This window comes from Narcine bancroftii, chromosome 5 (genome assembly GCF_036971445.1).
Source record: "Narcine bancroftii isolate sNarBan1 chromosome 5, sNarBan1.hap1, whole genome shotgun sequence".
NCBI lineage: Eukaryota > Metazoa > Chordata > Chondrichthyes > Torpediniformes > Narcinidae > Narcine > Narcine bancroftii.
In genome coordinates this window covers 211,186,195-211,247,142 of record NC_091473.1, presented here as the reverse complement: position 1 = coordinate 211,247,142, position 60,948 = coordinate 211,186,195, and the positions used below count along the sequence as shown (strand labels likewise).

General features: G+C 44.4%; 5 protein-coding genes across 5 annotated transcripts; 4 read left to right on the top strand and 1 right to left on the bottom strand.

Annotated features, from left to right (window-relative positions):
* Positions 1 to 21,348: 21,348 nt before the first annotated feature.
* On the bottom strand, positions 21,349 to 24,838 carry LOC138764686 (histone H1-like). Its single transcript, XM_069940911.1, has one exon. The coding sequence runs from the start codon at positions 24,803 to 24,805 to the stop codon at positions 24,158 to 24,160; it is 648 nt and encodes a 215-aa protein (XP_069797012.1). The 5' UTR covers positions 24,806 to 24,838; the 3' UTR covers positions 21,349 to 24,157.
* Positions 21,745 to 22,225, top strand: LOC138764688 (histone H2B 1/2-like). The gene has a single exon (XM_069940913.1). It carries the CDS (start codon positions 21,745 to 21,747, stop codon positions 22,117 to 22,119), a length of 375 nt encoding a protein of 124 aa, XP_069797014.1. The 3' UTR covers positions 22,120 to 22,225.
* Positions 22,976 to 23,596, top strand: LOC138764687 (histone H2AX-like). The gene has a single exon (XM_069940912.1). The coding sequence runs from the start codon at positions 22,980 to 22,982 to the stop codon at positions 23,358 to 23,360; it is 381 nt and encodes a 126-aa protein (XP_069797013.1). The 5' UTR covers positions 22,976 to 22,979; the 3' UTR covers positions 23,361 to 23,596.
* Positions 24,839 to 54,864: 30,026 nt separating the features above from the next.
* Positions 54,865 to 55,239, top strand: LOC138762907 (histone H2B 1/2-like). The gene has a single exon (XM_069936417.1). It carries the CDS (start codon positions 54,865 to 54,867, stop codon positions 55,237 to 55,239), a length of 375 nt encoding a protein of 124 aa, XP_069792518.1.
* An 819-nt stretch (positions 55,240 to 56,058) lies between these two features.
* LOC138765507 (histone H2AX-like) lies at positions 56,059 to 56,439 on the top strand. Its single transcript, XM_069942535.1, has one exon. The coding sequence runs from the start codon at positions 56,059 to 56,061 to the stop codon at positions 56,437 to 56,439; it is 381 nt and encodes a 126-aa protein (XP_069798636.1).
* The last annotated feature ends 4,509 nt before the right edge of the window (positions 56,440 to 60,948 follow it).

Sequence of the window (60,948 nt, the reverse complement as noted above, 5' to 3'; positions counted from 1 at the left end):
TTCCTCCACCTTATGTTCCTCCTATGCCGCCTCCTATCTTTCCCCCCCCCCCCCTATGCTCTACCCTTCTGCACCTTCCCCTCCTCCCCCACAGCTGGAGAAAAGAGAAGAAAGTAGGGGTGGTATGATGACCCATTCACAAAGTACTCGATTACCACCTCTATTGACAAGAGAGAGAGGCGACTTTAATTCAGAGCAGTGTGAGACCCTCCGGGAAGAAAGGGCAGAACCCATTGATTCATTTCCCAGAGAGCAGGAACCTAGACATAATAAGCCAGAAACTAACTGGATGAGTCCTCTGCGGGAAGTTCCCATGGGAGAGGGTCTCGGTTTCGTAAATGTGCCCCTGACCAGTACAGAGGTGGAAGATCCTCAAGAATGTGCTGAACAATTAGATCAATTTTTGGGACCAAATACATATACCTGGGATGAGTTAACATCTATCTTTAAAACGCTGTTTACTTTGGATGAGCGTGGAATGATTCGCCAGGCAGGGATTAGAGTCTGGGATAGGGAACACAAAGGGGGACCAGAGGCGATACCTGGAGAAGCTAAATTTCCCCTGGCGAAACACAATTGGGATAAGAATACTAATGATGGTCACACATTGATGGAAGAATATAGGGTTAATCTGATAAAAGGAATCAAGGAATCTGTTCCAAAGGGACAAAATTTTAAGAAAGCATTTGAGGTTCCCCAGGGTCCTGAGGAGACCCCCTCTGCATTTCTGAATAGATTGCGTATGGCCATACAGCAATATAGGGGTCTGGACATAGAATCCCCAGCAGGTGAACAATTAGTATTAACAGGTTTTGTTACGAACTCAGCCCCAGACATGAGAAGGAAATTACAGAAGACTGAGAATTGGCATGAGCAGGGAATAACCCAGCTTCTACAGATCGCACAAAGAGCATTTGTCCAGAGGTCTGAGGATAAGCAGAAAGGAAAGGCTAAGATTTTGATGCAGGCAGTCAAGGGAGTCGAGGAGGAACAACAAGGAAAGGGTAGGGACTGTGTGCCAGCTCCTGGACGTTGGGAGGAGAGCCAGGGGTGGGGAAGTAGGGACCAGAGTAGATAGAGGAGTAGAGGAGGATTCCGGGGACGACGACCATTCCCAGGACCCTGTGGAGACCCAGGTAGAAATTGGGAAACAGGAGCATTAGTTTGTTATCATTGTAAAAAGGAGGGAGACTTTAAGAGAGAATGCCCAATGCGAGCCAGGGAGACATGATTCTACGCCCTGATGGAAGCAGATTATGAATAGGGGAGTCACGGTTCTCAGTCAATACACACCGTGAGGCTGCACGGAGAACCATTGGTAAATTTAAGCATAGGACCCCACAGTGACAAGATGGTATTTTTAGTAGATTCTGGGGCAGCCCGGTCTAGTATTTTACAACCACCCAAGGGTGTTAGGATAAAGGGGACAGTGATAGTTTCGGGAGTAGGAGGAAGAGACTTTACAGTCCCTGTATTAAGAAATGTAAGAATACAAATGGGAGAAAAGGTAATAACAGAGGATATTTTACTAGTTCCCCAAGCTGGAGTTTGTTTGTTAGGACAAGATTTACAGGACCAAATGGCCATCGGCACCAGACCACAGGAATCAGGTATCGGGGTTCAATTGTATGTATTAAGCGAGGAAGATCGAGAACTAATAAATCCTGGGGTATGGGCAGAAAGAGGCAATAGAGGAGTGTTAGATATTCCTCCCCTGCAAGTTACTTTAAAAGATTCTGAACAAGTAATTAGGTGAAAACAGTATCCAATTCCTATTGCTGGCCGAAAGGGGCTGCAGCCAGTAATTGACCAGTTGGTGAAAGATGGGATACTCGAACCTTGTATGTCACCTTTTAATACCCCAATTTTACCTGTCCGAAAACCAGACGGTACATATCGATTAGTGCAGGACTTGAGGGAGCTGAACAAAATTATTCTCACTTGTCACCTGGTTGTACCTAATCCCTATACAATAATGGGTAAAATCAATCCCCATAGTAAATGGTTTAGTGTGATTGACCTCAAAGATGCTTTCTGGACCTGTCCATTAGAAACAGAGAGCAGAGACATGTTTGCCTTTGAATGGGAAAATCCTTTTACAGGATGTAAGAATCAATACCGGTGGACTGTCCTTCCCCAGGGCTTTACAGAATCACCAAATTTATTCGGTCAGGTCTTAGAACAAATACTAGATGAGGCTCATCGGAGAGAGAATTGTCAGTTGATACAATATGTTGATGATTTGTTAATTACGGGAAAAACGTACGAATTAGCTAAAGAATATACTGTTGAACTTTTGAATTTTCTGGAGAATAAGGGTCTTAGGGTGAGCGAATCCAAATTACAATTTGTTCAATCAGAAGTTAAATACTTAGGTCATCTGGTAAGTCAGGGAACTAGGAAAATAAGTCCAGAAAGGATACGTGGTATTCTACAGATTCCCCCTCCTAAGAATGCCCAAGAACTTAGGAAATTCCTTGGTTTAGTGGGATACTGTAGAATCTGGATTGAAAATTATTCTAGCCTGGTCAGATTTCTCTATGATAAACTCGCAATTCTAGGGGGCGAAGCTGTTGTCTGGACAGAGGAAGAGATTAAAGATTTTAACTTGGTGAAACAGAACCTTATTAGTGCCCCAGTCGTGGCATTACCCAACTTAAATAAGCCATTTGACCTATATACCAATGCGAAAGGAGGTGTAGCCACCGGAGTACTAACACAAGAGAGGGCAGGCTATAGACAGCCAGTTGCTTTTCTGTCAAAAATTTTAGACCCCGTTTGTCGTGATTGGCCAGAATGTGTACAAGCCATCACAGCCACTGCTATTTTAGTTGAGGAAGGACGAAAGATTATGTTTGGTGCCCCGATGATGGTTCACACCCCTCACACAGTCCGCAATATTCTCTTACAACGTGCTGGAAGGTGGCTCACAGACTCTAGAATTTTAAAGTATGAAGCGATCCTAATGGATAGGGATGATTTGACCCTGATTACGAATAAAGAACACAATCCACCAGCTTTCTTGGTTTCTCCAAATTCTGACAATACCATAAATGAATTAGAGCATGTATGTTTAGAGGTAGTAGATTTACAGACCAAAATTAGAGAGGATTTAGGTGATGACCCTTTTCAGGAGGGTGAAAGGTGGTTTATTGATGGATCTTCCCGTTGCATTGATGGCACTCGCTATAGCGGGTATAGTGTAGTGGATGGGAAAGAAGGAGTGGTGATTGAAGCCGGTCGCCTCCCCGGTCATTGGTCAGCACAATCTTGTGAATTGTATGCCCTCTGTAGAGCTCTCCAGGGTCTAGAGAATAAGGTGGGCACTATCTATACGGACTCAAAGTACGCTTTTGGTGTAGTGCACACCTTTGGGAAGATCTGAAAAGAACGGGGAATGATAACTGGAAAAGGACAAAAGTTGATCCATGAAAACTTAATTGTCCAATCCCTGGATGCTCTTACGCTACCTGAGGAAATAGCTGTAGTACATGTATGAAGCCATCAAAGTGGTGACATTCCTGAAGCCCAGGTGAACAGACAGGCAGATGCAGCTGCCAAACAGGCTGCACTCGCAGAGAAAATAGACATGCAGCTGTTACTGCCCACCCCACTAGAGGTTAAAAAGACTCCCATCTTTTCACGGGAAGAGGAGGTTTCTATTAAAGACCAGGGAATGCGTCAAACTGCCAATGGGTTGTGGTGGACGCCAGAAGGACGTCAAGTGCTGAACAAAGCCTTGGCTCGGCAAATTTTTAATCAGATACACCAACAGACACACTGAGGAACACAGGCACTTGTGGATACATTTGTACGGTCCTTTTATTGCTCAGGCATATATACAATGGCCAAACAAAGTACTCGGGGTTGTCCAATCTGTCAGAAAGTAAATAAGAAATCTATGCACCAGGTAATGCCTGGCGGTCGCGATATAGCTGTACGCCTGTTTCAACGGATACAAATTGACTTTACAAAATTACTTAAGATAGGAATTTACAAATACCTCCTGGTGATGGTAGATCATTTCACATGATGGGTTGAGGCTTTCCCGACCCCTAATGATCGTGCCAGCACCGTTATCAGGATACTAATGGAATCTGTGATTCCACGATATGGTATGATTCAAACCATTGACTCGGATCGAGGTACACATTTTATCTCTCAGGTACTCCAGGGTGTGTGCAAAAGACTGGGAATAGACTGGCAGCTACATACCCTGTGGCACCCCCAGAGCTCAGGCCGTGTTGAATGAATGAATCAGACCTTGAAAAATCAGCTCACTCGACTTCATGAGGAAACTGGCCTCTCCTGGATTAAATGTTTACCCTTAGCTCTAATTAGGACTCGCACAGCCCCTCGTAAGGACCTTGCTGTCTCACCATATGAAATGATGTTTGGTCTTCCTTACATGGGATTCCACACTGATACCCCTATCCCTGAGGTTAATGACCAATATATATCTAAATATTTACAGGGACTTTCTACTTCTCTCCATGGCTTAAGACAGAAGGGTTTATTAGCTCAAACTCCACCCCTGGAGTATCCTATTCATTTTATTAAACCGGGTGATTGGGTATATGTAAAAGCATGGCAACATCACCAACTGAAACCTGTCTGGGATGGCCCCTATTGTGTACTTTTGATTACAGACACTGCCGTGTGAAAAAAGGAAAAGGATGGAGTCACGTCCAACGAATTAAACCAGCTACTGAACCACAGACTAACGATATCGATAATCTACCCTCCATCCTTCTGATCTGAAAGTTACACTACGCCGGGAAAAAGTTCTGTAATGTTGTTTTTGCCATTTACTGTATTGTTTACTTGTTGGTTCCCCGTTTTTGTGACATCACTAAATTACTCACGAGAGATGACTGCACTCACCCTGCATGATGAGCTCACCAACAGTGCGTGGCAAACCCCCAATCCTTTCCCATAGGATGGACAGGGTCCCCAGCATGTGCATTTCAATGCCCTTTCCCGCCTGGGGGACCTGAGGCTAAACATCCCGTTAGCAGTACATTGGAGAAAGGGCAACGTACAGCGCTGGCTGGCGCTCGTGGACACGGGCATACAGCACACTATTATCCCTAGCAGGCCCATGCAGATAGAGGGGCTGGGAGGCTCCCTCCTGTCTGCAAAGGAGGTCACCATCTGCCTGGCCATCGGGAACCAACCCCCTGGACCCACCATGGTCCTCATTGCGCCCTCCCCTTGGGCATCAATTTATTACGGGGACAGTCCCTCCATACCAACCAGGCCGCTTCACCTTTGGGTTGCATGGGCAACTGTGGTAGTGGGGGTTTGCTAAGTGGGAGCCTGTGGTAATGAATATGCAGCAATACTGTGTGACAGAATATATAGAGTTGTTTGGGAGTTCTGGCTGGTGGCATTGTATGGAGGCGCCAACTCTCAGGACAAAAAAAAACTTGAGAGTTGTGAACTCAGTCTGTGACCTCACAGGCACCAGACTTTACTCCATCGATGACATCTACATAATGTAGTCTCTTAAAAAAGCAATCTCTATCCTCAAAGACCCCCACCACCATGGCCATGTCCTCCACTCTGCTACTATCAAGGCACAAGGACAGCTTCTTCCCCACTGTCATCAGATTCCTAAATAATCAATGGACAAAACACACTGCCTTACTTTTTGTGTATCATTTTAATTATTATTTTATTTTTTATAGTAATGCTATAACAGGTATGTTTACACTATTGTGAGAGATGAGTAAACTTGACATGAAAATATGAAAGATGGGAAAACTAGTACAGACACATGGAGTGATGGATTAAACCAGTATGAACAGGCTAAGCATGGAAATTAGGATGCAGGAAGCAGAGTCAGCCTATGTAAGATAAGAACCTTCTAGTCCTTTCGACAGGATCAGTGAGCCCACCGTATGAATGAGATAAGGAGAGGCAAGGAATAATAGAATGTAGGAAGTAGAGGTAGTCTGGGTGAGATAAGGGTCTCCTAGCCCTAGACAGAAGCACCAAGTTCTACATATTTAATTAGTAACCCTTACACAGATTTATCAAGTTATGCATATTAAATTAGTAAACCCTAGACAGGATTAGCGAACTCTGCATATGAAGAGACTGCAGCTCTGAGAGTCGGAAAGGTGTGAATGGGGACAAGGGCAAGGTTGTGAATAAGGACAATGAGGATAATAACATGAAGGGACACCGACAGGATACCCCCGGGTCCTCCAAGTCACAGAAACAGCACGTAGGCAGGTAGGATTGCCTAATGCCAAACCCATCCAGGAGACAGAAGAATGTAAGGGGGAGGGTATTACTAAACTGAAATTCACTGTATAAAAGTTGCGTGAGCCCCAGTGTGTGCGAGTATTCCCAGGGTAAGGGGAAGCACCCAACTTTGCATTGTTATAATAAATGTTCTTTGTTCTCAATTTTTGTTTTGAGCAATTTCTGTTAAGGTACTTCTATTTCTAACAAATGGGGGTTTGTCCAGGATCCCACTCCCTCCACTGATAGAGTGGCCGACGATGAGAGTAGGTGCACCCCAGCTGATTCAGCTGGACTCACGGACGATGGGTGGCTGGTCAGTGGAAGAAGCGAGTGATATCCGAGAAGAGGCATTGAGAACAAACAACAGGAGAATGTTAAGGAAGCACGATAAGAGTAGCTACTGGATCTGGTAAGAGAAATTTTTATACCTGTCAGTATGGGAGGTATGGGCAGTAAGAAAGAGAATCCTAGTGAAGGATTGGATGATCAGATAACCAAACAGAGTCCGTTAGGAGTAATATTATCTGTCTGGGGTTCGGGGAGAACCCGGGGAAAAGACAAACTCATCATGATTAAGTACTGTTGTCTGGAATGGGTTAAATGCCCTATTAAAGGGAGCTTGGTATATTGGCCGAGGCTCGGATCCGAGGATGACTGGATGTGTCAGGAACTGAACATCTGGCTGTATAAGAATCAAAGGGATAACATTGAAAGCAGGGAATATGCCGCCTGCTGGCTCAGGGGATCGGTTGACCAACTGGTCCTGAACGAAAAGAGAAGTGAGGACAAGAGGGATGAGGAACCCCTTGTACCTGAAACGCAAGGATGGGATGTGTTACATTCCCTTCCTCCACCCTATGCCCCTCCTTTACCAGCTCCTATCTCTCCCCCCCTCCTGTGCTCTACCCTTCCACACCTTCCCCTCCTCCCCCACAACTAACGAAAGGAGAAGAGAATAGGGGTGGCATGTTAACCCGTTCGCAAAGTATTAGATTGCCTCCACGGTCAATGAGAGACAGAGGCAAGGTTAGTTTTGAGCAGAGTGAGAACCTACTGGAAGAAAGGGCAGGATACTGTGAGTCAGTTTCTGAAGAGCAGGATTTCAGAAATAATAAGCTAGAAGTTAGCTGGATGAGACCCCTGTGGGAGGTTCCCGTGGGAGGGGGTCTCGGTTTTGTAAATGTGCCCTTGACCAGTACAGAGCTGCGTAATTTTAAGAGGGAAATTATTTCCCTAATAGAGGATCCCCAGGGATGCGCTGAACAATTGGATCAATTGTTGGGACCGAATATATATACATGGGATGAATTAACGGCTATATTTAGGACTCTGTTTACCCTGGATGAGCGTGGAATGATTCGCCAGGCAGGGATTAGAGTCTGGGATCGGGATCACCAAGGGGGACCAGATGCGGTACCTGGAGAAGCTAAATTCCCCTTGGCTAGACCTAATTGGGATAAAAATACCAATGATGGTCGGGTATTAATGGAAGAGTATAGGGTTAATCTGATTAAAGAAATCAGGGAATCTGTTCCGAAGGGACAGAACTTTAAAAAGGCATTCAAAGTTCCTCAGGGACCCGAGGAGACCCCCTCGGCATTTTTGAATAGATTGCGTACGGCTATACAGCAATATGGGGGTCTGGATATAGAATCCCCAGCAGGGGAACAATTAGTATTAACGAGTTTCGTTACAAATTCAGCCCCAGACATAAGGAGGAAATTACAGAAAACTGAGAATTGGCATGAGCAGGGAATAACCCAGCTTCTACAAATTGCGCAAAAAGCCTTTGTACAGAGATCTGAGGATAAGCAGAAGGGAAAGGCTAAGATTTTAATGCAGGCATTTAAGGGAGCTGTGGAGGGACAGCAAGGAAAAGGTAGGAACTTTGTGCCAGCTCCTGGGCATTGGGAGGAGAGCCAGGGGTGGGGAAATAGGGTCCAGAGTAGAGGAAGGAGTAGAGGAAGATTCCGGGGATGCCGACCATTCCCGGGACCCTGGGGAGATCCAACTAGGAATTGGGAAGTGGGAACAATGGTCTGCTACTATTGTAACAAGGAGGGACACTTCAAGAGAGAGTGCCCCATGCGAGCCAGGGAGACGCGATCGTATGCCCTGATGGAAACAGACTATGAATAGGGGAGTCACAGTTCTCAGTCAATACACACTGTGGGGCTGCACGGAGAACCACTGGTAAATTTAAGCATAGGACCCCACAGTGATAGGATGATATTCTTAGTAGATTCCGGGGCAGCCCAGTCTAGTATATTACACCCACCCGAGGGTGTGAGGATAGAAGGGACAGTAATGATTTCGGGGGCAGGGGGAAGAGATTTCCCGGTCCCTGTATTAAGAGATGTTAGGATACAGATGGGAGAAAAGGTTATAACGGAGGATCTCTTATTAGTTCCCCAAGCGGGAGTTTGTTTGCTGGGACGGGATTTACAAGATCAATTGGCTATCGGCACCAGACCACAAGAATCAGGTATTGGGGTTCAACTATATGTATTAAGTGAGGAGGATCGGGAACTCATAAATCCTGGAGTATGGGCAGGAAGAGGCAATAGAGGAGTGTTAATATCCCTCCCCTACGAGTTACCTTAAAAGATCCTGAGCAGATTATTAGGCGAAAGCAGTATCCCATTCCAATGGCTGGCCGAAAGGGGCTGCAGCCAGTAATTGACCAATTGGTGAAAGATGGCATTCTAGAACCTTGTATGTCACCTTTTAATACCCCAATCTTACCCATCCAAAAACCAGACGGTACCTATAGATTAGTACAGGACTTGAGGGAACTAAACAAAATTATTCTCACCTGTCACCCTGTCGTACCTAATCCATACACAATAATGAGTAAAATCGATCCCCATAGTAAATGGTTTAGTGTGATTGATCTCAAAGATTCTTTCTGGACCTGCCCGTTAGCAACAGAGAGCAGAGATATGTTTGCTTTTGAATGGAGAATCCTTTTACGGGACGTAAAAATCAATACAGGTGGACCGTACTCCCTCAGGGCTTTACGGAATCACCAAACTTATTTGGCCAGGTCCTAGAACAAATATTAGAGGAGGATCCTCGGAAAGAGCGTTGTCAGTTAATTCAATATGTAGACGATTTATTAATTACGGGAAGAACGTATGAATCAGCTAAACTATATACCATTGCACTTTTGAATTTTCTCGAAAAGAAGGGTCTCAGGGTGAGTGAATCCAAATTACAATTCGTACAATCAGAGGTTAAATACCTGGGTCACTTGGTAAGTCAGGGAACCAGAAAGATCAGTCCAGAAAGGATACAAGGTATTCTACAGATCCCACCTCCTAAGAATGCCCAAGAACTCAGGAAATTCCTTGGTCTAGTTGGATACTGTAGAATTTGGATAGAAAATTATTCTAATCTAGTTCAATTCCTTTACGATAAACTCGCAATTCTAGGGGGCGAAGCGCTTGTTTGGACGGAAGAAGAGATTAATAATTTTAACTTGGTGAAACAGCGCCTTATTAGTGCCCCAGTGTTGGCTTTACCCAACCTTAATAAGTCTTTTGACCTTTATTCTAATGCGAAAGGGGGTGTAGCAACTGGTGTTTTAACACAAGAAAGGGCAGGCTGCAGGCAGCCAGTTGCTTTTCTCTCAAAAGTTTTGGATCCTGTTTGTCTTGGTTGGCCAGAATGTGTTCAAGCTATTGCAGCCACTGCTATTTTAGTTGAAGAAGCGCGAAAAATTACATTTGGTGCCCCAATGATAGTACACACTCCTCACACCGTTCGCAATATTCTGTTACAGCGTGCTGGTAGGTGGCTTACAGATTCTAGAATCTTGAAATACGAAGCGATCTTGATGGATAGGGATGATCTAACTCTGACTACAAGTAGAGAACATAATCCAGCAGCCTTTTTAGTCTCTCCAACCTCTCCCAACACAATCAATGAGTTAGAGCATATATGTTTGGAAGTGATAGACCTGTAGACAAAGATTAGAGAAGATTTGAGTGATGAGCCTTTACAGGAGGGAGAATGGTGGTTTATTGATGGCTCTTCCCGCTGTATTGATGGCACTCGCTATAGCGGATATAGTATAGTGGATGGGAATGAGGGGATAGTTATTGAAGCCGGTCGCCTTCCCGGTCACTGGTCAGCCCAGTCTTGCGAATTATATGCCCTCTGTCAAGCTCTCCAAGGTCTGGAAAATAAGGTGGGCACAATCTACACAGATTCAAAATACGCTTTTGGGGTAGTGCACACCTTTGGGAAAATCTGGAAGGAACGGGGAATGATAACGGGAAAAGGACAGAAATTGATGCATGAGAACCTAATTGTCCAATCCTTGGAGGCTCTGACATTACCTGAGGAAATAGCTGTGGTCCATGTACGGGGCCATCAAACTGGTGACAGCCCTGAAGCACAGGGCAACAGACAGGCAGATGCAGCTGCTAAACAGGCAGCGCTCACTGTGAAAGAGGACATGCAGCTGTTACTCCCCATCCCACAGGAGCTTAAAAAGACTCCCATCTTTTCATGAGAAGAGGAGGTTGATATGAGGGATCAGGGGATGCGTCAAACTAGTGATGGGTTGTGGTGGACAGCCGAAGGACGCCAAGTGCTGAACAAAGCATTGGCACGGCAAATGTTTGATCAGCTCCACCAACAGACACACTGGGGAGCCCAGGCATTTGTCGACACTTTTGTACATTCCTTTCATTGTTCGGGCGTATACACTATAGCCAAGCAAAGTACTCAGGGGTGCCCAATTTGTCAGAAAATTAATAAGAAAGTCATGCGCCAGGTAATGCCTAGCGGTCGCGATATCGCTGTACGCCCTTTCCAACGAATACAAGTGGATTTCACAGAGTTACCTAAGATAGGTGTTTACAAGTACCTGTTGGTGATGGTAGATCATTTCATGCGATGGGTTGAGGCTTTCCCGACCTCGAATGATCATGCTAGCACCGTTATCAGAGTACTGCTGGATTCTGTGATTCCACGGTATGGGATGATCCAGACCATTGACTCGGATCGTGGTACACACTTTACTTCTCGGGTATTCCAGGGGGTTTGTAAAAGATTGGGCATTGACTGGCAGCTTCATACCCCACGGCACCCCCAGAGTTCGGGCCGGGTTGAGCGAATGAATCAGACTTTGAAATATCAGCTCACTCGACTTCATGAGGAAACTGGCCTCTCCTGAATTAAATGCTTACCCTTAGCTTTAATCAAGATTCGCACAGCTCCTCGTAAAGACCTTGCTGTCTCACCATATGAGATGATGTTTGGTCTTCCTTACATGGGATTCAGTGATGTACCTTCACTGAAATTGCTCGAGACAAAAATTGAGAACAAAGAACATTTATTATACAACAATGCAAAGTTGGGTGCTTCCCCTTACCCTGGGAATACACACATACACTGGGGCTCACCCAACTTTTATACAGTTTATTTCAGTATAGGAATACCCTCCCCCTTACATTCTTCTGCCTCCTGGATAGGTTTGTCATTAGGCAATCCTGCCTGCCTATGTGCTGTTTCTGTGAACTTGGAGGACCAGGGGGTATCCTGTCGGTGTCTCATCATGTCATTGCCCTCATTGTCCTTATTCACAACCCTCTCTTTGTTCTAATTTACACCTTCCCGACCCTCAGGGCTGTGTCCTCTTCATATGTAGAACTGGCTAATACTGTCTAAGGCTTACTAACTATATATGCAAACCTGCTAATTCTATCTGGGGCTAGAAGACCCTTATCTCATTCATACAGTGAATTTGCTGATTCTGTCTAGGCTAGGAGATTCTTATCTTACTCAGACTGATTCTGCTTCCTGCATTCTAATATCCATGTCTTATCCTGTTCATACTGGCTTTATTCATTTACCCATGTATCAATTTTAGTTTCTTCATTTTCATATTTTTATATCAGTTGTACTCATCTCTCACAATCCTCACTTTTCTTTTAAATCAGTATTACTGATCTCTCAACTGAAATGTATTACTTGCAAACTTGGTCTTTTTCCCAGCTGGTCAGTAAACGAACTGCAGTCTCAATGTCATCAGATAGAAGTTGGGAAAAATACATCCTTTGGGTAATAGTATTCTGACGAGGGGTTCGATTAATTAAATACTGCACACAAGTCTTCAGGCAAGGGAGCACCATAATGGTCAGAATAGCGAGTCCAGCTGCTATAAGGGCTGTGGGTCTCAGACTCCAGTTACCAATAAAAAGTCTAGTCCATCCCACACCGGACCAAGGTTGCCACGTCTGAACCTGGGCATGGGAAGATTTTTGAACTCCTGAAGAAGTGTCTTTAACCGCCTGACCATTGTGAGCATTGTCCTTAACCAGTCTTTCACAAACGCTGCCTTCAGCAGCCAACGAGTAATTGAGAGCCAGGCGGTTCTGTTGAACTGTGGCTCATATCTGTCATTTTTCTTCAGCCCCTAAATTCAGGGCCATTGCTCTCTGTTTGATGATGATGTCCAAGGCTGCCTGGAGTCTGATTAAACGGTTTAAATGCCAAGCAGCTTTAGCGTTCTGTAGCAGCTTACGTCGTTTACAACTGGAACTCCACTTAACGAGGTGGTGCTTATCATTCTGAATGTCTGAGGGACCCAAAGGATGTTTGAGAAGAGACCAAGTTGGGGAGGGTTGTTTCTTATTGTTTAACCTGTGTGTTGCAGCTTGTCTGCTAACATTAGCACAAGTATCATTGAACTTGTGTGTCCAAGCCTGTCTGTGTAAATTAGCAGATGTATTAACTTTATCTCTGCCACATGTACAATCCTGACTAGCATTCTGCCTGTCTTTGTCCCACCATCTCCTCTGTGCTGTGCGTTTAGAACTCCTGTCTTTAATACTTGTGTAGGCTAAAATACAAATTAAATCTATTCCAGTAAAGCTGTTGAGTTCCCCTGGTCCGTGTTGAAATCCCTTGTTAACCCATATCCCACTATGACTATACATTATATCTATGCTCTGTCTACATTCTAAAGGAAAAAAAATTGTCACCTCTGCTGCCCCTATTCCAGGAGGACTTAATACATTGTCAGTAATTAAGTGATGTCCCAGAAATTGGCAAGCAACAAGTAAACAATACAGTAAATGGTAAAAACAACATTACGGCACTTTATCCCGGTGTAGTGTAACTTTGAGATCAGAAGGATGAAGGACTGCATGTCAGGTGGAGGGTAAATTATCAATGTTGTTATTCTGTGGTTCAGTAGCTGGTTTAATTCGTTGGTTGTGGCTCCAGCCTTTTTCTTTCATTCGCACGGCAGTGTCTGTAATTAAAAGTACACAATAGGGGCCATCCCAGACAGGTTTCAGTGGGTTATCTTGCCATGCTTTGACATAAACCCAATCACCAGATTTAATAAAATGAATAGGATATTCTAGGGGTGGGTTTGGAACTAATAAACCCTTCTGTCTTAATTAACTGCCCATGTATTCCCAGGATTTATTAGTTCACGATCCTGTTTACTTGGTGAAATGCTAATTAAAAGTGAATAGCTGCAATTTAATGCCTTATCTGGTTTTTTTTACAATAGTTTCCAAAATCGTTCTGGGGCAAGATACCGTTTACCATAACAACCTGACTTTTCTTTGTGTTAGTGTAAATGTTATATTTAGAATAATTGTAAAAAGAAACACAAACCATATTTCCATGGGTTTTGAATATATTAGACTTTATTAAAACGCAGTTGAAGCTGCCTGTCTGTATGGGGCAACCAACATGCAATTTGTTAGAGTGAGTACATAACAGACACTGCAGCACAAGAGCCCCTGCGAGAGAACTTGAAACATATTCAACCTTTAGTTCTGCCTTAAGTACACAATTAGCCATAATGATTCAGCGACTGATATTAACTATATTCTAAATGAATTTATTTTAAAATAGCAGAGTGGGAATAAGACATGTCTTTGTCACTGCCGACGGCAACGAATCTGATGATTATTTAACATTGCTATTGTAATTTTAAACATTAAATGGCTCGTGCCACATCTCACAGGAGCTGGCCTTATTTAAAACAGTCTGTAAAACCGGCACCAAAAAAAGTTAAAAGATGTTCTTATGAAGATTGCACACATAATCATTTAAGTACAGGCTAGTTTCTATTATATTGCACTTAAAGTTCTGCTGCATGAATCCTGGAGCTTGTGGAGTCATTATTGAATCAAGAAACATTGGTGCCATGCCAATTTCTCTGTAACATGCCAATCTTCCAGAAGCCGAGACGTACTAAATCTATTGATAGGGCTCCATACCTCTAACTGCAAGACAGGAGCCTGAAGCCCTCAATTTCAAGTGCCACAATGTGCTTAAAGGGACATGCACACTCCCCCTTCAACTGGCTGATCCAGCCACTTTACACATCAGATCCTTTCTTTATCTTACATATTTATGACATTTACATTTCAGCATGAATTTTAATTAATTTTGGTCAGTGACTGAAGTGAGAAGTTGTGATTTATGAAATTATCTCTGTTCTCTACTCTCCCACTCCCGGCGCTTCTCCCAATGTCCAGGAGCTGGCACACAGTCCCTACCCTTTCCTTGTTGTTCCTCCACTACTCCCTTGACTGCCTGCATCAAAATCTTAGCCTTTCCTTTCTGCTTATCCTCAGACCTCTGGTCAAATGCTTTTTGTGTGATCTGTAGAAGCTGGGTTATTCCCTGGTCATGCCAAAGCAAAGAGTGTTTTAAAGATAGATGTTAACTCATCCCAGGTATATGTATTTGGTCCCAAAAATTGATCTAATTGTTCAGCACATCCTTGAGGATTCTAAGACCTGACCGAATAAATTTGGTGATTCTGTAAAGCCCTGGGGAAGGACAGTCCACCAGTATTGATTCTTATGTCCAGTAAAAGGATTTTCCCATTCAAAAGCAAACATGTCTCTGCTCTTTGTTGCTAATGGACAGGTCCAGAAAGCATCTTTGAGGTCAATCAGACTAAACCATTTACTATGGGGCGTCTGAGTTCAGTGTATTTGTTAAATGAAGTGATAGGAGAATCAGTTTATTACACAGCATAAGAATAAAGCTTAACAGAGCTCTGGTTCAGTCATTCGTTCATAGGTCACCTGCACAGTGAGCTATTCCCCAAGACTGACCTCTACTGTCCAGTCTCTACAGTTTATATAGCTCAACCTTACACAGAACAAAAGTTGGCTTTCTTTGCTAGATTTCTTGCATGAGATTTATCACGTAATTTCCTGCTCTGCAGTTATCTGGGGTGTAGAGCTCCCATTTTTTTTTAATCCTCAAGGTCAGAATATCCTGTTGTTTTGATCAGAAATCAATTCATATCCCAGATATTTCTAATTATTTCTTTGTTCTCATCTGGCCATATTCTTCTGTTCTACTAAACACCTCCTTCTGTCTTAGCTTCTTACTGATTCCATTCTCTTTGTTTCTGACAGTCTCTGTCAGGATTCTTTTGTTTGTGCTAATCAACACCTCCTTCTGTCTTAACATTCCTACTAAATTGTTTCATACATATCCTCTCTTTTGTATTTTGGGAGCAGGCAATTCTAAACCTACTGTAATCAGCCAACTTTGCTACATACTGTGGCTGCCCCTTACTTACATTACTCTTTCCCTTCACCATGAGGTAAATATTAAATTGTTACATAGTACTGGATTCATGTATACAAACTGAATAGTCTTCTTTGGCTTGGCTTCGTGGACGAAGATTTATGGAGGGGGTAAATGTCCACGTCAGCTGCAGGCTCGTTTGTGGCTGACAAGTCCGATGCGGGACAGGCAGACACGGTTGCAGCGGTTGCAGGGGAAAATTTGTTGGTTGGGGTTGGGTGTTGGGTTTTTCCTCCTTTGTCTTTTGTCAGTGAGGTGGGCTCTGTGGTCTTCTTCAAAGGAGGTTGCTGCCCGCTGAACTGTGAGGCGCCAAGATGCACGGTTTGAGGCGATATCAGCCCACTGGCGGTGGTCAATGTGGCAGGCACCAAGATATTTATTTAAGCAGTCCTTGTACCTCTTCTTTGGTGCACCTCTGACACGATGGCCAGTGGAGAGCTCGCGTAAGGTTGTGTCTCCCTGGCTTGCATTGGGCATTCTCTCTTAAAATTACACACCTCTGGACTAGTCAGGGGCACATTTACAAAACCGAGACCCCCTCCCATGGGAACTTCCTGTAAAGGTCTCATCCAGTTAGTTTCTGGCTTATTATGTCTAGGTTCCTGCTCTCTGGGAAATGAATCAAAGGGTTCTGCCCTTTCTTCCCGGAGGGTCTCACACTGCTCTGAATTAAAGTCGCCTCTCTCTCTTGTCAATAGAGGTGGTAATTGAGTACTTTGTGAAGGGTCATCATACCACTCCTACTCTCTTCTCTTTTCTCTAGCTGTGGGGGAGGAGGGAAAGGTGCAGAAGGGTAGAGCATAGGAGGGGGAGGAAAGATAGGAGCCATCATAGGAGGAACATAAGGTGGAGGAAGGGAACGTAACACATCCCATCCTTGTGTTTCAGGGACAAAAGGTTCCTCATCTCTCTTGTCCTTGCATTCTTTTTCATTCAAAACCAGTTGATCAAACGATCCCCTGAGCCAGCAGGCTGCATATTCCCTGCTCTCAAGATTATCTCTTTGGTTTTGATAGAGCCAGATGTTCAATGCTTGACACATCCAGTCTTCCTCGGATCCGAGCTTTGGCCAGTATACGGAGTGCCTTTAATCGGGCTTTTAACCCATTCTACACGACAATACCTGACGATCGTCAGTTTGTTCCTTCCACGGGTTCTTCCCGCGCCACAATCAGATAACATTAATCCCAATGGGCTGTACGTGGTTATCTGATTCTCACATCCTTCACTAGGATTCTCTTCCTTACTACCAACACTTCCCATACTAACAGGCAAGTAGAATTCCTCTTACCGAGTTCCAGTAGCAATCTCTAGCGCGCTTCCTCAACATCCTCTCGTTGTTTGTTCTCAATGCCTCTTCTCGGATATCACTCACTTCATCCACTGACCAGTCACCCTCCGTCCGTGAGTCCAGCTGAATCAGCTGGGGTGCACCTACCCCCGTCGTCGGGCACTCTGTCAGTGGAGGGAGTGTGATCCCGGACGAGCCCCTATTTGTTAGAAATAGATGTACCTTCACAGAAATTGCTCGAGACAAAAATTGAGAACAAAGAACATTTATTAAACAACAATGCAAAGTTGGGTGCTTCCCATTACCATGGGAACACACACATACACTGGGGCTCACCCAACTTTTATACAGTTTATCTCAGTATAGGAATAACCCCCCCCCCCCCCTTACATTCTTCTGCCTCCTGGAGAGGTTTGGCATTAGGAAATCCTGCCTTGTTTCTGTGCACTTGGAGGACCAGGGGGTATCCTGTCGGTGTCTTATCATGCCATTGCCCTCATTGTCCTTATTCACAACTCTGTCTTTGTTCTAATTTACACCTTCCCGACCCTCAGGCTGTGTCCTCTTCATATGTAGAACTGGCTAATACCTGTCTAAGGCTTACTAATCATATATGCAAACCTGCTAATTCTATCTGGGGCTAGAAGACCCTTATCTCATTCATACAGTGAACTTGCTGATTCTGTCTAGGCTAGGAGATTCTTATCTTACTCAGACTGATTCTGCTTCCTGCATTCTAATATCCATGTCTTATCCTGTTCATACTGGCTTTATTCATTTACCCATGTATCAATTTTAGTTTCTTCATTTTCATATTTTTATATCAGTTGTACTCATCTCTCACAATACTGATACTCCCATCCCTGAGGCTAATGACCAATATATCTCTAAATATTTACAGGAACTGTCTGCTTCACTACTTGATTTAAAACAGAAGGGTTTACTAGCTCAAACTCCCCCCCCCCCCCTGGAATATCCAATTCATTCTATTAAACCTGGTGATTGGGTATTTGTTAAAGCTTGGCAAGATAAACAACTAAAACCTGTCTGGGATGGCCCCTACTGTGTATTTTTGATTACAGACACTGCTGTATGAATGAAAGAAAAGGGTTGGAGCCACATCCAACGAATCAAACGAGCTGCTGAACCACAGACTACAGATCTTCAAAATCCACCCTCCACGTGGCGTGCAGTCCTTCATCCTGACTTGAAAGTTACACTACGCCGGGAAAAAGTCTTGTAATGTTGTTTTTATTATTTATTGTACTGTTTAATTGTTGCCTCCCAAATTCTGGAACATCACTGAAGTATTCAAAATGTATTAAGTCCTCCTGGAATAGGGGCAGCATAGATGGCCATTATTTTACTTTAGAATGTAGATGGGACATAGATATAGGGTACGATCATAGTAAGGTAGGGGTTAATAAAGATTTCAAATGTGGACCAGGGGAACAGAACACCTCTCAATATGATGATTTTACTGGTATTTTGGACTCTGCAGATATTAACAAGATCAGTTTTAAACGTTTAGCACAAAGCAGATGTGGGCACAAAGGCAGACAGGATAATTGTCAGGATTGTACATGTGGCAGAGAGAGAGTTGATACATATGCTTGTGTTCGCAGACAGGCTACAACTCACAGATTAAGTGACAAGAAACACCCCTCCCCAACCTGTGCTATTCTAAAGCATCCTTTGGGTTACACAGCCATTCCAAATGTTAAATACCACCACTGCAAGGGGAGTTCCAATGGTCAACGAAGTAAACAGCTCCAGAATACTAAAGCTGCTGAGCATTTAAATCGTTTGTTCAGACTCCAGGCGGCTTTGGAGATCGTCGCCGAACGGACGGCGATGGCCCTTAATGTAGGGGCTGAAGAAAGACGGCAGCTACTAGCAATGATTCCACAAAACCGCCTGGCTCTCTATTGCTCCTTGGCTGCTGGAGGCAGCGTCTGTGCGAGACTCAGTACTGACAATGCTTACAACAGTCAGGCGGCTAAAGACACTGCTTCAGGACTTCGACAAGAATCTGCCCATGCCCATATTCAGACTTGGCAACCTTGGACTGATGTGGGATGGACTAGACTTTTTACTGAAAACTGGAGCCTGATACTCACAGCCCTTATAGCAGCAGGACTCACTACATTGTGGTGCTCCCCTACCTAAATGCTTGTATTCATTTCATGATTTTGCGGACCCCTGTTTCTATAACCCAAAGGATGTGTGTTTCCCAAATGGATGCTTATGACACTGCAATTCGTTTATTGACCCGCTGGGAGAAAGACCAACTTTGCCAAATCCACAGGTAATTTGACAGATCAGTGTCACTGATCTAAAAGAGAAGTGAGGATTGTGAGAGATGAGGAAACTTGACATAAAAATATGAAAGATGGGGAAACTAGTACAGACACATGGAGTGATGGATTAAGCCAGTATGAACAGGCTAAGCATGGAAATTGGGATGCAGGAAGCAGAGTCAGCCTATGTAAGATAAGAACTTTCGACAGTCCTTTCGACAGGATCAGTGAGCCCACCGTATGAATAAGATAAGGAGAGGCAAGGAATAATAGAATGTAGGAAGTAGAGATAGTCTGGGTGAGATAAGGGTCTCCTAGCCCTAGACAGAAGTGCCAAGTTCTACATATTTAATTAGTAAGCCTTACACGGATGTACCAAGTTATACATATTAAATTAGTAAACCCTAGACAGGATTAGCGAACTCTGCATATGAAGAGACTGTAGCTCTGAGAGTCGGAAAGGTGTGAATGGGGACAAGGGCAGGGTTGTGAATAAGGACAATGAGGATAATAACATGAAGGGACACCGACGGGATACCCCCGGGTCCTCCAAGTCACAGAAACAGCACTTAGGCAGGTAGGATTGCCTAATGCCAAACCCATCCAGGAGGCAGAAGAATGTAAGGGGGAGAGTATTACTATACTGAAATTCACTGTATAAAAGTTGGGTGAGCCCCAGTGTGTGTGTGTATTCCCAGGGTAAGGGAAAGCACCCAACTTTGCATTGTTGTTATAATAAATGTTCTTTGTTCTAAATTTTTGTCTCGAGCAATTTCTGTTCAGGTACTTCTATTTCTACACTGTGATACTGCCGCAAAACACTGAATTTCATGACTTGTTCGTGACAATAAATCCTGATTCTGATGAACCCCCATGCACTTATTAAAAACACTAAATGCTGAAAATGCTGGAGAAGCTTAGCAGGTCAGGCTTGACGAAGGTTATGTATGTTTACCTTTGATCAGCTGAACCTCTCCAGCATTTAGTGTTTTTACTTCAAATATGTCGTGTACCGATTTTTGTGATTTACTTCCCCGATCCACGAAGTTGCCTCCCTCCGACAGTGTGAGAATCCCCGACTGCGCGCCCCTTTCATTAAGCTTCTCCACCCCTCCTCACACTCTGAGCATCAGGTTGATTGAGCAGAAAAGAAGTCGACACATTTCCCCACAATGCATCGGGCGTCTGAAAACGTTACATTTACTCGCCTTCAAACGGAGACAAAAAGGGAAATAAAACATGTGACCTCCCTTTATCGCGCACTGGACCCACCCCCTCATCATCTCTTCCCATCTTGTTCGACTTCAGAAACTCGCTCGGACCCGTCTCCAGACCAATCACCACCACGTGTCCCGTTCTCCCCGTCGGTTTCGGCAATGGAAACTGTCAATCATGCTCCCCCCGCCCCCAACACATTCGCACGAGGCATCCTGAAGGGGAGGGGGAGCACGCTTCTTTTAGATCTCAGCAACTCTCGCAGTGTCCTCAAGAGGTAAAGATATATTTCCCACCGTTTTGGACTGAGAAAAGGCCACCACTGTTCGTTCTCATTCCCCACTCCTCCAGCCCCACTGGCTGCAGCTGGAGAAAAGCGAAAACATGATGCCAAAGGCTTCACACTCTCCCCCCGCCCCCGCCCTTTAACAGCATGGAATAGATTTCAGGGACTGGTCCATTCCACAGGTGCTAAACTCACTAACACCCTCTCTCCTCCAATGTTTATCCGATCCAATAACTCACCCCCGTCCTCCGGACGAAGACACCGGTTTTATCCCCGTCCACCGTAAAGACACCCGGTGGGGACAATATCTCCCTGACACCCCGCTTTCACACATAAATGGACCTCACAGGTCAACACTCACTCCTAAACTGCCCCCCCCCCCCGGTCTCCTGCTGCCGGTTTACAATTTTAGCAATCATCATTTTTTGTATTTTGTGAACATTTTATTTGCTTTTTCTTTATTTTCAAACATCCACCTGCCTCCAAGTTTTCTGATATAATTAAATCACCCCCACACACTCTCCACAATTCCGTGCTTTCACCTGTGTTAAACGGCAGCGGGAATTCCACCAAATCGGCTCCGATACCCCGTCCGCAGTGACCCGGACAGAGAGAGAGCGACTTCTGATTGGCGGAGCGAGGCGCTGTGATTTGTTCGCTCGGGTATCCAACCAGAACGTGTCACCGCAAAATACATCACCAATGACAATCCTTCCCGTCTCCAATCCCTCATTAGCATAGGGCGATGGGGCTGTCTATTTAACCTGCACTCTCAGATGTGGTTGTTTCAGTGTTTGAAGGGGATTGTGGAAATGCCTGAGCAGCAGAAACCAGCTCCCAAGAAGGGCGCCAAGAAAGCGCTGGCCAAACCAGCAGGCAAAGCCGGCAAGAAGCGCAGGAGGGTGAGGAAGGAGAGTTACTCCATCTACATCTACAAGGTGATGAAGCAGGTTCATCCCGACACCGGGATCTCCTCCAAGGCCATGAGCATCATGAACTCGTTCGTTAACGATATTTTCGAGCGCATCGCGGGCGAGGCTTCCCGCCTGGCCCATTACAACAAGAGGTCAACCATCAGTTCCCGGGAGATCCAGACCGCCGTGCGCCTGCTGCTACCCGGGGAGTTGGCCAAACACGCCGTGTCGGAAGGGACAAAGGCGGTGACCAAGTACACCAGCTCCAAGTAAAGCTTCACAGGGAACTGACCAGACAGACAGAAAACCCAACGGCTCTTTTAAGAGCCACTCACAGTCTCACTGAAAGTGTTGTACCACAGTTTCCATAATAATTTCCGAGCGATTGATTATTCTGAAATTTCCGCTTCACGCGTTTATTCTCACAGTTTGTGTTGATGTAAGTTTGCGGTTTCAGTGCTGCATGTTCCTGGTGTCGCTGTTGAATTCATGCCACTGAAGGGCCACGGAAACGTTTTATTCTCATCTGTTTTTCACGGTCATTAATATTTTGAGAATTAGGAGAGATTAATGTGGGCAAAATACAAGCGTTCTCGCTGTTCAATTGCTACTGTGGGTGCGTTCTATGATCTGAACCCCCGCATGATGCTACTGCCCCCAAAGCCATCACCACCCCAGATCAGTCAGTTCACGGTGTTTTCCCGGAGGGACATTTACTGCTGAGAATCGTTTCCTTTCCCGCATCTGTTTCTTGAAATAAATCGGGTAACTTCACAGCGATTCTCAGGACATGAATACACACGATGTAAATATGTCGTGATTGAGTGATCACTGATGAGCAGAAATCACGGCAACAATCAGATTCAGAACAACTTGTTTTCAGACTCTGCACAGATGAAATTTCACGGCCTTTACACATTTCGGCGATTGGGGAAACGGGCCGTTATTCTCCCCGTTCAACGAGCTGCCGCCTGTTCATTGGTTGCTCTCGAATGGGGACTTTGCTCAGCCAATGACAGTGAGCACTGAAGGTCCAATCATCAGGCTCCCTTTCCATTCCTCCAAAAGGTACAAAAAGGGCGACTGCGACCTCATTTCTTATTGATATTGAAGGATTTGGTGAAATTGTGGAGATGAGTGGACGAGGGAAATCTGGCGGTAAAGCTCGGTCCAAGGCCAAGTCTCGCTCGTCCCGGGCCGGACTGCAGTTCCCTGTGGGCCGTGTTCACAGGCTCCTGAGAAAGGGCAACTATGCTGAGCGGGTGGGCGCCGGAGCCCCGGTCTATCTGGCTGCTGTGCTCGAGTACCTGACGGCTGAAATCCTCGAGCTGGCCGGTAACGCGGCCCGGGACAATAAGAAGACCCGTATCATCCCCAGACACCTGCAGCTGGCCGTCCGCAACGACGAGGAGCTCAACAAGCTGCTGGGAGGGGTAACCATCGCTCAGGGCGGGGTGCTGCCCAATATCCAGGCCGTGCTGTTGCCCAAGAAAACCGGCGGAGCTAATAAGTGAAGCGGCACGACGTGAACCCAGTGACCAAAGGCTCTTTTCAGAGCCACCCAGTGTCTGGAAGGGCTGACCGGGCGGGGGAGAGCATGTATTTGGGCAAGTTTTTGTGCTGAATTGAACGGAGAATGGTCGCGTCCGGAATAGAATTAAAGTTAAGAGTTGATCCCCAATCCATATCCCGACATAGGATGACGTCTACTTAGCTAAACCCCATTCTCCAGGTCAATTAAATCAGTAAAAGGGGAAATCGGTCGAGAAACAAGCGGTTGTGCACGGACGCGGGATACTGCTTAATTCCGCGACTAACGGGAGGGGTAACACAAAGCCTGGGACACCGCGGTCAGATTGGACTGTGTAGCCGATTCTGAGCCGTTAAATCGGTGTTGATTTTTTTTTGTAGCGACCGAGTGCAACATCCTAAGGTCCCATTTAACACACCCAGGCTAAGTTCACTATTGGGAGAGGACGAGGACAGACCCAGACGGACACGAGCGTGACTTTTAACAAAAGCTCCGCAGTCGCAGAAACTTGAACGGACACTTGAGCCGACCACATCCCCAGACTGAGTGAGGCAGGTCCCGGACATGCCGTTCTCTGTGACACTGGTGATCGGGCGGGTGCAGAGAATGTGGTGGAGTTACCGGGGATGGTGGGGCTTCGCGTGAATGATTCCCCGCTGGAATGTGAACGCGGTGCCGGGACAGGAGTGACGTGACTGGGGTGCAGCTCTTCACTGAGGGATGTGAGTGGCTCTGAGAAGAGCCGTTGGGGTCAGGAGTTTACACGTTGAGCTTTTTCTTTCACTTCTTGGCCGCTGCCTTGGGTTTAGATTTCGGCCGGGCCCTGGATTTTACAACCTTTTTGGTCGCCTTCACCTTAGTGACTTTGGCCTTCGGGGGGCTCTTGAACTTCTTCGGGGTCGCCTTCTTGGCCGCCGTCTTTTTAGCCGCTGGTTTCTTGGCGCCGTGTTTCTTGCTGGGAGATTTCTTGGCCGCGGGTTTCTTGGAGGGAGATTTCTTGATGACTGGTCTTTTGGCCGAAGATTTCTTTGCCACCGACTTCCTGGACTTCGACGCCGTGGCCGCTGGTTTCTTCGCTTTCTTTGCCAATGTCACTGTCCTTTCTTTCTTCCCGGCCTTGAAGTGACCCGACAAGCCCGAGCCTTTGCATTGAACCAGGAGGCCGCTGTCCAATTTCCTCTTGATGCTCGTCTTGATGTGCGAGGCGGACTTATGCACATCGACGCCGCCGTCGGCCAGAGCCTTCTTTATGGCGAAGTAGGACATCCCCCCGCGCTCGCGGCAATCAGCCACAATCTTGTCGATCTGATCGCCCAGCCTGGGACCGGCTGGCTTGGGCCGAGCGGCCGCCTTCTTCTTCTTGGGAGCCTTGGTTTGGGCGCCGGGAGTGGCAGGAGGAGCCGCTTCGGCTGCTGCGGTCTCGGTCATGTCGGCGGCTCTGCACAAATTCTCTCCGAGTTTCAGAACTGAGTGAGAAATGAAGCGGGAGGCGGCAGCACAGAGCAACTTAAAGGCAGCGAGCGGACGGGGCGGAAACATCCTGCTGTCAGCTCCCGCCACCACCGCCTCTCTGTGTTTCTGTCCCCTCCCAAATTCTCCCATTCCTATTAAAATCGGAAACCCCGGAGTCCCGGACTCACCCCCGACTGTCTCCGAGGACCGAATGTTTGTTGTAAAGGGATTTAGATCATAATTCAATGAGACACTTCCCGTTAAACCCGTTTCATTCCTGCACCGACCGCGTTCTCTCCCCCAATCACCGACATGTTTCCTGCTTTCCGACAGAAATATTAAAACTAACCAAAACTTTGTCGTTCAGCACTGAGCTGGGGGCCGGCGCTATCCCGTGACAGGGAAATCTTGTCATCTTTCACAGGATGGGCCGGCAAATCCGGCACTAAGGTCGGATCCACAAACACAGAGACTCCAGTCAAAGTCACCGCCCCTTGAACACAGTCTCTCTGACACAATATTCCCCTCTCCACCTTCACAGCCCAAACTGTAGACGGGAGCACAGCTCCCAGCATCGGTTTACTCCTCTGGAGTGCGGATTCTCGGGAGTTCCTTGTGGTTTCCCAGCTCAATTAGTCAGGTGCCGCTCCCAGTCTCACTGTGATCCGCTTCATCTCTTAAACGACTATCACATAAAACAGGAGACCAACATATTTCACTAAACACCCTCATAACTGAAATAGGAGACCTCCTGAATTCCAACTTTGCAGTGGATTGGCAGGTGAGAGTGAGGAATAATAGACAGGATAACAGGTGGAGAGAGAATCCATAGAGAAACTCACACATTTCGAGAAAATGCCAGATACAGATTCGAATCCCAAACTCGCATGATTTTCCATGGCTTAGCATCTAAATTAATCCAACTCACTGGTCATGGCTGAGTTCCAGGTAAATGCCACCTCTCATGTTGAACCAGAGATCTCCACAAATAACCCTGCCCCAACCACATCCACAGCACCTGAGGTGACAAGGACAGAGTGAATCCAAGGTTCCTGTAAAGGTTAAAATCTTGTGTTTTTGATTCTTAGTTAATTTTGTGTCAATCTCTTTAAGGAAAAGTATTTTTTGTTGAGTTTCCATAGTGACTATTGTGACATATGTTATATTTTATATTGCATATATATATGTTTTAAAGGAGATAAATTGTGGTGTTTTTTTTTACTGTAGGTCACAAACAAACACTTCACAACAAAGATCTCATTTAAAATGCCAGAGCTCTGCTCGAGCCAGGCAGTCCAGGCTCCGGGTGCCTTCGCAAAAACTTTGAAGGATGCCAAAAGAGACTTCACAAGTAGGTGTTAATTGGACATGCTGCGGAGTAATGGATTATCTTTTTGCAAAGCAACAGATGAACAAACTCAGAAGATTATGTCTGGTGCTGCAGTCTGTCTAAAGGCAATTGACTGTTCCAAGAGGGTCATGTGGTTTTCTCTGAGTGAGGGAGACAGAGAAGACAGTTCTACAGTTCAGCAACAGCAGCTGGGACTGGAACAGGACAAGCTGGCAAGCTGGTGGAAAAACCCCATTTTGAAGATGGGTTGTGAGTTCTTAGTTCAGCCTGGTCAAAGCCCTTGTGGTCCATACAAGAGGAGATGGCCTGCTGTTTCACTTCACTCTGTTTCATTTCAATATTTCACTTGAAATAAGGGAAACAAAAAGGAATTCTGTGGTGCCCTGGAGGAAAGAGGCTATCACCTGGAAAACCTTGATGGGGCAAGTTTCTGCAGAATCTGGCAATAAGCCCTTTGTTATTAAACAACCAGAGATAAGCCAGCTTGTGTGAAGTACCACAGAAGATATTCAACCAAGCTGCAATCCTCTTAAAAGTGACCAAGTAAGATACAAATTTGTTTACAGTTCCCAAGGTCCAGGACAAACAAGGACAAGGCTGCAGTGTGAAAAACCCAAGATGGATGAGAAGTCCCATTGGGCTAAAGACCTTGAGCAAATAGCTCCTCTCAAAGGACTGTTTGATTGTAGTTGAGCCAGCAAAATGGACCGACAACACTTGGCAGGAGATTGGAGTTGGCCACTATAGAAGAAGCACTTCAACTACCAAGCAAGAAGAGGATACAATCAATTCACTGCGGGCCTCATTAGATGACTGAAAGGTTAGTGGAACTGGAACAGATGAATCTAGATTGCAAAGCCCCACTGGTGCTGTACTGAGCAAAATGCAGAGGATAGAGACTCAATCAGCGGTATCTGAAAGTTCAAATGTGAATCCTGATTATAGTACTTCCAAAGTTATGAGTGCAGGAAGATCTTCAAAGGCATCTCATGCAAGTATAGCTATGCATATCAGCTATGCATGCTAACAGACATGCTTTAGAAAGTATGAAGATTCAGCAAAAAAGAACAAAATAGATTATTGAAGAGAGAAAAGACTAGAGCTTGAGAAACAATGTGCTATGAATATGGACAAAATAAAAGCATTTGCTCAGGCTTCTGCAAGATCTATCACTCAAAGTGAAATACCCAAAGGGCTAGCACCTAACATTCCAGCAGATCAATGGGTACTGCAGCCATAAGGATGAGTATACTTGAGCAAGGAGCCACGGGTAGCACTGCTAGTGCTCAAATGACAATGGCCAACTCTGTGGATGGAGCTTGTGACATTCAATCTCTTCTGAGCATATGATAGATGAATCTTCCCAAAAGGAAAGTATTTTTAAAAAAATTCAACCATGCAAGTTGATCTTACTCACCCATTGATGTTTCTTCGTGTTGCTGAAGGAACAGCAAATAGTCAAGGATCCCCATTAATACCATCACTTATTACAACTCAAGGTCCTACACCTATGGCACCTGTTCAAGTTCCATATGCTCCATTCTCAACAAGACAACCAGTCACAAGCCATGGTGGACAAGACAATATAATATTACTCAGAGCAAAACAACATTTCTGCTATGTTACAAGGTTCATATGGTTTACCTAAGAAGTAAATTCCAGTTTTTAATGGTGATCCACTGCAATATCTGATGTTCATGAAATCTTTTGGACATCATATTAAAAGTAATACTAAAAAGGCTAAAGATTGTCTGTATTACCTGGAACAGTTTACTGGGGCACAGGTGGAGTTAGTCAAAAGTTGCCAATATATGAATCCAGACCAAGGTCTTAAAAGACCAAAGGAATTATTGCATCATCATTATGGCAATGAACATAAAATTGCAAGGGCCCACGTAGACAAGATTCTTTCTTGGTCAGCAATAAAATCAGAGGATGCAAAGGCTTTACAAGCATATGCTCTCTTTCTGAGAGGATGTTGTAATGCAACGGGAAGTCATGGACATTTACCAGAGCTGAATTTGCTTGCTAATTTGTCAATTATTGTAAATAAATTACCTTATAAGTTGAAGGATTTCTGGAGAACCAAAGTTCCAGAGCTTAAGATGCTTCCCAGAAGGGATGCCACTTTTGAGGATGTTGAACAATTCTTGGAATGGCATGTATATGTTTACACCATACCAGCATTTGGAAATATTAAGGATACTTCAATAGTTCCTAAAGATGTAAAGAAGTCTAAATAATCTTCTCAACAGATACCAAAAGGAAGTACCTTTGTTACTGCTGTGTCAGATACAAGCACAAGAAAGAACAAGGAAACAAAGAAAAAAAGGAGATCAAACTGTTCAGGAAAGCTGTTTGTATTGCAAGGATTGGAGAAAAAGTCGAATGACAAGAAATTAAACTTTTTAAAGATGAATGGAATATGTTTTGGCTGCTTGTGTAAAGGACACATCAGCAAAACTTGTAATAAGCGACTCAGTTGTGATATATGCAGCTTAAAGCATCCCACGTTACTGTATACACTGAAGTAAAGTTCAGAAGGATGACAAACAATCTGAATCCAAGACTAGCATGACAGTCAAAGAGAATACTTCAGCTTCGGTTCAGACAAACATTTTTACTGGGGTCAGTAACAAATCTCTCTCAATAGTTCCTGTGCAGGTAAAAGCAAAAAAGGGGAGCTTTATATTGATGACCTACACATTCCTTGATCCAGGAAATACTGCATCATTTTGTACTGTTACATTAATGAATAAACTTAATCTTCATAGTAAAAGATCACAGATCTTATTAAAGACAATGAATGATGAAAGGAACATTTAAACTAATATAATTTCAGGTTTACAGATTGCTGAACTGAATAGCAGTGAATTTTGCAATGTTCCAAGTGTATATACTCAGAAGACTATGCATCAGGATGATATCTAAAAGATGTTTGCTTACCCAAAATTGATGCAAAAATTGAGATGTTAATTGGATTAGATGCACCAAAAGCTCTTTAACCTCTAGAATTAAAAAGGTGTCAAAATGACAGACAGTATGCTGTATGAATGTTGCTTGGATGGAAAATTAATGGACCATTAGGATGAATAATGATCAGGAGTCATCAATTGTCAATGTCAACAGAATTTCAGTTGTGAAACTTAATGATCTGTGGGAACAAGTTTAAAATTGATTTCCCTGAATGTCTCATAGATATTCAAGAAACTTTGAAGGAGGATAAGCAGTTTCAGGATTTATTTCAAAATTCTGTTAAATGTTGATGGTCATTACTGTATCGCATTACCTTTGAAGGAAAGGGAAATTTATATGTGAGATAATAAAATAATTGCAGAACTGTGTATGCTGAATTTGAAGAGAATATTCAAGAGAAATTCTTCCTTCATTTGGAATATAACAATGTCATGTTGGACATGATAACCAAGGGTTATGTAGAAAAGGTATCAGAAGATATCTTGGAATGTAGAGATAGTATTTATCAGAATGGAGTTGTATATTGTGGAGCATCATTTCAAGGAGTTTCATTGAATTCTCAACTTTTACAAGGTCCAGACTTAGCCAGTACTTTAATAGGTGTTCTGATAAGATTTTGTAAAAAGCCTATTGTAATTGCTGCAGATATTGAAGCAATGTTTCATCAAGTGAAAGTACCATCAGAATATCATGATTGTTATGGTGGCATAATAGCAATTGCAGTAAAGATTTAATTGAATCCAGAATGACAGTTCATCTATTTGGAGCAACTTTGTCACTGAGTTGTGCAAATTTTGCTCCCTGGAAATGTGCTGAAGATAATGAAGAGCAATTTCATTCTCCAGCTATAAACATCATCAGAAACAATTTCTATGTTGATTATTGTCTCACTTCAGTGGCTTCAGAAAAAGAAGCAATAGATCTTTATCATGAGTTAAAAGAGATCTGTAATAAAGGAGGTTTCTTCCTTACAAAATGGATTAACAACAGTTGAGATGTGTTGGCTGTTGTTCCCGAGGCAGAAAGAGAAAAGAAGATAAAACATCTTGACTTGGATTGTGATGTTCTACCTGTCGAAAAAATTCTAGGGATTCAATCTGATGTTTTCAAATTCGAAATTGTTTTGAAAGAATGGCCTTTAATAAGAAGAGGTATTCCTTCAATCATAAGCTCAATATATGATCCTTTGGGAATATTGGAGTATTAATAGCCAAAAAAATTCTGCAAGAATTGTGTAGAAAGAAATTTGAATGGGATGAAACTACACCAGATTCCATTGGACAAGATTGGATGAATTGGATTGAGATGTTTTACACCAACAGAATTTTGAATTGCCACATTTGCTCAGTTACACCATTTTGCTGACACAAGTGAAGGTGGTTTTGGTACTGTGAGAGATGAGTAAAACTAATATGAAAGATGAAGAAAACTAGTATGGATATGAGTGTAATGAATAAAGCCAGTATGAATAGGATAAGGATAAATAATAGAATGTAGGAAGTAAAGTTAGTCTGAATAAGATAAGGGTCTTCTAGTCTTTTAGACAGAATTAGCAAGTTGTGCATATAAGAAGTTAGTAAGCCTGAGAGTTGGGAAGTTGTGAATAAGGACAAAGGCAGGTTTGTGAATAAGGACAATAAGAACAATGATATGATGGGACAGAGACAGGATACCCCCTGGTCCTCCAAGTTCACAGAAACATCACGTAGGCAGACAGGATTGCCTAATGCCAAACTCATCCAGGAGGCAAAAGAATGTAAGGGGGAGGGTACTTCTATACTGAAATAAACTGTATAAAAGTTGGGTGAGCCCCAGGGTATGTGTGTATTCCCAGGGTAAGGGGAAGCACCCAACTTTGCATTGTTGTATAATAAATGTTCTTTGTTCTCAATTTTTGTCTCGAGCAATTTCTGTGAAGGTACTTCTGTTTCTCACAAATGGGGGCTCGTCCAGGATCCCACTCCCTCCACTGACAGAGCGCCTGACGATGAGGGTAGGTACTCCCCGGCTGATTCAGCTGGACTCACGGACGGAGGGTGACTGGTCAGTGGATGAAGCGAGTGATATCCGAGAAGAGGCATTGAGAACAAATGACGGGAGGACGTTAAGGAAACGCGCTAGGAATAGCTACTGGATCCCGGTAAGAGGAATTTTACTTACCTGTTAGTATGGGAGGTGTGAGTAGCAAGGGAAATAGTCCTAAGGAAGGACGGAACAATCAGATAACTAAGCAAAGTCCGTTAGGATTAATGCTATCTGATTGGGGTGCGGGGAGAACCCGTGGGAAAGACAAACAGACCATGGTCAGGTATTGCTGTCTGGAATGGGTTAAAAAAACCCGATAAAAGGGAATTCGGTATATTGGCCAAAGTTTGGATCTGATGTGGACTGGATGTGTCAAGCATTGAACATCTGGCTCTATCAAAATCAAAGAGATAATATTGAGAGCAGAGAATATGCAGCCTAGCCTGCTGGCTCAGTGGATCGGTTGATCAACTGGTTTTGAATGAAAAAGAATGTAAGGACAAGAAGGATGAGGAACCTTTTGTCCCTGAAACACAAGGATGGGATGTGTTACATTCCCTTCCTCCACCTTATGCTCCTCCTATGCCGGCTCCCATCTTTCCCCTCTCTCCTATGCTCTACCCTTCTGCACCTTCCCCTCCTCCCCCACAGCTAAAGAAAGTAGGGGTGGTATGATGACCCGTTCACAAAGTACTAGATTACCACCTCAATTGACAAGAGAGGGAGGAGACTTTGATTCAAAACAAGTGTGAGACCCTCCGGGAGGAAAGGACAGAACCCTTTGATTCATTTCCCAGAGAGCAGGAATTTAGACATTATAAAGGAGAGGATAATCCAGAAATTAACTGGATGAGACCTTTACGGGAAGTTCCCATGGGAGGGGGTCGGTTTTGTTAGGTCTGCTTTGTTCATGAATGAGTGAGACAAACACCAGGCTGAGTCGAAATCAGGGTTCTTTGTTCTTTATTACCGGATTGTAACACTTGCGACTAACAAAGTTAGTCGGAGAATGCATTCTGCCGTTATCAGCAAAATGGTGATTTTTTATACCCTTGGATACATGCTTAGAACATCATCATATCATTACTTGTCCAATGACTAAAACTGTTGCTATCCTTTCCCTGCTAGCTTCCTGCCTCTCAATCCATCAATGTCTCTCTTATCTTGTAAGTACAAGGATGCATTTACATCTTGTTACAGCCCTGTACATTCCCATCTCATGATGTTTTACCTAACAGGAGTACAAGGACACCTCCCCTTCTTGTTACTGCCCTGTACAGGGTAACTCCCTACACATTCCCATCTCATGATGTTTTACCTTACAATCCCTCCTTTGTCCTCTTTAGAGGACAATCTCGCCCTGACTATGCTACCACCGCGTTACATTAGTTCGCCTATTATTGCCAAGCTCTATACGGGTTCTGTTCACAGGGCAGTTCGGCTGGTGGGCGAGGGCTCCCCCAACCCTCCTTTGCGTACACCCCCCATCCGTCACCCCGATCCCATTGCCCGTTTACAAGTTTCATCCCATTTGCCCCCAAGCAAAAAACTAGCTAACCCCCCGTACATTAGTAAATTCCCAAGTTAACATATGGTCTACAATCTAATTCATAATACTTGTTCTACAATCTGATTAATAATGTTTGTGTTACAATCAATGTTATAATATTTGTTCTACAATCAAGGTTATAATATTTAGGTTACAAGCAAGGTTAAAATTATATGTGTAACAATCTAATTCACAATCCCTCCTTCCCATCACATTCCCCTTCAGACTCCAGATCGATCTCAGCAACTTTCTCCGCCTCCTGTAATGTGAGATAGTCTTGATCCACAGCCTGCACAGCTTGATATTTCGGAGGCAGTTCATCACGGTCAGCAAAGGCTCTCTCTATGGTCCTCGTGACCAGCGTTCGAATGCATGGAATACAACAACAGCCACAAGTGATAAAAATTGATACAGAAATGAACAAACCCAGCAAAAGTTGTCCTAACAATGTGCTCCATCTCCCAAACACTCCCTGTAACCAGGATAAAACAGGATTGGAGACTCCAGACTGGGCTTTTAATTCTTTCGCCAATGCCCTAAGTTTCGTTAACCCCTTAGTGAGTGATCCATCTGGCCCTGTGTTATTAGAGATAGAAGTGCAGCATAGATCTCCAAACATAGCACACACTCCACCTTTCTCTGCCAGGACCATATCAATCGCTATCCTATTCTGAAGTGTCATAAGGGAAGTTTCTGACAGTTGTTGATGTATTGCCTCAACAACGTCCCTGGTCAAATTTGCAAGGCGCTGGACATTATAGTGAATAAGGTTGATCCTATTAACATTCTTATTTACAGTGATGGGAAATATTGCACTAAAAACAGGAAAGCTTTCAAACCCAGCTGCAATCTCATCGGCTAATTTAAATTCGTCCGGAATATTCCGGGCTTGGCCAATGGCATCAATCCATACCCCATCAGGGTTCCTTCCTCCCGGCCCCAAGAGTCCAACACTCCTCCTTTTTCTCCACAGCCAACTCTCTGTGTGGCGCAATTCTAGGGAATCCTCGTCTCCCTCCTGCCTTTTGACAATCAGCACTGGCGCATTAAGGGTTACTAGAGCACACCGACCATCCCAGTTAGCGGGGAGCCAGTTGTACAGCACTGTTCCTCCACAAAACTCATCTGTGTAGTCATGCAATCTGCTACAAGTCTCCTTAGTTTCAGATTCATTTTTTTTGTTATGGGACCTCAAAATCATCCCCTGTATATGTTCATGATAACCAGTAACCTGTTTGGCTGCCCTGTCAGGCACCCATGTGGCGTTTTCCCTGCTAATAGTAGGTCGTCTACATACTGAATCAGTGTAACATCTTCCGGGAGCTTTAATTTCATTAGGATTTCGCTAAGGGCCTGATTGAACAGTCCTGGACTGTCCTTATAACCCTGAGGTAATCTAGTGTATGTGTACCGATGTGCTTGGTAAGTGAAAGTTAACCAGTCTTGCCATTCCTCAGCTAAATTCAAGCAGAAGAATGCGTTTGCCAGATCAATGACAGTATAGTATTCGTGCTCCGGACTCAGAGCCCTAAGTGCTACATATGGGTCTGGGACTGGTCTCCCGATGGTCTTGGTAGCCAAGTTAATCTCCCGGAGGTCGTGTACCATTCTCCAGTCTTTTCTACCCGGTTTGGGAACAGGCATGATGGGCGTGTTCCACATACTGTCAGGTGCCGCCCTTAAAACCCCTGACTCCATTAACCCTTCTATCGTTCCTTTAATACCCTCCTCCTGACTGGGCGACAAGCGGTATTGTTTTCTCCATATTGGTTTCTGCCCGGGGTTGGCCAATTCTAGAAATACCTCTCCTTTTATTACTCCCACATCATAGGGCCCCGTTGTCCATATATGTGGACTCAGATTAGAAAGATATTTGTCTGAGTCTCTGTGATCAATATTTTCTCCTTCTATGGCTCGGTCTCTTTCTACTTTCTCATTCACTACCTGGTCCCATGCTTCAATATTCAGTCTGACAAATTTTCCTCCCTCCGGGGTGGAATATCCCGGGATTTCTGTCTGCCTGTATTCACACCCTATCGCTTCCTTTACCATCGGACCCAGCTGTCGAGCGTGATGATCTTTGTCAATACCCAAGGTCACATGAGGCACACTTTCTACTCCTAAGCAGAACCAGGATTTTGGCAGTACCAGCATACTGCATGTTCCCCTCTATACATTGTACCTAGCTGTCTTTCCCAACCATTTCTTACTTGGGGTCCCGGATTTATCACTGGCCCCATGACCTGTGGGACTATCTGTTGGGCCGCTAATTTAACCCCTATATGTTCTATGGCTCTCACCAATTTATCGGTTGTTTTGTCCACCTCCTTCTGGGACGCACTTTCTGACTTAGCATGCTCTGATTGACGATGTCGTTTGATTGCATGTGTCAGGTGTCTTTTCCACAAATCCTCTGACATTTTCTCTAATCCCACAATGTCCCTTAATTTTGCTTGAACCGTAGCAGGTAGTCCGTTTATTATCCCATTACGAAAGTGAGCCCTTCCTAAGGGGCTGTGGTCGGGTCTTTCTCCAGTCCCTGTTTCCTATAAGTCCCATGCTCGAGTGAAATACTCGTGTGCAGTCTCTCCTTCCTTTAGTTGAAGGGTTACCAAGGCATCCAAACTATAGGGTGTAGGAAATGTTTCTCTAAGTGCTTCCCAAAATTTATTCCGAAGTGGGTTAAATTCTATTTCATCCCCCAATTTACTGCTTCTTACAATTCTCTCTATTTGCTTCAGGGCCCCTTCTGCCTTTAATTTTATCATGATAGTTCTGACATCTGCGAGTGCTAATTGTTCTTGGCAGGTTTCTCGCTCAAAACAAGAAATCCATGGACTAGCCCCATTACTCAACGGAGGTAGTTTTTTCATTAAACTCTCTAAGTCCATTCGTGACCAGGGTACATATTTTTGAGTTCCCCGTCCCGTGATCAGTAATGGGCATTGATATCTCAATTTTGGGGATTTCTGCTCCTTCTTTACTCTTGGCATGCATTTATTTATCCCACCTTGTTCTGACTCTTCTTCGTCACTGTCACTGTCCCTATCAGCTTCCAATGTCTCAGGGTCAAAGGTATATTGGTCACGTTCATCTCTAAGATAATCTTTTCGGCCATAGTTTAGTTGTTTCACATCTTTCTCTTTTGTTCTAACTATGTCCAGGTAGGCATGTCTATTTTTCTCCCTCCCGAGTCTTTTCCTTTTACTTTCCTCCCATGGTGGATCGTATCTCGTTTCCTCATCTGTACTACACTTTTCGTCCTTCACTCCTATTACCATTCCTTCAGCTTTAATTTCTCCTGACAGTGTTGTAGTTATCTTTTCCACTTCCTTCAATACACCTACCATTAATTCTTTTTGATCCTCACTGATCTGCCCCAGCACATTAATATCTCTGTTTAAGTTTTTAATGTTATCCTGAACCTTTTTCATGTTCCATTTCTGTATCTCTAACTCCTTTTCTATTTTCTTGGACTCCAGAGGGGTCTCTACATCTATTACTCCCCCTTCTATTTTTATTAAAGGGGCCTGTACCTCATCTGATGTGTCCCTATTCCCGTGGTTCTTGTCACACCCCAGTGTCTCAATATCTGAATATAAGGGACGTGACTCCAGTGTCCCATCTGGGGTGCCAGAGAGAGAGAGAGAGAGAGAGAGCATAGCGAGAGAAAGAGATAGAGAGGCAGATACACAGAGCACAAGAGATAGAGAGAGAAAATGCCTTGCACTGGCCCCACTGGGAGAAAAGTCTTCAGATTAACACTTTCGTTTCAAAGGTTTTAAAAGGTTCTCATCCTGTGATCACTGGTCTGGATCAGATTGGGTCTCCCACCACTGGGAACTATCACTCCTTCCTTCCCTCCCACCTCGAGTGAGCTACACGTCAGCCCACAATGTCTGCCCTGATCCCGCAATGGTGGGGGTGCGGGAAAGAGGGAGGGAGAGAGGATAAAACAGGATCCCATTTGATGCGGAGCTGGAATTGTGGGCACAAAATTAAAACCAAATTGTATTTCTCTGCCCTGCCCAACCTGGGGATTTCAGGGCAGCACCGCCACAGATTGGGATTGGGAGGGGGAGTGGGTGAGAGAGGAGGGGGGGGGAGAAGAGAGAGAGGGGGAGAGAAGAGAGAGAGGGGAGGGTGAAAGGAGGGAGGGAGAGAGCAAACCCGGACACTTCGTGGCTGGAAACTGGAAACAGGCACTTTTCCTTTCCCTTCTGTGTTTTGTTTCTTCAATCTTATCTAAGCCTCTACGTTTTAAATTTTTTTTTTCCTCACCTGTCAGGAACATCTCAGTGCCCCCGGGTAACCAACCCCTCTTCCTCCAGCGGTCTACACATTTTCGGAGCATTTTTTGTTTTTCCAATGCCGCATTACTGGTATTTCGCTCCTCTAATTCCTGATTAATTTCCTTAATAACTTGGTCAAAAGTCTTAGCAGGCAACTGTACAGCCATAGCTGCGGGACCACTTTCTAATGCCTGTTTTAATTTAGGTTTTTGTCCGTTTAGGGGATCTATGTCAACGAAAATTGCTTTTAAAAATGTCTCCTTGCAAGCTGGATGACTAATATCTTTTAAAGGAACAGTCTAAGTCTTGTCCTCCAATTGACTTCAGACTGTCCTGTATACTCTGATTGCTCGTTTTCCACTCTCTGTTTTCCCAAAGGGGTCTGAAAGTTAAATTACAACTAGAAAACCAAATATTTGGGCTATACTTTTGTCCTGTTTCCCTGTACCAATCTATGAATTTACGTAACTTTATCTCCTTGGTGATGTTGGGAATACCCTCATTTAACTTATCAAAAGTATTTCGAATAAACTGGGTGTCTCTTAGGAGTTTGTCAACTTTTTCATTAATATCTCCTACCTGATCCGGACACAGCTGTCGCAGCCTTCTGTCGTCGTTCTTGTTCACCAGGCAGGCGTCCCTGAGTACTTTTTTTGTTGTCTCAAGGTCTCTAGTGTCTGCTGTGGTATTCCACCACGGCGAATTGGGGAAATAAATTCTTAACTTCTCAAGTGTACAGACATTATCATACTGTTAGAAATTAAAGTACCTTTAAAGAAATTGCTCGAGACAAAAATTGAGAACAAAGAACATTTATTACTACAACAATGCAAAGTTGGGTGCTTCCCCTTACCCTGGGAATACACACACATACTGGGGCTCACCCAACTTTTATACAGTTGATTTCAGTGTAGGAATACCCTCCCCCTTACATTCTTCTGCCTCCTGCTGGAGAGGTTTGGCATTAGGCAATCCTGCCTGCCTACGTGCAATTTCAGAATACTTGGAGGACCAGGGGGGGGGTATCCTGTCGGTGTCCCTTCATGTTATTGTCCTTATTCACACCTTCCTGATTCTCAGGGCTACAGTCTCTTGATATGCAGAGTTGACTCATTCTATCTAGGGTTGGCTAATTTCATATGTATAAATCTGTGTATGGTTAGCTAATTAGAAATGTATGACTTGGTACTTCTGTCCAGGGCTAGGAGACCCTTATCTGATCCAGACTACCTCAACTTCCTACATTCTATTGTACCTTACCATTCCTTATCTTAGTCCTATGGTCTTGTCACAAAGACTAGAAGATTCTTATGTTAATCGTGCTGACTCTGCTTTCCTGCATCCTAAGCCCCAAGCTTATCCTGTTTGAACTGGTTACAGCCATTTTACTGATGAACTTTAGTTTCTTCCATGTTCATAATTTTAGATCAATTTTCCCATCTCTCACAATCCTCACTTTTCTTTTAGATCAGTAATACTGATCTTTCACCATGATCAGTGTTACTGATCTTTGGTTACTAGTGTCAGTGTGACTGATCCCCCCCCCCCCCCCTTCCTCACTTTTCTTTTAGATCAGTAATACTGATCTTTCAAGTGTAAGGTGTAGTTTTACCCAGCTGGTCAATAACCGAAATGTAACACCTGTGTAAAGTCTTTAGGTAGGGGAGCACCATGAAGGTCAGAGTAGCGAGTCCAGCTGCTTATTAGGGTTGTGAGTATCAGGCTCCAGTTCTCAGTAAAGAGTCTAGTCCATCCCACATCAGTCCGAAGTTGCCACGTCTGAACATGGGCATGGGCAGATTCACGTTGAAACATTGAAGCAGTGTCTTTTAACCGCCCGACTTTTGTAAGCATTGTCCTGACGAAGTCTCTGAGAAACGCTGCCTTCAGCAGCGAACGAGTAGTCAGGCGGTTCCGTTGAATTGTGGCTAGTATCTGATGTCCTCTTCAGCCCCGAACCCTAGGGCCACCGATCTCCGAAGGCTGTTTGGAGCCTGATATTAAAGTGTCAAGCAGCTCACGTTGTTGGTAACTGGTGCTCCCCTTCACGGGGTGATGAAAAGTGACCAAGCTGGGGGGGGATTGTTTCTTGTGATTTAACTGTGTGTTGCAGCTTGTCTGCTAACATTAGCATATGTATCATTGAACTTGTGAGTTGCAGCCTGTCTGTGTACATTAGCATATGTATTAACTCTCTCTCTCTGTTACATGTACAATCCTGACTACCATTCTGTCTGTCTTTGTCCCACCATGTCCTTTGTGCTATCGCTTCAAAACTCCTGTCTTTAATACCTGTGTAGGCTAAGATACAAATTAGATGTACTCCACTAAAGCTGTTCAGTTCCCCTGGTCCGTATTGGAATCCCTTGTTAACCCATATCCCACTATGACTATACATTAAATCTATGCCCTGTCTACATTCTAAAGGAGCACAATTGTAACCTCTGCTGCCCCTATTCCAGGGGGACTTAAAACATTAACGAACAATATTCCAAAAAATGAGTAAAACAACAATGAAAGTAAAACCCATTGAAAGCAGCAATAAAATATAACAATAACTGAATAAACAACAATAAATGTAAAGCTCATTGAAAACAGCAATAAAATACAACAATAACTGAATAAACCACAATAAATGTAAAGCTCATTGAAAACAGCAATAAAATACAACAATAACTGAATAAAGCACAATAAATGTAAAGCTCATTGAAAACAGCAATAAAATACACAAAAACTGAATAAACCACGATAAATGTAAAACTCATTGAAAACAGCAATAAAATACACAAAACTGAATAAACCATTAAAAAAACGAATAAAATTGTAACATTATGGCACTTTGTCATTAATTCTTTGAATGTGGGTCCAGCCTTTCTCTCTTGTTCTTACTGCGGTGTCTGTAATTAAAAGTACACAGAAGGGACCATCCCAGGCAGGTTTTAGTTGATCTCTTGCCATGCTTTTACATATAACCAATCACTAGATTTTAATAAAATGAATAACAATCTGACTTTCCTTTGTGTTAGTGTAAAAATTGTAAAATGAAACACAAACCATATTTGCATGGGTTTTGAATATGTTAGACCTTATTAAAATGCAGTTGGAGCTGCTTGTCTGTATGGGGCACAACCCTCCAATTTGTTAGAGTGAGTACATAACAGACATTGCAGCACAAGAGCCCCTGCAAGAGAACTTGAAACATATTCAACCTTTAGTTCTGCCTTAAGTAAAATGCCTTGTGCCACAGCTCACAGGAGCTGGCCTTATTTAAAACAGTCTGTAAAACAGGCACCAAAAAAAGTTAAAAGATGTTCTTATGAAGATTGCACACACAATCATTTAAGTACAGGCTAGTTTCTATTATATTCCACTTAAAAGTTCTGCTGCATGAATCCTGGAGCTTGTGGAGTCATTATTGAATCAAGAAATATTGGTGCCATGCCAATCTCATTCTAACATGCCAATTTCTCCAGTCCTTAAGTCAAGATGTACTGAATAGCATCTGGTACAAGATCTGTGAGTTCTTAATGATATTATTATTCTTATGCACCCAATTGTTCTGAACGATGCCACCAATTTAAATCATATTCCACCTATTGCAGTACTCACACAGCACCATAGACCAGTTCGCAGGTTTATTTCTCCATTAAGCTGAATCCACTCGCGCAGGGTTTACCTCCGTGATTATTTACAATGTAACTTCCGCACTACCGGATTTAAATATAAACCTGATGAATGGGGGAAAGTTATCATGAATTAAATAACAGCGGCAATACAGAGAAATTGTGCCGAGGCATTAATTTCACTCCGGAGGAAAATGCACCAGAGAAATGAATGATTACACTTATGGGAATCACCAGAGGTATCTTTATTCTCCAGAGGTGGGTGATCTTTAAACTCACGGACCTTGACTGCTGAATGTGTAGAAGAAATACCTCTAACTGCAAGACAAGAGCCTGAAGCCTCAATTTCAAGTGCCACAGTGCACTTAAAGGGACATGCACACTCCCCCTTCAACTGGCTGATCCAGCCACTTTACACATCAGATCCTTTCTTTATCTCACATACACTTAAAGTTAAGATGTATAGAACTCACCCTATTTGCGCAAACATTTCTCCCTGCAAATGTTATAACATCACTCAACTCTCAGGTACTCCCTGTGCAAAATCACATTTAAATACAATTTATTTCATAAATTGGAATTAACTGGTAGTTAAATTCGCTAATTCTACAGTATTGAAAAACGATCATTTATGACATTTAAATTTTAGCATGAATTTTAATCAATATTGGTCAGTGACTGAAGTGGGAAGTCGTGATTTATGAAATTATCTCTGGTCTCTACTCTCCCACTCCCTGCACTTCTCCCAACATTCAGGAGCTGGCACACAGTCCCTGCCTTTTTTTCATGTTACTCATCTACTATTCCTTTAACTGCTTGCATCAAAATGTTAGCCTTTGCTTTCTGCTTATCCTCAGATGTCTGGACAAATGCTTTTTGTGTGATCTGTAGAAGCTGGGTTATTCCCTGCTCATGCCAATTTTCTGTCTTTTGTAATTTTCTCTTAATGTCTGGGGCTGAGTTGGTAACAAAACCTGTTAGTACCAATTGTTCCCCTGCTGGGGATTCTATGTCAAGACCCCCATATTGTATATATATATGGTCCCAAAAATTGGTCTAACTGTTCAGCACATCCCTGGGGATCTTCTATCAGGGAGGTCAGTTCTTTCTTAAAGTTACACACTTCAGTACTGGTCAGGGGCACATTTACGAAACCGAGACCCTCTCCCATGGGAACTTCCCGCAGTGGTCTCATCCAATTGGTTTCTGGCTTATTAGGTCTGGGTTCCTGCTCCCTGGGAAATGAATCAAAGGGTTCTGCCCTTTCTTCCTGAAGAGTCTCACGCTGTTCTGAATTAAAGTTACCTCTCTCTCCTGCCAACAGAGGTGGTAATCGAGTGCTTTGTGAGCAAGTTATCATACCACTCCTGCTCTCTTCTCTCTTCTCTAGTGGTGGGGGAGGTGGGGAAGGTGCAGAAGGGTAGGTCATAGGAGGGGAAGGAAAGATAGGAGCCGGCATAGGAGGAACATAAGGTGGAGGGAGGGAATGTAACACATCCCAACCCTGTGATTCAGGGACAAAAGGTTCCTCCTCTCTCTTATCCCTGAATTCTTTCTCATTCAAAACCAGCTGTTCAATGGATCCCTTGAGCCAGCAGGCTGCATATTCCCTGCTCTCAACATTGTCTTTCTGGTTTTGATAGAGCCATAGGTTCAAAGCTTTACACATCCATTCATCCTCGGATCCGAATTTTGGCCAGTACACGGAGCTCCCTTTAACCGGGTATTTAACCCATTCATTACAACAATACCTGACCATCGTCAGTTTGTCTTTACCGCGGGTCTTTCCTGTGCCCCACTCAGATAACATCAACCCAAGCGGGCTGTACGTAGCTATCTGGTGGTCACGTCCTGTGTCAGGACTCTCATCTTTACTGCCCGCCATTCCCATGCTTAGGAACAAGTAAAATACTCTTACCGAGTTCTAGCAGTACTGCTCTAGCGCGCGTCCTTCCGCCGTTTGTTCTCAATGCCTCTTCTCGGATATCACTCGCTTCTTCCACTGACCAGCCACCCGTCGCCCGTGAGTCCAGCTGAATCAGCCGGGGTGCACCTACTCTCGTCGTCGGGGCACTCTGTCAGTGGAGGGAGTGTGATCCCGGACGAGCCCCCATTTGTTAGAAATTAAAGTACCTTTAAAGAAATTGCTCGAGACAAAAATTGAGAACAAAGAACATTTATTACTACATGTAGAGCTCGTCGAAAGAACCAAAGACTTGTTGATCCAAACCAAGGCTTTTATTAGCAAAAGACCGGAGCTCTTCACAGGTGGCCGACCAGTCCGGAATGATCCGACCTGGCTAGGGACACAACCCTTTAAGGCCCAAACAATAGGTGTGGCTTAGCTCTCAGCCAATCGCTGTAAGCACAGTCTAGATACAGTAACTATATACACTATGTACATTGGTGATAGATCTGTACTATCACATTCACCCCTTCTTGGAGAATTGACCCGGGAAAAAAAAAACAAAAACGAGGGAGAGAATGAAAAGGAAGGGGTAGGTCAAGGACTGTAGCGGTCAGGGGGTCTGACCATCCGGCGTGACCGCCGTGGTGCCGGGATTGGGGTCGCTGGAGTGGTGTCACCAGCGGGCTCATCGGGTGCGACTGCTCCGTCACTCAATTCCCCAGTCGTTTTGTCGGCAGGGTGGCCTGAGTCATTGGGGTGCTGTTGGTCCTTCTGTTGCGGCACGGGGCCTGGAGCATAAGGAGTTGGGGGGTTTGCTGGGTCTACCGCGTCCTGAGCTAGGTCCCGCACCGAAACAGTGTCCTCCCGCCCGTCTGGGAACTCCACGTATGCGTAATGTGGGTTCGCGTGGAGTAGAGTCACTCGGTCGACCAAGGGGTCGTTCTTTGAGTGCCGGACGTGGCGTCGCAAAAGGACGGGGCCAGGGACGGTGAGCCATGCCGGTACAGTGGTTCCCGATTCGGATTTCCTCGGGAAAAGGAACATCCTTTCGTGGGGGGTGGCATTTGTTGCAGTACATAGGAGGGAGCGGATGGAGTGTAAGGCACTAGTGAGAACCTCCTGCCAGTGAGAGGTGGGGAGACCTTTAGACCGGAGAGCCAGTGTAACCGCTCTCCATATGGTGGCATTCTCCCTCTCGACCTGGCCATTACCGCGTGGGTTATAGCTCGTGGTCCTGCTTGAAGCAATACCACACTCCAGAAGGTACTGTTGCAGCTCTGCACTCATGAATGAGGACCCCCTATCACTGTGGATGGAATTGGGGTACCCGAAGATGGTGAAAATACTGTGAAGGGCCTGTATCACTGAGGTGGCAGTGGTGTCTGGGCAGGCCACAGCGAATGGGAAGCGGGAGTATTCGTCGATGGCCGTAAGGATGTAGGTATTACGGTTGGTCGACGGTAGGGGTCCCTTAAAGTCTACGCTAAGACGCTCGAAGGGGCGGGTGGCTTTGATGACGTGGGAGTTATCCGGACGGAAGAAGTGGGGCTTGCATTCGGCGCACACCGAACAGGCTCGGGTCATGGAGCGGATCTCCTCAACTGTGTAGGGTAAGTTGCGCGCCTTGACAAAGTGAGCAAACCTAGTGACCCCTGGATGACAGAGCGCCTCATGGAGTTTCCGTAGTCTGTCCATCTGTATGCTGGCGCACGTCCCCCTGGAGAGCGCGTCAGGCGGGTCGTTGAGCTTACCAGGCCGGTACAGGATGTCATAGTTAAAGGTGGAGAGTTCGATTCTCCATCTGGCGATTTTGTCGTTTTTTATCTTACCACGCTGGGTGTTGCTGAACATGAAGGAGACCGCGCGTTGATCAGTCAACAGTGTAAAGCGCCTCCCAGCGAGGTAATGTCTCCAACGACGTACCGCTTCAACTATGGCCTGGGCCTCCTTCTCGATCGAGGAGTGTCTACTCTCCGGACCCTGGAGGGTTCTGGAGAAGAAGGCTACAGGCCGACCGGCCTGGTTCAAGGTGGCTGCCAGGGCGAAGTCGGATGCATCGCTCTCGACTTGAAACGGGACAGACTCATCGATCGCGTGCAGCGTCGCAGCAGCGATGTCAGATTTGATTCGATCGAAAGCCGCTGTGGCTTCGGTCGAGAGGGGAAAAGAGGTGGTCTTGATAAGAGGACGTGCCTTGTCGGCGTAGTTTGGAACCCATTGGGCGTAATAAGAGAAAAGGCCCAGGCAGCGTTTGAGAGCTTTCTGGGTATGTGGGGGGGGTAAGTCCATTAAGGGACGCATGCGGTCAGGATCTGGCATGACTATCCCGTTTTCCACCACACAACCTAGAATAGCGAGTCGTGTGGTCCGGAAAACACACTTGTCCAAATTGTAAGTCAGGTTTAGCTGACGGGCAGTTTGAAGAAATTTGTCTAGGTTGGCGTCATGGTCCTGCATGTCGTGGCCACAGATGGTGATATTGTCCAGATACGGGAAGGTAGCGGTTAGCCCGTTCTGGTCCACCATCCTGTCCATTTCCCGCTGGAAGACCGCGACACCATTTGTGACCCCGAATGGTACCCTGAGAAATTGATATAGCCGCCCATTCGCTTCAAAGGCCGTGAATGGTCGGTCCTCGCAGCGGATCGGGAGCTGGTGGTAGGCCGAACGTAGGTCAATAGTGGAGAAAATGCGGTACTGGGCGATCTGGTTCACCACAACCGTGATGCGTGGCAGGGGGTACGCATCCAGGAGTGTGAAGCGGTTAATGGTCTGGCTATAGTCGACCACCATCCGTAGTTTTTCCCCATTCTTGACAACCACCACCTGGGCTCTCCAGGGGCTTGAACTGGGTTCGATGATGCCCTCATCCAGCAATCTACGCACCTCACTCCTAATGAATTGCCTGTTTTCGTAACTATATTGCCGACTTTTGGTGGCCACAGGCTTCCAGCCAGGGGTGAGGTTTGCGAAGAGTGCTGGCGGGGCAATCCGGAGTGTGGAAAGGCCGCAGGATTGGCCCCGGGGCACGGGGGCGGGTTGCTCGGGTGCTTCGGGAGTGGGGCGATGGCAGACCGAGAGGGGGGCGTGGGGTCCCCCAAAGTGTAGGGACACCGTTTGGAACTGACACTGGAAGTCTAATCCCAGCAACACTGGGGCGCACAATTGGGGAAGGACGAATAATTTAAAGTGGGTGACCGTCACGCCCTGTACTTCCAGCGTGGCGATGCAATACCCCTTTATCCCAGTCGAGTGCGACCTCGTCGCTAATGAGATCCTCTGGGTAGTGGGGATAATGTCAAGTCCCCAACGGAGGGCCAGATCTGGCTGGATAAAACTGTCAGTTGACCCAGAGTCAAATAAGCAATTGGTGTAGTGTCCATGCACTTTAATCAGTTCCATTGCTCTGGTGAGGGGATGAGAGCATTGCTGGTTTAATGTTATTGAAGCAGTTGACAGGCGAGTTTTGCGCGATGACGTCACGCAACGGGATGACGTCACACAACGGGATGACGTCACGCAACGGGATGACGTAGTCAACGCTCGAGGAGAAGGTTGGAGAACCTCCCGGAAGTGCTGTTGTGGCAGGTGAATGGTAAGTAGTGGGGTTTGTAGTTGCTCGTGATCGGTGGTCGGGCCCTGGCGGTCATCAGCGATGGACGCTAGGGTGAGCACCTGGTTGGCCGCGGGGGTGGCTGCGGCGGCGGTAGCGTCGGCCCCGGGGATGTCTGTGGCGGCAGCAGCAGCGGCGGTAGCGTCGGCCCCGGGGGTGTCCGTGGCGGCGGCAGCAGCGGCTGTAGCGTCGGCCCCGGAGGTGTCCGTGGCGGCGGCAGCAGCGGCGGTAGCGTCGGCCCCGGGGGTGTCTGTGGCGGCGGCGGCAGCAGCGGCGATAGCGTCGGCCCCGGGGGTGGCTGTGGCGGCGGCAGCAGCGGCGGTAGCGTCGGCCCCGGGGGCGTCCGTGGCGGCGGCAGCAGCGGCGGTAGCGTCGGCCCCGGGGGTGGCTGTGGCGGCGGCAGCAGCGGCGGTAGTGTCAAGTGTTCCGCACGGGGGCGAGAGGCAGGCCATCACCATGGTTGCGACGGTGGGTTGCCCCTTCCGGGTTCGGCGTCTCCGTGACGTCAGGCGTTGCCGTGCAGGGGAGCCCTCGCTCTCATTGGACGAGAGCTCTGGGGAAGAAGAGTTTGAATGGGATAGTGGCAGTTGAGCTTCACACGAGGCACTGTGTTTGCTGGCGGCCATTTTAGACCTACAGACTGCAGCAAAGTGGCCCTTTTTAAGGCACTTCTGGCACCTGGCTTTTCTTGCTGGGCACTGGGACCTGCTGTGCTTGTCCCTCCCGCAGAAATAACATTTCGGGTTCGCACGGGGCAGGGTAGCAGCAGCCGACAGGCCGTCAGGGGTAGGGTAGAAGGGCACTTTACTCACATCAGAACGAGGGGTCCAGTCCCTAGAGATCTCGGTGGACTTTAAGGCTGCATCCTCCATTGTGATTGCAATCCGGGCCACGTCCTCTAGTTTTTCTACCCCTTGTTCGAGCAAACGCAGCCTCACTTCGTTTGATCGGAGCCCGGCCACATAGGCATCCCGGACGAGGTCGCTAGTGATCTCGGCAGCAGTTTTGTCCACACAGTTACAGTCCTTGCCCAATGCCTTTAATACTTGTAAATATGCTCTGCTGGACTCACCGGGCTGTTGCTTCCTCGACGCAAGCACGAGCCGGGCATGAACTCTGTTCACCGGTTGATCATACAGTCCTTTCAGTACCTTTATGGCTGCGGTGTAAGTGGTCTCATCCTGGATGTTCTCGTAGACTCTCAAGGACACCATAGACAGCAATGCTGTTAGACGCTGGTTATCCTCCTCTACCTGAATGAATCTCAGGAAGTTTTCAAAGTTCAGCAGCCAGAAGTTAAAGGCTTTGAAGGCTGTAGCTGACTGTGGGTCGATATCAAGTTTTTCTGGCCGAGTTAAACGCTCCATCCCTTTCAAAAAAAATTCTTTTTGCTAATAAAATTGTAGAGCTCGTCGAAAGAACCAAAGACTTGTTGATCCAAACCAAGGCTTTTATTAGCAAAAGACCGGAGCTCTTCACAGGTGGCCGACCAGTCCGGAATGATCCGACCTGGCTAGGGACACAACCCTTTAAGGCCCAAACAATAGGTGTGGCTTAGCTCTCAGCCAATCGCTGTAAGCACAGTCTAGATACAGTAACTATATACACTATGTACATTGGTGATAGATCTGTACTATCACACTACAACAATGCAAAGTTGGGTGCTTCCCCTTACCCTGGGAATACACACACATACTGGGGCTCACCCAACTTTTATACTGTTGATTTCAGTGTTGGAATACCCTCCCCCTTACATTCTTCTGCCTCCTGCTGGAGAGGTTTGGCATTAGGCAATCCTGCCTGCCTACGTGCAATTTCAGAATACTTGGAGGACCAGGGGGGGTATCCTGTCGGTGTCCCTTCATGTTATTGTCCTTATTCACACCTTCCTGATTCTCAGGGCTACAGTCTCTTGATATGCAGAGTTGACTCATTCTATCTAGGGTTGGCTAATTTCATATGTATAAATCTGTGTATGGTTAGCTAATTAGAAATGTATGACTTGGTACTTCTGTCCAGGGCTAGGAGACCCTTATCTGATCCAGACTACCTCAACTTCCTACATTCTATTGTACCTTACCATTCCTTATCTTAGTCCTATGGTCTTGTCACAAAGACTAGAAGATTCTTATGTTAATCGTGCTGACTCTGCTTTCCTGCATCCTAAGCCCCAAGCTTATCCTGTTTGAACTGGTTACAGCCATTTTACTGATGAACTTTAGTTTCTTCCATGTTCATAATTTTAGATCAATTTTCCCATCTCTCACAATACCTACCGGACATTTATAAGTCAGTCTCTCAGATACAATTGAGGCCAATAAGCCTGAACCTTTGTTTTTTTTCAAAGCCCAACCTTCACGTGGGAGATTTCTCCTCTTAATAACCAGTTTAGGGCAGAAAACTCAGGTCCTCAATTGTTTATAGACCACCTTCTCACTCTATTGGACTTTGCAACGACACAATAAAGACTTTTAAACTCTAGTAGTTTCTTGCGAAGCACTTAATAAATGTCATTCAAACACCTTAAGGACTTTTATCTTGTCTGTAATCACTTACGTGTTACAATCCTGGCATGCGACCTTCAATTGTGGTCGTCTAATTTGTCCGATCTCCAGTTCTTACTGACAATCATAAAGATTTAAAAAAAAAGAGAATTTTGTTAAAACAGGCTTCTCTGGACCTTTTTATCAGCCGGCTGAGATGATTGTCAGAAAAAACAGAAACCGTCGTCCAGTGTTCACTCACCCATCACGTCGGGGTCACCAAATTGTTAGGTCTGCTTTGTTCATGAATGAGTGAGACAAACACCAGGCTGAGTCGAAATCAGGGTTCTTTGTTCTTTATTACCGGATTGTAACACTTGCGACTAACAAAGTTAGTCGGAGAATGCATTCTGCCGTTATCAGCAAAATGGTGATTTTTTATACCCTTGGATACATGCTTAGAACATCATCATATCATTACTTGTCCAATGACTAAAACTGTTGCTATCCTTTCCCTGCTAGCTTCCTGCCTCTCAATCCATCAATGTCTCTCTTATCTTGTAAGTACAAGGATGCATTTACATCTTGTTACAGCCCTGTACATTCCCATCTCATGATGTTTTACCTAACAGGAGTACAAGGACACCTCCCCTTCTTGTTACTGCCCTGTACAGGGTAACTCCCAACACATTCCCATCTCATGATGTTTTACCTTACAGTTTCATAAATGTGCCCCTGACTAGTACGGAGGTGCGTAATTTAAGAGAGAATGCCCAATAAACAGAAAGGAAAGGCTAAGATTTTGATGCAGGCAGTCAAGGAAGTCATGGAGGGACAGCAAGGAAAGGGTAGGGGCTGTGTGCCAGCTCCTGGACATTGGGAGGAGCTCCGGGAGTGGGAGAGTAGAGACCAGAGCAGGGGCAAGGGTAGAGGGGAATTCCGGGAACGACGACCGTTCCCGGGACCCTGTGGTAATCCCGGTAGGAATTGGGAAACAGGAGCATTAGTTAGCTATCATTGTAAAAAGGAGGGACATTTTAAGAGAGAATGCCCAATGCGAGCCAGGGAGACGCGATCTTACGCACTGATGTGTTGGAATATAGGGGTTAATTAATCATAGAAAATATGTAGAATATATGCTTATGTACTATTCAGTTTGTATACACGAATCCAGTACTATGTAACAATTTAATATTTACCTCATGGTGAAGGGAAAGAGTAATGTAAGTAAGGGGCAGCCACAGTATGTAGTAAAGTTGGCTGATTACAGTAGGTTTAGAATTGTCCGCTCCCAAAATACAAAAGAGAGGATATGTATGAAACAATTTAATAGAATGTTAAGGGAAAAGGTGTTGATTAGCACAGGAGACGATGGCCAGACAAGAACAAAGAGAATCCTGTCAGAGACTGTCAGAAACAAAGAGAATGGAATCAGTAAAGAATAATATGGCCAGATGAGAACAAAGAAATAATTAGAAATATCTGGGGTATGAATTGATTTCTGATCAAAACAACAGGATATTCTGACCTTGAGGATTAAGATGGGAGCTCTACACCCCAGATAACTGCAGAGCAGGAAATTACTTGTGATAAATCTTATGCAAGAAATCTAACAAAGGAAGCCAACTTTTGTTCTGTATGATAAGGTTGAGCTATATAAACTGTAGAGACTGGACAGTAGAGGTCAGTCTTGGGGAATAGCTCACTGTGCAGGTGACCTATGAACTAACGACTGAACCAGAGCTCTGTTAAGCTTTATTCTTGTGCTTGTAATAAACTGATTGTTGAACCGAATACCTTCTCCTATCACTTCATTTAACGAACACGCTGGACTCAGACGACACATAGACTAAATTAAGGGTAGGGTAAAGCCAGAGTCCGACAGATAGAAGCAGATTATGAATAGGGGGGCCACGGTTCTCAGTCAATACACACCGTGGGGCTGCACAGAGAACCATTGGTAAATTTAAGCATAGAACCCCACAGTGACAAGATTACCTTTTTAGTAGATTCTGGGGCAGCCCGGTCTAGTATTTTACAACCACCCGAGGGTGTTAAGATAGAGGGGACAGTGATGATTTCGGGAGTAGGAGGAAGAGATTTTACGGTCCCTGTATTAGGGGATGTAAGAATACAAATGGGAGAGAAGATAGTAACGGAGGACATTCTACTGGTTCCCCAAGCTGGAGTTTGTTTGTTTGGACGAGATTTACAGGACCAATTGGCTATCGGCACCAGACCACAGGAATCAGGTATTGGGGTTCAGTTGTATGTATTAACCGAGGAGGATTGGGAACTAATAAATCCTGGAGAATGGGTAAAAAGAGGCAATAGAGGAGTGTTAGATATTCCTCCCTTGCAAGTTACTTTAAAAGATCCTGAGCAAGTAATTAGGCGAAAATAGTATCCAATTCCTATAGCTGGCCGAAAGGGGCTGCAGCCAGTAATTGACCAGTTGGTGAAAGATGGTATGTCACCTTTTACTACCACTACCCCTGAGGCGAACGACCAGTACATACCCAAATATTTAAAGGGACTTTCTGCCTCTCTATACAAATTAAAACGGAAGAGTTTATTAGCTCAAAACCCACCCCTGGAGCATCCTATTCATTTTATTAAATCTGGTAATTGGGTATATGTAAAAGCATGGCAAGATCACCAACTAAAACCTGTCTGGGATGGCCCCTATTGTATACTTTTGATTACAGACACTGCCGTGCAAACGAAAGGGATGGAGCCACATCCAACGAATTAAACGAGCTCCTGAACCACAGACTAACGACATTGATAATCTACCCTCCACCTGACGTGCAGTCCTTCATCCCTCTGATCTGAAAGTTACACTACGCCGGGAAAAAGTGCTGTAATGTTGTTTGTATCATTTGCTGTTTTGTTTACTTGTTGGTTCCCAATTTTTGGGAAATCACCAAATTGCTCAAATGTATTAAGTCTTCCTGGAATAGGGGCAGCAGAGGTGACAATTATTTACCTTTAGAATGCAGACAGGGCACAGGTATAGAGTATAGTCATAGTGGGGTACCTTATTTAGTATGGGTTAATATAGGATCCCAACATGGACCAGGGGAACAGAACGGCCCTAGGGGAGTAGACTTGGTTTGTATTCCGGCCTCTACAGATATTAAAAAGAGGAGTTTTAAAGAGATAGCACAAAGAAGATGGTGGGACAATGACAGACAGAATGTTAGTCAGGATTGTACATGTAGCAGAGATAGAGTGAATACATATGCTAATGTTCACAGACAGGCTGCAACTCACAGATTCAGTGATACTTATGCTAATGCTTGCAGACAAGCTGCAACTCACAGGTTAAGTGACAAGAAACACCCCTCCCCAACTTGGTCTCCTGTAAATCATCCTTTGGGTCACACAGACATTCGGAAAGTTAAGAACTACCACTGTAAGGGGAGTTCCAGTTGTAAACGACGTAAGCTGCTCCAGAACACCACAGCTGCTTGGCATTTAAATCGTTTAATCAGACTCCAGCCTTGGAGATCATCACCGAACAGACAGTGATGGCCCTGAATTTATGGGCTGAAAAAAGACGACAGATATGAGCCACAGTTCAACAAAACCGCCTGGCTCTTGATTACTCGTTGGCTGCTGAAGGCAGCGTTTGTGAAAGACTGGTTAATGACAATGCTCACAACGGTCAGGCGGTTAAAGACATTTCTTCAGGAGTTCGAAAATCTTCCCATGCCCAGGTTCAGACTTGGCAACCTTGGTCCGGTGTGGGATGGACTAGACTTTTATTGGTAACTGGAGTCTGATACCCACAGCCCTTATAGCAGCTGGACTCGCTATTTTGGCCATTATGGTGCTCCCCTGCCTAAAGACTTGTGTGTAGTATTTAATTCAACAGACCCCTCATCAGATCACTATAACCCAAAGGATGTATGTTTCCCAAATTCTGTCTGATGATACTGAGACTGCAGTTCGTTTACTGACTCGCTGGGAAAAAGACCAAGTTTACAAGTAATACATTCCAGTTGAGAATTCACGAAGCGTAGCTAAAAGAAAAGTGAGGATTGTGAGAGATGAGTAAAACTAATATGAAAATATGAAAGATGAAAACTAGTATGGATATATGTGTAATAAATAAAGCCAGTAGGAATAGGATAAGGATAGTTAATAGAAAGTAGGAAGTAAAGTTAGTCTGAATAAGATAAGGGTCTTCTAGCCTTTTAGACAGAATTAGCAAGTTCTGCATATAAGAAGTTAGTAACCCCTGAGAGTCGGGAAGGTGTGAACAAGGACAATGACATGATGGGACAGGATCCGCCTTCGTCCTCCAAGTTCACAGAAACAGCATGTAGGCAGACAGGATTGCCTAATGTTAAACTCATCCAGGAGGCAAAAGAATGTAAGGGGGAGGGTACCTCTACACTGAAATAAACTATATAAAAGTTGGGTGAGCCCCAGTGTGTGTGTGTATTCCCAGGGTAAGGGGAAGCACCCAACTTTGCATTGTTGTATAATAAATGTTCTTTGTTCTCAATTTTTGTCTCGAGCAAATTCTGTGAAGGTACTTCTGTTTCTCACAGTATTATTTAGTGCTGCGAAATAACCAAGAGCGAGTTTGTTGTGGATTTGTAATGGGAAAAGGCAGAGTGGCTCCATTAAAGCCAGTCACCATACCTTGAATGTAATTGACTGTTGCTACTGTATTGAACAAAATGGACAATATGTTAAGAAGAGAATTATAAATGGAGTTAGCAAATTCTCATTTTGGTCTGATAGAACATCAGTGCTTAAATACATTAATTACAAAACCACGGGGTTTCGTACCTTTGTGACTAACAGAATTAATGAGATCAAGATATTCTTTGTGACAGCGTGGAATTCCTCTGACTGAATGATCTGGTTTCCACAAATGTTCTATAGGGTTAGTAGGTTAATTAGTCACATTGGTGTAACAGGGTGACACATACTTGTGGGCCTGAAGCCATCCTATGTCTGAATTTAGTGAGACAGCCTCTCCTGTTTCCTTGGACAGAGAATTACATGGATTCACTCATCAAGGAGAAGCAGTACCTCCTATCTCAGTTTATATCTCCTTTGCCAATCACCACCACCTTGTATCTTCAGGCTCTTTCCCCAAGTTCTTGCTGCTTTCCAGAATATCCTCAGAACCTATCTCCTCTCGCAGCACCTCACCTTCCAACACCTTCCTCCTGCCAGTGAACCAGCAGTAGATCCAACATCCGGCTTTCCCTCAGATCCTAAAGGATTTAAACATTTCAACCAGCCTGGCTCCGGAGACTGAATCAAAGATGTTGCTGAATTACTGGATGGTCCTCCACCTCAATAAATTGAACCATGGACCCACTCTAATTCATTTCAACTTTGCCAAATGAAGGTTTACTTCATCCCTGAAAATGGGTTGCATTAATTTTCTGAGAATGGAAATCACACTCTCAGATTTTGCTTTACTCGGTATGGACATTCCTCATCCAACAAACCACAGGGTGTTCTCACCCCCCACCCCTACTCCTCCATCCCCATTGACTACAGCCAGACAAGAGCAAAAACATGATGCCAGAGCCTTCATGCTCTCCTCCCCTTCTCCCTTTAACAGCCTGGAATAGATTTCCTCCAGTGCAGGACCTGGTCCATTTCTACAGGAGCTGAACTCACTGATACCCTCTCTCCTCCAATGTTTATCCGATCCAATAACTCACCCCCATCATCCACATGAAGGCATCGGCTTCACCCCTTGTTCCATGGGGACAATGTTGCCCTCACTTCCTGCTTTCACATTCTCCTTCCGTCTCCAGCTGCACATTTATAAATTTAGAAATCATCATTTTTGTATTTTGTGTACATTTTATTTGCTTTTCAGTAATCTTCAAACAACCACTTGCATCTAGTTTCCTGATTAAATTAAATCATCCCCACACACTCTCCACAATTCTGTGCTTTCTACTGTGTTAAACGGCAGCGGGAACTGCACCGGATCGGCACCGATTCCCCGTCCGCAGTGACCAGGACAGAGAGAGCAACTTCCGACTGGTGGAGCGAGGCGCTGTGATTTGTTCGCTCGGGTATACAACCAGAATGAGTCACCGCAAAATACATCACCAATGACAATCCTTCCCGTCTCCAATCCCTCATTAGGGTGGGGTGACGGGGCTGCCTATTTAACCTGCGCTCTCAGATGTTTGTGGTATTTCAGTGTTTGAAGGTGATTGAGAAAATGCCTGAGCAGCAGAAACCAGCTCCCAAGAAGGGCGCCAAGAAAGCCTTGGCCAAACCAGCAGGCAAGGCCGGCAAGAAGCGCAGGAGGGTGAGGAAGGAGAGTTACTCCATCTACATCTACAAGGTGATGAAGCAGGTTCAGCCCGACACCGGGATCTCCTCCAAGGCCATGAGCATCATGAACTCGTTCATTAACGATATTTTCGTGTGCATCGTGGGCAAGGCTTCCCACCTGGCCTATTACAACAAGAGGTCAACCATCAGCTCCTGGGAGATCCAGACCGCCGTGCACCTGTTGCTACCCGGGGAATTGGCCAAGCATGTCGTGTCGGAAGGGACAAAGGTGGTGACCAAGTACACCAGCTCCAAGTAAAGCTCCACAGAGAACTGACCAGACAGACAGACAGAAAACCCAACGGCTCTTTTAAGAGCCACTCACAGTCTCACTGAAAGTGTTGTACCACAGTTTCGATAATAATTTCATCACGATTGATTAGCCTGCGATTTCTGCTTCACGTATTTATTCTCACACAGTTTGTGTTGATCCAACTTTGCGGTTTCGGTGCTGCATGTTCCTGGTGTCGCTGTTGAATTCTGCCCCTTAAAGGGCCATGGAAACGTTTTATTCTCATCTGTTTATCACGGTCATTAAATATTTTTACAAATTATTATTGTGGGCATAATACAAGCGTTTTCACTATTTAATTGCTACTGTGGGTACGTTCTATGATCTGAACCCCCGCATGTTGTAACTGCCCCGAACGCCATCACCACCCCAGATCAGTCTGTTCACAGTGTTTTCCCGGAGGAACATTTACTGCTGAGAATCGTTTCCTTTCCCGCATCTGTTTCTTCTTGAAATAAATCGGGTAACTCTGTTCACAGCGATTCTCAGGACATGAATACACACGATGTAAATGTGTCGTGATTGAGTGATCGCTGATGAGCAGAAATCACACCAACAATCAGATTCACAACAAGTTGTTTTCAGACTCTGCGATTGGGGAAATGAGCTGCCACCTGTTCATTGGTTGCTCTCGGAATGGGGACTTTGCTCAGCCAATGACAGTGCGCACTGAAGGTCTAATCATCAGGCTCCCTTTCCATTCCTCCAAAAGGTAAAAAGGTACATGAGGGGTGACTGTGACCTCAGCTCTTTATTGGTAGTGAATGAGTTGGTGAAATTGTGGAGATGAGTAGACGAGGGAAATCTGGTGGTAAAGCTCGGTCCAAGGCCAAGTCTCGCTCGTCCCGGGCCAGACTGCAGTTCCCTGTGGGCCATGTTCACAGGCTCCTGAGAAAGGGCAACTATGCTGAGCAGGTGGGCACCAGAGCCCCAGTCTATCTGGCTGCTGTGCTTGAGTACCTGACGGCTGAAATCCTCGACCTGGCCGGTAACGTGGCCCGGGACAACAAGAAGAACCGCATCATCCCCAGACACATGCAGCTGGCCATTCGTAATGATGAGGAGTTCAACAAGCTGCTGGGAGGGGTGACCATTGCCCAGAGCGGGGTGCTACCCAATATCCAGGCCGTGTTGTTGCCCAAGAAAACCGGTAGAGCTAATAAGTGAAGCAGCACGAAGTGAACCCAGTGACTCAAAGGCTCTTTTCAGAGCTACTCACAGTGTCTAGAAGGGCTGACCGGGGTGGGGAGACCACGGGGAAAGGACTGTATGAAAAAATCATAATAAATACATTTGGGCGGGGAGGTGGGGTGTGGCGAGACGGCGTAGAAAGAAGATGTGCAGTTCCACCTCTCCCCAGTTGAACTAATAAATGCCCGAATTTAAAAGTTGTGAAAGTGGTTAAAAATAGTTTTTACAGGTGTCTGAATAGTTGAGAATCAAAATGACTACAAATGTGAAGAAATCCAAGAAGAAATTGCCTCATAAAAGTGTGGATGAACTGAGGCCTACTTACCAAGCTGAAGCCACAGAGTCATCTGCAGGAGCCTCCAAACCTCAATGTATTCCAGGCTGGCTGAGTATAACTCTGGTCCTGACCTTGAGATCACAAGATGGTGTCAGCATTGTTTTGGACTCGGCAGTCTCTGACTCGAGTGCCTGTGAAGCCATGCGCGCAGGTGGCTCAGCCGAGTGAGGACAGTTGCACGAGCCAGTTGTGGTGACTGGTGGTCTAGGGGCACGCAGTGCTGTGTCGGAGGACACGCCTGCACAGCCAGTTACACTGCCGGGCATGCGCGGTGCGTCATGCATCTGGGAGCTTTTAGATAAAGTGTGGGCTGCGGGAGGATCTGGATGGCAGTGCAGCCACATTGGACGAGTGGCAAGCACAACTGAAGAAGAAGGAAGTCCTGCCTTGCTGGAACCAAGGCAGAAGGAATTTACTTTGGAGGATGTGGTTCTGGAAGGTAGGCTCAAGAGGGAGTTCTAGAACCTAGACTGGATTCTGTATTTACTATCTGGAAGGGATTGCTCATCAGATGGAAAATGTGTCAGTACAGATGTTTACAGAGTTAAATCAAGGATTTATGAAAATTAAAATTAAAATGAGTAATATTTGTGAAGAAATGTCCTCTGTAAAGAATGATATGAATGTGGTTAAAAGTGACGTTAATAGATGTTTAAAGGTGGTGGATACTGTACAGGATAGTATTTTTTTAATTGAAGAGGCTTTTTATGAATGTAAAGATCAAGTGGAATGAAATAGACAAAAAATAGAGGACTCTTTCATGGGTTTGGAGATCCAGAAGAAGGAATTGTTGAAGAAGACTGATTCTTTAGAAAATCAAGGTCGGAGGAATAATGTAAAAATAGTAAGTCTTCCAGAAGATATTGAAGGTTCAGACCCAGTGAAATTTTTCAAGAAGTGGATTCCTGATACGCTGGGTAGTGAATTTTTTACGGATGGTCTGGAATTAGACCAGGAACACAGAGCGTTAAGGAAGAAGCCTTTCCCAGGCCAACCACCACCTGCAGTTTTGATTCGCTGCTTGAGATACTACGATAGAGAAATGATATTCTGGATTGCAGTTCAAAAGGGTCGATAAAATCAGACTCCAATGATGGTTCAGGGCATAGAGTTTTTTTATGCTGATTTGAGTCAAGAAAATATTAAAAGGTGTAGAGAATTTAATTCAGCTAAAGAAGTACTGTGGAGAAAGGGTTATAAATTTGCTTTTCGTTATCCTGCTGTATTGAAAGTTTTTTATGGAAATTTTCAGTCTCAATTTTTTGAGAATGATTGTGGTGCATTAATTTTTGCTAATTCATTGCCAGATTTACAAAGAAGTGGACGATCACCATTATCGTCACCTAAAAGGAGGGTAAATGAGAATGAGAAGAATGGGAAGAATGGAAAGAAGGCTGATTTGACATGGAGTCTTCTTGACATTGAAGATCTTGAACAGTCATTAGGACTGGAATCGTTGGGTTGAATGTGTTTGATTAAGTACTTTGAAATAGTTTGACGGGGGGGTGGGTGGATGGCACTGAAGCTTTTGATAGTCATCTGCCACTAGTGGGTTTTACCACACCCAGATTTTTGGGGAGTTACTATATTATTGTAGTTTGTGATTGAGAACTTTTTTTTAGTTGGGGAAGGGCTATTTTAGTTTGAAGGGATTTTTTTTTAACAAGGGGAGCAATATTCTGTAATAGTGTGAAGATTGTATTGTTAGGGTAAAGAAATGTCTAATTTGAATGTTGCAACTTTTAGTGTACAGGGATTGAATAATCCAATGAAGCATAAATGTGTATTGGCTTATATTAAAAAAATTAAAGTTGATATTGTCTTTTTACAAGAAACACCTTTGACTGAAAAAGAACATTTAAAATTGAAGAGAGATTGGGTTGGACATGTGATTGCTTCTTCTTTTAATTCTAAGGCAAGGGGTGTAGCGATTCTGATTCATAAGAAACTATCATTTGAGTTGGAATCATTTATGGAGATTGCTGGTAGGATTTTGATGGTGAATTGTAACATTTTTGCAGAACCATGGACATTGTTGAATATTTATGCGCCTAAGGTGGATGATGATTGATTTATATCTGAGGCTTTTTTAACATTAAATCAGGCTAATGGAAATATTTTGATTGGAGGGGATTTTAATTGTGTTTTGGATCCATTACTGGATAGATCTCTGAAAAGTATAAGTAATCAAAGATGGTGATACAAATGGGATCATTGATAAAAGATTTGAATTTAGTTGAAATTTGGAGGAAAATAAATCCGACAGAAAAGGACTTTTCTTTTTATTCATCTAGACATGATTCATTTTCTAGAATACATTTGTTCTTGATTTCAGCACATTTGCAGGCTAGAGGAGTGCAGGCTGAATATAAGAGTAAGGTTATATCCGATCATTCTCTGTTGTTTATTTCTTGTGTTCTGAAGTGTTGTAATCAACTTACAGGTGGAGATTTAATGTAATGTTATTGAAGAAACCAGAGTTTATTTCTTTGTTAAGGGACAGATTGGTTTATTTTTGGCTGAAAATACTAATTCAGTTAATACCTGTAGTAATTTTGTAATGTGGGATGCTATAAAAGCATATTTACATGGTGAAATTATTAGTTATTCTGAGAAAGTAATAAAATAGTATCTGGTGGAAAGTTTGGCATTGGAGAAACAAATTACTGAGTTAGAAAAGGAATTTCAGAAGAAGGTTACAGAAGATAAGAAAGCAGCATTAACTAAATTGAAATTACATTATAATACTTTACAGTATGTGCGATTAATTCAAAGATCTAAGCAACATTATTATGAGTTGGGTGAGAGGGCTCATAAGGTATTAGCTTGGCAATTAAAAATGGAACAAGTATCAAGAACTTTAATGCTGCTAAAAGAATTCAATAGTTACCTATAAACCTCAGGAAATCAATGATCAATTTTATTCATTTTATCAGAAATTGTATGTATCTGATGGAAAACAGAATGATGGTTCTATTGAATCCTTCTTATCTAAGTTAAATTTACAGGTTTTGGGGGAGAAAGAGATAAAGGAATTGGAAGCTCCGTTTACAGATTTTGAGATTAAAGAAGCTATACAAGAGATGCCAAATGGAAAGTCACCAGGTGAGGAGGGATTTTCAGTGGAATTTTATAAAGTGTTTTAGACAATAGACAATAGACAATAGGAGCTGGAGTAGGCCCTTCGGCCCATCGAGCTAGCACCGCCATTTTACAGATCATGGCTGATCACTACCATCAGTACCCCTTTCCAGCATTATCCCCATAACCCTTAACTCCTTTGCCCACTAGAGTCTTATGAAGTGTTTTATGAAGATTTATCTTCTATATTTATGGACGTGTTGCAACAAATAACTGAAGATCAGTCATTACCAGAATCTTGTGTGCGATAATCACAGTGATTCCAAAGAAAGATAGAGATCCATTGAATGTAGCTTCGTTCCAACTAATTTCTTTATTAAATGTGGATTATAAAATAGTGGCTAAAGTATTGGCAAATAGACTTGCTAAATATTTACCTCAGTTGGTATATACACATCAAACAGGTTTTATTAAACATCTATTTTATTAAGAATAGATGTGCATCTGAATATATTCTTAGATTTATAATGTTGATCAATGCATCGAGACAGCATCCCATCCTGTGGTTGTGCCTGATGCAGAAAAAGCATTTGATAGGGTTGAATGGAATTTTTAATTTAAGGTGCCAGAGAAGTTTAATTTCGGCCCTTTTTTTTACTGGTTGGGTTAAGGCATTGTATAAAAATCCAATTGCTAGGGTGATGAATGGCCAGGCTTCTTTTCCATTTAAATTATTGTGATCAACTCATCAAGGTTGTCCATTGTCACCAGCCTTGTTTGCATTGATCATTAAACCATTAGCTCAGGCAATTCGACAGAACGACAAGGTTAAAGGGATAAGAATTACAGATGATGAATATCAGATTAATTTATTTGCTGATGATGTATTGATTTATTTGACACATCCAGAAAATTCTTTTAAAAATTTACAAGAATGTTTAGTTCAATTTGGGGAATTATCTGGGTATAAGGTGATTTGGGATAAGAGTGAAATATTGCCAATTTTGGAAGGGGATTATAAAGAATGAAAAAATATTATAAAATTAAGATGGTCTGATAAAATTAAA

Excerpts from the sequence above, each read along its gene's own strand:
- LOC138764688 (XM_069940913.1), top strand. The coding sequence starts at position 21,745 with ATGCCTGAGCAGCAGAAACCAGCTCCCAAGAAGGGCGCCAAGAAAGCG.
- LOC138764687 (XM_069940912.1), top strand. The coding sequence starts at position 22,980 with ATGAGTGGACGAGGGAAATCTGGCGGTAAAGCTCGGTCCAAGGCCAAG.
- LOC138764686 (XM_069940911.1), bottom strand. The coding sequence starts at position 24,805 with ATGACCGAGACCGCAGCAGCCGAAGCGGCTCCTCCTGCCACTCCCGGC.
- LOC138762907 (XM_069936417.1), top strand. The coding sequence starts at position 54,865 with ATGCCTGAGCAGCAGAAACCAGCTCCCAAGAAGGGCGCCAAGAAAGCC.
- LOC138765507 (XM_069942535.1), top strand. The coding sequence starts at position 56,059 with ATGAGTAGACGAGGGAAATCTGGTGGTAAAGCTCGGTCCAAGGCCAAG.